General features: G+C 52.0%; 1 protein-coding gene across 1 annotated transcript; it reads right to left on the reverse strand.

Moving 5' to 3' along the window:
- Positions 1-31158: 31158 nt before the first annotated feature.
- Positions 31159-60193, reverse strand: ADAM33 (ADAM metallopeptidase domain 33). The gene is made up of 24 exons (XM_057401257.1): positions 59994-60193; positions 57252-57334; positions 50701-50771; positions 48029-48104; positions 47301-47377; positions 46790-46976; positions 46347-46412; positions 46171-46242; positions 45243-45409; positions 45049-45133; positions 44247-44389; positions 41641-41818; positions 41284-41373; positions 40691-40886; positions 39731-39839; positions 39043-39247; positions 37706-37783; positions 36379-36487; positions 35907-36057; positions 35090-35180; positions 33865-34095; positions 33418-33581; positions 32663-32680; positions 31159-31234 (listed from the first exon to the last, which is right to left on the reverse strand). The coding sequence occupies exons 1-24, from the start codon at positions 60112-60114 to the stop codon at positions 31183-31185; spliced, it is 2820 nt and encodes a 939-aa protein (XP_057257240.1). The 5' UTR covers positions 60115-60193; the 3' UTR covers positions 31159-31182.
- Between the last annotated feature and the right edge of the window lie 755 nt (positions 60194-60948).

The following is a 60948-nucleotide window of genomic DNA, read 5'->3' on the forward strand; positions in this document are numbered from 1 at the left end:
TCACTGAGGTTGCCTAAGAAATAGGCCAGGACTTGTCTAAGAACAGGTAAATCACTTACCAGAGGTGCCAGTCACTCTCTATTGTCCAATTCTGGAACCTAGAGGGAAATCCTACTTCAAATCCGCGTGTAGACTATTAAGGTTAGGCAAGATAAATTGAACCCCAAGGCTTTGGAAAAGGTTTTACAACATCCTACAGATGATGAGAGCCGCTGCTCAGCTCACAGCCTGTCCCCAGTTACACATGCAGGCGCTGGTGGTCCTCACAGCGGACATGGTAATGATGAATTTTGGCAGAGCTGTGATTAGTCACGTCCTATCTGCTTGCCATGACCCCAGGAGCAATCCCAAGCAGGGATTCCTCCAATCCTGCTTGGGTTTTGGGCCAATAAATAGCAAAATCCAGGGGCTCATTTTTAAATGCCCAGCCCCCAAGATCACAGTGATTTACCTTCTTATAAGGACACCTCTAAAAGGCTTTCTAAATGCAACTGATTTTCCCTTCAAATGAACATTGGTCTGAATACTGGAACAAAAGGAGAAGGTTGGGAGGGAGCAAGGGGTGTATTCTGCAAGCAAACCCCCATTGGCTCTGGTTGTTATGCTGAATTGGGCTGCATCTGTCACATCTGATTAGATTGTCTTGTCCTTTTTTATCTCCCTGATCTAAACTATGATTCTTCTGGTTTTATGTGACATTTCCTTGGCAATATAACTGCTTGGATTATATATCCAGAACATTTCCCAAACCATAAAGCATCCAGATTGCAAAGGGTATTTATTTGCATAGTTATATCTTGGTCTGTTTTCTTGAGGGTTCTTTTCGATGTTGCTCTTTATTTATTTCATATTTTTCTGCTGATGTTGCTTGTAAAGAGGATCCATGAGGCTTTCAGGGTTAAAAGTTATCAGTGATGATACCGTTCTGTGATTCTATGAATGAGTTAAATTTAGAGCAAGGCTATCTGTACGCTTGGGCAAGGATGGGACTCTGAGCTGGTGTCAGGGCAGAGTAAACCCATGAAGTCTTTTAGGTAAGCAAAAGGTTAGGGGAGGCAAGAATCCCATCCAAAATGATCATATCTGCACCTGACTTGGATGGGAAGTCCTTTAACTGTATCATCACTTGTACAAACTGTGATTGATGGGAATAGTGACAATAATAGGGACCAGGGGCTGACATTTTTCAAGCTGTGATATCAAGTCCCATCAGTTCCACAGTGGGCTGAAGTAGCAGCAGAACGGCCAGTATCCCAGCTAAATCCCTCTCCAGTTATGGGTATGCCTACAAGTCTGGGTACACACAGAGATAAACCTAAGCCTTCCATGCTCTGAGCTGGAAACAAGCCTGATGAGCCCAGGCCCACCATACAGAAGGTCTCAGCCACCATACAGGTCCATCTAGCATCACCTGGTGCATTGACAAGAGTCAACCCAACGCTGAGGAAGAAAGCATAAAAAAGAGGGCAAAATAGGGAGATCTTTCTCTTCTCTCCCCCTAGCACGGAGCACCCATCACTATTTACATATGGCTGAATGTGCTTTGGGTTATAATGGGATCATAAAACCACTCTGGACTATGAGAATGAGCTGCCCCAGAGAGCTAAATATTGTGCCAGTTATCAAAGGGTTTTTTTCCACACACATCTACTTCCCTGATGGCACTGTCTCATCCCCTACTTCCACTTCCTCAGAATGGGACTCAACTAAGCTCATCCCTGAGCTTTTCCCAGCCACCCTGGCCCCAGCAAGCCCACATGCAAGCTTGTCCCAGCCCTTGCAGTTCTGTTAGAGCACTTCATGTGTTTAGAAGTTAACTTTTATGACTGACATCTCCTATCAGAACAGGCATCACATTCTCCTGTTCTCCCAGTGGTCCACACCAGCCACCTCAAAAGGACCTTGAATGTCAGAGGCAATTAAAAGCAAGCAATAATGACACCAATACTGACAAGCAGAGACCGTGGGCCAGCTTCTCAGCTCTGTCAATAGATGTTACTCTTGGAACGTGCACAGTTAGACTTCTTATTATACCACCCGAGACTTTCAATGTATTCTTTTCCTCTGAGGTAGTCCTCATTTATAGCTTTTATTTTATTAGATGGTTTCTTCCAGGCCCCTTCTCATCTTGCACACATTTTGTGGCCACAGATACCCTGCCCTGCAAGGCCAAAGCTGGACCACTTGGTTAACTGAGCAGCACAGTTGGGATTTGATGTCTGAATCACAAGATGATTAGGAAAAGCGTTTTAGTCCCATTAAATGGCTCAGCTGAAGCAAACCTAGCATCCAAGATCCCTAAGGATCGATGCTCCGTAATCATGCAGAGAGGATGCTCAGCTGCAGCAATCCACCAGGAAAAGGCTCTTTTGGTAACATCCATGCTTCATCCTGGTGGTCCATAATAAACCAACACAAAAGGTTAGTGGAGGATCAGGTTGTTATCAGGAGAATGAAGGACGCAAGTAGACCAATGCAAGAACATCTCCCCATCGACCTGACCCCATCCCATTAAACCTGGTCACATCTTTGTGCCAACAGAATCTTTCCTCTTTTTCATCCATTAGCAGCAGGGGCTGAAAGAGTCCTATTAAAAAGCAACTCTGTGCATGTGCTCCAAAGATAAATATAATCACTGGGCCTGATTGACTAATAAACTCCTTTCCAGAGTGTGCTGATTATTCCTATGGAGGAGAAACCATGCTGATGAATTAGCAATGGGTTATTAGAGCAGTCCTGTGTCCTGTCTGCAGGGCTGATTTTCCTGCTGAGGTACCATGTGTTTACCAAGCCAAATACACAACTGCCTTATCTTTGTCTCCTTGTTTGCAAGAAAATAACTCAAAGCTTCCTCACCAAGGTCTGGTTGTGGATAGAGGAATATTAAAAGGCTGAGCTGGTCTGACAAACTGGGAAAAGAGGTTGTGGAAAGAATGGCATCTCTGCTCAAACACAAGACACCCCTTAAATAAATCAACAGCAAAGACAGACAAAGCAGCTCCCCCAACGCTCAGTTGTCATCTTTGGCTCTTCTGTTTACCAAAGAGACCTTGAACATGTCGGTCAGAGATGTCACACTGGCGAGGAAGCGTAACACCAGAAGGGTGATGAACTCCGGTGCCAAGGCTCTTGGTAGTCCCATAACACCGCTAAAGGAATCAAGGACCCACAGAGCAAGATTCATGTAGGTGAGCCTTTGGGACCAAAGCAAGTACCATTTTATCCTGAGAACAACAGGCTTATACAACTACATTCTTCTGCTCCGGTTCTTTAAGGACAATGAAATTGCTGGACCACAGACAAGCAGCCATGAGTGGATAGAACCAGAGCAACCAGGAGGACAAGGCTGGGTAGGGAAGGAGCTGAGGATTAATTTGGCAGTGTATGATATCCATGCAGAGTCATGGAAAACAACAGGATAAAGCCCACGGAGGCTGAGTTTCTGCTCCCACACAGGCCTGAAATGCCCAGGACTGGGCATCTCCTGCTCCACCACCATGGATGAGCAAGTCAAGGGGAATTCAAACAGCTTCCATTGGAAAGACCCTTTCTGCTGAGCAATGCCTTGCTCTGAGCTCACCATACTGGAATTGTTTAATGGATGCTGTGGGTGAGTAACTGAGATGATATTTTACAGAGGGTTTTTTTCATAAGGCCCTACATCAATGCTAAAGCTATTCAGTTTCTTTTCTTGTCTTTCCAAAGGACGTTGAAAGCTTTTCAGGCTGTATTTTGCTCAATCTCAATTCTGTCACTGGTGTTGCTATGCTTGAACAGGCTGTGTTGTGTGTGTCATAGAATGGTTCAGGTTGGAAAGGACCCTAAGATCATCTGCTTCCAACCCCCTGCCACTGGCAGGGACACCTTCCACTAGAGCAGGTTGCTCCAAGCCCCATCCAAGCTGGCCTATCCAAGCAGTAACACGGGATGGTGATGAGGCCAGACTCGAAGCTCAAATCACCTATGGTTTGTTGTGTGTCTAAGTAAATGCCAAATTCCCCCTTGGCATTTTCCAGTCTCTTGGCACTGAAGTTAGGGAAGTCTCCCCCAAGCACAAGGTCAAATGAGAATACAAAGGATAGAGAATATGATGTTGTGAATAGCTGTGTAACAACTGTGTTAATAGCCCATGGTCCACTTCCTCATCCTAGATGTACCTGTGTGGAAGGACCAGTGATCCAGGACGCCCCGAGCACTGAGCCAGGGGATGCACCCTCCCGTCGCCAGCCCACGAACATGACAGCATTTGCATTTAGATGGGAACAGTTATGAACTCGAATGGCCTTTTGTCACCACACAGCTGCTGCACACAGCTGCTCCGTGATGCAAAAAGGTCCCTTATGGTTGTTACACATCAGAGCCCTGCAGTCCTTCGGTGTCTTCCCCCATTCATCTGAATAAAAGCACTGGGTGGAAATGCCAGAGAGCAGCGAGAATTCCCTGCGGAGCTCTCTCGTCATTCCACGGTCTCAGCACCTCTGTGCCTGCAAATACACCACAACGTGTTGGAGGGGGAGACTGCATATGCAGATTCAGACACCTAAATATGAGCATCTCTGCATGATCTGGGTGCTTGTTTCGGTTGCCTGAATGTAACATATAGAATCATAGAATAGAACATGACATGAAAGATGCTGTAGATTATCCAGAGGGTCACCATGCTACAGAGATGCAATACGTTTTACAAGGGCCTGTAGGGCCAGGCCAAGGGGAATGGCTTGAACCTGCCCGAGGGGAGACTGAGATGAGCTCTTAGGCAGAAGCTCTTCCCTGGGAGGGTGCTGAGGCGCTGGCACAGGGTGCCCAGAGAAGCTGTGGCTGCCCCATCCCTGGCAGTGTTCAAGGGCAGGTTGGACACAGGGGCTTGGAGCAAGCTGCTCTATGGAAGGGGTCCCTGCCTGTGGCAGGGGTTGGAACTGGAGAAGCTTTAAGGCCCTTTAAACCCAAACCATTCTGTGAAGTCTTCCATGGTCTACAATCCTCACGCAACCATCCCTGGACACACTCTCTGCAGACCCCTACATCTCAGACAACACTGAACATCCCAAGCAGCATTAGAATCTGTCTTTAAGAAACTGAGTCAAAGCCCCTAATAAATATACATTTGAGCATGAAGAGCAATTCAGCTGAGCCTCTGTGTGCTCCAGAGGGAGCAGAACTGCTCTCCAAGCTCCTTGGACTGTACTTACTGTTGCCACCAAATCACAGCATGAGCTCCCATGCCTTGTTCCTAGGAGACATCTGCAAGTACAGAGCTAAAGCCAGGGTGGGAATCTGGAGCTGAATCTCTCCTGGAGTGCTTTTGGCATAAGAAAAAGGAAAAGATAATGTTTAGAAACATACTTCTTTTGTGACAGCAGCAGAAACAGCCTTTTCTGTGGTGCCCTGGGGTACACTGTGCAGAGAGAAAGCCCCCCAGAAGGGTAGATCTGGAATACAATGCCTTGGCAGACATCAGTGATTCACAGGTTTGTGGGATCTCACACTGTCCACTGTGGGGCTGGGGCTGGGGATGGGATAAATTCACTGTCCACTCCTGGAGGAAGGGGTGGGATAAAATCTAGGCATCTAACACAGGATTTTATTGCAGCCTGTGAAGCCCAGTGGCTGCAAACCAAACCCTTCACCTTGTGAATTCAGGTTTGTATTTCCAATTCAGAAGCAGTAAGGAGGTGGGCTCAGCTCAGCAGAGCAAATATTCAAGATAGCTGGATTTTGGATGCTGAAAAGCAGGGGTTAGTTACAAAACAGCAATAAAGATCTCATCTGAATGCTGGGATTCTTATGTATGCACATCCAGCTGAAACCCTTCTGCATCTGGACGCCTTTCCTTTTGGAAACTGAACCATTTGTAATGGAAGATTTCTCCTCTCTAGGAAGTGCCCCCTGCCCCTTGCAGATGCGCTGTCTGTTTGTTTACCAGCCTTATTTTAGCACTCATATTAACCAGTATTACTCTCTTGACAGGGATGGGTTTTCCCCCTCAATGCTGAAATTGCATGTGAATGCTGAATTTTCCGGTTAATTGAGCAAGCTAAACACTGGCGATGCACCAGGCCCCGGTAACGTACATATGTTTTATTCCATTTTTCCTCAAGGGGTCCGTATCAGAATAGTCATAAGGAAAAGAAAAGACTCCAAGAAGCAGGAAGATACTTGTTGTGATTTGCAGGGTTATTTCTTGGAGACATCTGAAATCTTTCCCATCTTGTTTTTCTCTGAATCCTCACGATCCCCAGGGGCAGTGATACCGCTATAGAGTCATAGAACCATAGAATAGTTAGGGTTGGAAAGGACCTTAAGATCATCCAGTTCCAACCCCCCTGCCATGGGCAGGGACACCTCACACTAAACCATGGCACCCAAGGCTCTGTCCAACCTGGCCTTGAACACCGCCAGGGATGGAGCATTCACAACCTCCCTGGGCAACCCATTCCAGTGCCTCACCACCCTCACAGGAAAGAATTTCCTCCTTAGATCCAATCTAAACTTCCCCTGTTTCAGTTTGAACCCGTTACCCCTTGTCCTGTCACTACAGTCCCTAATGAAGAGTCCCTCCCCAGCATCCCTATAGCCCCCTTCAGATACTGGAAGGCTGCTCTGAGGTCTCCACGCAGCCTTCTCTTCTCCAGCCTGAACAGTGATATGAGTGATAGGTCGGGGGTAAGAAGGGTTCAAACAGAGCTGGGAGGAGGAGAGGTGGAAATGGGATCTTTTCTCAGCAGCAAACAGCAGGAAATGGACTTTCTGGGGTGGAAATTCCAGGTTTTTCCATGAAACCGTAAGTCCTGGGTGAGGTTTAGAAGTTAAAGCGCAATGCAGGCAGCCTTGGCTATAGAAAGGGTGCAACACACACTCAGGGCTCAAACCTGAAATGGGGGGGACCCAAAAAGCCCTCTCCAGCACAATCAACCTGCTTTGCCATGGAGCCAACCCTATCCCAAGGATCACTTCAGTGTTGGCTGGGGGTTCCTGATAGGAAATGCAGTCCATCCACTCTGCAATGCAAAGCCCATTAGCTCCAAAACAAAGAGTAATTAAGGGTGAGATCCTTCTCTGGTGTAAAGCAGCAGCAAACCATTGGGACAACGCCAATTCACGGCCAGCAGGGAGCTGGCCCCGTATCCAAACATGCATTAAATCTCCATTTGGGCGATAGGGTTTTATTTAACATATGTTCCTTCTTGACACAGTTTGTTTTCTGTGAAAAAGGAGCTGCATTAAAAGCGTCATTGAGAGCAGCAGATGGATGTGAGCAGCACGCTCAGCAATGGGTCTGGCCCTGTGCTAGAGGGGACAAGAATGGTTAAGCCCCTGGGCTGAATATAGCTCCATATTTTGCAGACAGGGCTTGCTTTCTCCTCCAGGTTTGGGACTGTGTTGCCAGCCAAAATACGAGCCAGTGACTTCCACTGTAGTGTTGGTGCAGTAAATTCCTTCCCTGTTCACAAAAACACTATTATTCTTGCCCCATTTGCACAGGGGCTTTGCAGGAGCTCCCCTTCCCATGGGCACGGATGGAAACCCCATGTGCTCCAACTTCACAGGTTCAGGATGTCCTTACAGCAAGAGAGGGGCTGAATTCCAACCCCCTATTTTTAAGCTGAATATTAAGGCCCAAAGAAGGGTTCTTACTTAAATGCTCCACTTAGGCTTCCCAAGGCATTTCGTTCTGTCTATGGCCGTTAGAAACCAAGATTTTAGCCATTTCCAGGTCTTCTCGCATTGAAGATTTGGGAATTCACTCTTAGCTCAGACATCCCTAAATGATTCTTTTCCTCTTCCCTTGCATGGGTTAGGAATAAATCCTCTCCGAGTATCCCAGCCACTTACTCCCAGAAACCCATCCAAGTGGGACCTGCTGCCAACGCCGGAGCTATTTGCATCCCACTGTTCCCAGCCATGTGCAGTGATTCTTAGTCACAAGGAATTTGCCCTGCTCCTGCAGGACTGTCACCTAGTGTTTACTCTGGGACTGCAGGAACAGCACTGGTTCGAGACAGGGCTTGAACATGAGAACTCCTAATTTATTGTCTTGCAAATGGTGTCATCGCTTCATTAAAAGCCAGACAAGGCTGACACCTTGGTGACAGAATGTAATTTCCCTACCCAAGTGCCTTGACACCAAGAATCAGGGTAAATTGCATTATTTTAAAGGAGCAGATGGGAATGCTAAACATAAACCCAGGGAAGTGCTTAAATTGCTACAGTTCATTACTGCCACAGCACGGCAGGGTACATAATGGTCCCCATCAGTGAGTGCAGAGCAATGCCACAGGTCAAAGACCGGTTTGGTGGTCAGGTTCCTCTGTAATAAACAGCTTTGCTTCTCCCCAAAGAAGATCAGGTTTGTAGTGAGGCTGTGAAGGTGAGAGAATAAACTGGAAGAGGGGAGATTTAGAAGCTGTGGCTGCCCCATCCCTGGCAGTGTCCAAGGTCAGGTTGGACACAGGGGCTTGGAGCAAGCTGCTCTAGTGGAAGGGGTCCCTGCCCGTGGCAGGGGTTGGAACTGGAGAAGCTTTAAGGCCCTTTAAACCCAAACCATTCTGTGAAGTCTTCCATGGTCTACAATCCTCACGCAACCATCCCTGGACACACTCTCTGCAGACCCCTACATCTCAGACAACACTGAACATCCCAAGCAGCATTAGAATCTGTCTTTAAGAAACTGAGTCAAAGCCCCTAATAAATATACATTTGAGCATGAAGAGCAATTCAGCTGAGCCTCTGTGTGCTCCAGAGGGAGCAGAACTGTGCTCCAAGCTCCTTGGACTATACTTACTGTTGCCACCAAGTCACAGCATGAGCCTAATGCCTTGCTCCTAGGAGACACCTGGAAGTACGAGGTGTGGATCTGGAGCTGAATCTCTCCTGGAGTAGTCTGGACATAAGAAAAAGGGAAAAATAATGTCCAAAAACATACTTCAGTGATGGTATAGCAGCAGAAACAGCCTTTTCTGTAGTGCCCTGGGAATCTGGGGTGACATTGTGCAGAGAGAAAGCCCCCAGAAAGCATAGCTCTCCTTAACCATCACATCACTGCCTCGATGTCAGCAGCTGTGATTTGACACTTCATGCCCATGCTTTAAGGTCCCTTCCAACCCAAACCATTCTATGGTTCTATGGTTCTATGATTCTATGATTCTGTGGTTCTATGTTTCTATGATTCTATGATTCTATGGTTCTATGATTCTATGGTCCTATGATTCTATGATTTTATGATTTTATGATTCTATCTGACGGGTTTCTCCCTCAAGGCATAGCTGAGCCACTGTGTCCATATTCAGCACAGCTGCCCAAGCAAGGTCTGACCCAAATCACAGCTTAGTTTGAGCACTGCTGAGCTTTACTAACCTGAGAAAGCCATTGTGCTCGCCAAACCCACTTGATTTCTGCCTCGGAGCTGTCTTGCAGTTGTCCAACAAGAAGCAGAGTGAAATCCACACTGACACTGTGTGACACACAGGCACTGGTTTTGCCTGGACAGCAAATTTGCCACAACTTGGATCTTTCTCATGGCACTTTTCTGAATGCTTTCCAAATGGTCAATGTGCTCTTTGAATCAAGGGCTCCATATTCAAGTTGTCATGTCAACAGCTTTGGAGAGGGATGGCACATTCAGCCCTCTGGATACTCCTATTACATGTCCAAGGTCTCTTAGGACTTGCCAACCTCATCCGTGACCTGAAACACAGCTGGAAGCCTCTATAAGAATAAAACAACCCAGAAAACTGAGGGCAATTTCTAGAAATGCAAAGCCAAGCCCAAAGTGGAGCGGATTGGACAATTTCTGTGCACTCTGGAAGCAGAAACGCAAGGAATGCTAAAGAAACCGTTGGGGAGAAAACAATCAAGAGGACAACAACAACAACAAAAGTGAAGTAGATGTGAAAAGAGAAACTTGGTGTGCTGGAAACAGCAGCAGTTTAACTGGAAAGAGGCCCCCAAGAGAGCAGACAGATGATGTTGGGGAAGATGAAGGGGGAGGAAGAAGCACCAGAGAAATAACCCATCAAAGAGACTGAGCTGGGGAAAGAGAGTGAGAGGCACAAAACAAGCAGAGAGAACACAAAGCGATTGTTAATTAGAGGAGGGAGAAGAAATAATGTGCAACAAATTGCAGAGAGCATTGGCAATTAGCGGCAAGGAACCCGCTCCCTTCTGCACACCACCGGCGCCAGATAAGAACATCCATTCCGAGATGATTTGCTCAAGTATTGCTGGAGGGCAAATAGCCATTGTCAGCGTGGGCACTGCTGCTGGGGCTGTGTGAGGGGAGGGGAGGTTTGTCATGAGATGGAACAATGGACAGGAGGAGGCACAAAGGGAATTGTGGGTGGTAAGGGATTTAGGAATCATGGAATGGTTTGGGTTGGAAGGGACCTTAAAGCTCCCCCAGCTCCAACCCCTGCCACGGGCAGGGACCCCTTCCACTAGAGCAGCTTGCTCCAAGCCCCTGTGTCCAACCTGGCCTTGAACACTGCCAGGGATGGGGCAGCCACAGCTTCTCTGGGCACCCTGTGCCAGCGCCTCAGCACCCTCCCAGGGAAGAGCTTCTGCCTAAGAGCTCATCTCAGTCTCCCCTCTGGCAGCTTCAAGCCATTCCCCTTGGCCTGGCCCTACAGGCCCTGATGAAGAGTCCCTCACTCTGAATAAGCTGAAGTATGCATTTAAGACCCAGTAACATCAGGCACCTGCTTCCTCACTTGGAGCTGATGCTAGGTATCCCTAAAACTGCCTTGATATCTACAGGAGTGACCCCAATTGCCTGGAATGCTGTGAGACGATGTAGGCTTAGCTATCTATATTCCCTCCAGACTCAAGTGACTTCCTAAATAACCAAAGTGCTTTGTGCTGGGAAGCTCTACAGAGATTGAAGGAACCAGTTCTCCACCCCAGTGGCTCTTTAGACAGTCCAGGGTGCTTTTCATAGAGGTCTGTCCATCATGACTCAGTGCGAGCAAACCACAACTGCTCCCAGCAGCTGAAACCAGCACATTAACATGTGCAAGATCAGTTCCTACTGGGTGGTACCTCATTACAGCACAATTGCTCAATTGTTTTCAAGTATGTTGCAAGAGCTTGTTGTGTCCAAGCTTTCTGGAAGGCTCCCAGCTCCGTTAGTCATCATGGCCTGCAATGGAAGGTGGAGATGATGGTGAGGGTGTTTCTCCACTTCCTGCCTAGCAAAAGCATTGCCAAGTTACAGCTCAGGATGGGAGTGTGGATGGTCAAGTACAGATCACATCCCACTCACTGCAGGTGGGATTTCATTCACCAGTCTCAAAGCCCATCTTTAGATGCTTCCATGTAGTTATACAAGGGTCTGAGCACCCACTGCAGCCTTTGGAATCATTGATCAACTTAGATTGGAAAAGACCTTTGAGATCATTGAGTCCAACCTTAACTCAGCACCGCCAAGTCCACCACTAAACCATGTGCCTAAGTGCTACATCTGTATGCGTTTTAAATACCTCCAGGGATGGTGGACTGTTCCTCCTTCAGGACAGTGAAAGAAGTGTCAGGCATTGATGGCTGAAGAGGTGTGGGGCTCAGGGGGTGACAGGGAGGTAAGGACTGGGGAAGGGAGTAGACTTGTTCCTGATCCTTGGAGAGTTTTGTAACCCTGGAGCCAGTGGGAAACTGTCAAACCGCCTCTGTGCTCCTTGCAGAGATGGACATCAGGCTTAGAATGTTATCAATAACTCACCTCCTTCGCTTCTCAGTTCACACTTCTCCATAGCATTCAGTGAGTTAAACAGCATTGAAAGCCATGAGGACAATGGAAAAGCCAGCTCAAAAACTGCCCTGAATAAAGACAGCAGTGCGAGCTCAGGAATGAGAGGTCTCACTTAGGCGATTTGTCAAGCATCTTTGAAGACATCTCTACTGCGGCATTGGAAGAGAATGACTCTCTCAGACTGTGATTTCTCTCAAAGAGCATCCCAAAGGTTTCATCTGAGAGATAAACGGTTGAAGTAAAGGGCTGGGGAGTGAGGGGAAGGAAGGAAAAACAAAGTCTGGAGCATGAACTGGTAAGACAATAGGCAAGAAAGCAATGCCAGAGGTAGAAACCCTCTGAGACAGGCTGCACCAATGGGGCTGTCATGATTTATAACAGGTAGGCAGCAAAAGGCTGCAGGTTCAAGGCACAGAAATGACCTAAGAAGCCAAAATCTCTTTTCAAAGGAGATGTAGGCAATTTCATTGTTTTTTTCTTCAGATTTTAAAGACCTTTTTCACTAGCTTTCAGTGCAGACACAAACCACAGCACAACCTTTAGCTCCTGCAGTGCAGAAGGGGAGCAACCCAAACAACCCAAACAGTCCCTTTGGAACTCATTGGTTTGCGATATAACCGAGTAAAACATTTAGCATGCAATTCCTGCCCCAAAAGGGAAAGAGAGAAACATGAACTGAAGCAAGGGGGGGGGGGGGGAAGGAGCAGACACAGGATCTGTCTGTTGGAGCCAAACAGTGTTTCAGATCCAAATATATTAGTGCTTGGAAATGAACGTCTCGCTGTAACTTTGTTTTCTGGGGAGAGATCTTCTATCTTATCTTTTCTTATTCTTGTGCTGGGAATTAATGAAATACCCAGGGAAACTCTTTTGCATTTCAAATAAGAGTCTTCTGCCTTTCACTTTCGCCTCAAAAACCCTTTGCAACAATTAAGATCAGAAGAATCCGACTCAAACCCAACCGAAGAGCGCGTCTTTTTTTGTTTCTACATTTTTTTGGCAAAACATCAAGGTTTTCCACTGAAAGTTTAATTTTACTTTCGTATCAGTGTTATTCTGAGGAAAAAGTGTTTGGAAACCCCATTTTATCAAGGAGCCCATGCTACTGGGAAATGATTCCTTGTGCACAGCTGGAGGAGCACGCTAACACTGAGGAAACCTCCCACACTGGTATCAGAATATGAACCTCACGCATGTACCAGATAGCTGGTTATCATGCATCATTTTACCTCTGTTCTTGATATTTTTCAGCTCCCCTATCAGAGATGCCAGTCACTTCTCAGCTAAATATTTCATTCGGGAGCAATGGATTCTTTTTGGGGATAAATATCTGTCCCTGTCTCCTATCAGAAGTAATTAAAGTCATATGAGGCAGCTCTGTGCATCACAGGGGATGAGCAGTTCATGGCTGTTGTTGATGGGTAGCAAATGCTTTTGGGGAGGGAGCTGACAGTCACTGTGCTGATATAAACACCACCAGCTCCTGGGGCCTCCCAGGACAAAGAGGCCATTGGGAGCCACCAACACACTGTTCCCTGAGATGCAACAACTCATTTGCTTCAGTAGGAGACATTGATGCTGGAGCTGGCAATGCAAGCTGGTTTACTAACACCACCCTCACGGTGGTGTTTTCCCTGACCCAAACTCCTTCACTTAGCACTGAGTCTATAAAAGCTCTGGGTTTTCTTGTTTAAAGGTCCTTTGACCTTCCAGCTCCATCCTGCTGACCTCCCACCCCAGACACCTCATGCATCCCCATCCAACACAACTCATCTTCCCCTGCCCAGGTTGTTGACCCCGTCACTCTGGTTCTGTATTGGACAGGTATAAATATACATCTCTTCATTGATATATATATATATAGGACAGATATAGAGAATCATAGAATAGCTAGGGCTGGAAAGGACCTTAAGATCATCTAGTTCCAATCCCCCCTGCCATGGGCAGGGACACCTCACACTAAACCTCACTAGGGAAGCTTAACTGCCTTACACACAGAAGAGTGACCACTGTTTTCCAACCAGTCCCCAAAGCACCATGTCTCAAGGATTGCCAAATGGAAAATTAGATCCCAGAAATTCCCACCCCACCAGTGAAAGGAAAATCTGGATGCAGCTCTGGAATGCTGATAACTTGCTCCATTACTTGTTTCTCAGGCTAAGATCCCATCCTCTCTCCCTCCTGCTGCAGCTAAGCTCATCCAGCATGCAGGAATGGACAAACCTTATCCTTACCCATGTCACAGACCTACCTTAGGCATGTCCCCAGGTCATGGTAAGGAGGTGAAGAAGATCCATCTACTTTTAATCTCAAAGACTCCCCATCCCTAGGAAACTGAGGGGAAGGAGATGAAGTGGTGAACTTGGCAGTCCTGGGGTGACAGTTGAACTCCATGATCTTGAAGGTCTTTTCCAACCTAGTTGGTTCTATGATTGCATGAAGTGACAATCCCAGGTCGCCCTATGAACAGTACATGTTAAACTTCATCACAGGGCAGACAAGGAGACTGAATATTAACTGCTTTCCCTCCAGCCTGCATCATACATCCATTCACCATCACATGCGTCACCCTTCTACACGTGTAAAGATACACGCGTAAAAACCACACAACACAAACCACACATTGCACTCCTTCTCTTTACCTCCAGCACTGCTAAAGACCCAGCTCTGCCTCCAGAGCTAAAACACAGGTCAGAGCATGGAGGCCAAGCAGCAGAGCTTCTGGCTCTCATTTTCATTCTGGTTCAGTTCAGCATCCTTGAGAAGCAAAGCCGCACACAAGCACTGATAGTGGATTTCATACACAGTAATCACAACACAATAATATTCTCCCCGGTAACTGTCCTGGCAAAAGCCTGGGAGATGTGGACTTTATTTGCATCTTTATTGTTCTTGAGCAGCAGAGCAATGATGTTGCTGTGTTTGGACTAAATAGACCAAGAGAGATGTTTTGTTGCTTCCTTGAGAGTGGAAAGATTAAGCCCAATTACACATTTGCTCCATCTTCCCCTGTTCACACACAGAGATTCCACTGTCACTGGAATTGTAGAGCCACCCTGGGAGTTATTGAGGGTGGACATTAACAGAGAGTGGGTATCATGCACAGGAAACGGAGAGGAAGGCAGCCCACGAAGGAGGGTTGTGATGATTTTGTCTAGATGGGCTGAGAGTGATGGGGCACAGGAGGTTCACACCATCCCAGGAGCCACCACAGCCCTGGTTCCAGCCCCAAACAAGTGACTGCCTGGTGAAGGGAGAGTGCGTGAATCACTGCATCCCCTTTTGCACTGCTGAAGACAAGGGAACAACCTGTCATCCACACACTGTAAAAGCACCCATGCAGGGCCCTCAGGACCCCACAAACCACCTCCCCATGCAGATCACACATGGGGCTGTAGCACAGCTGCACCTGCAGCATCTCCATGGGGGCATGGCAAATCCAGGGGCAATACTGATCCCCTAGAGATGAGCATCCATCACCAAACCTGCTGCCTTCCAGTCCAGAGAGAACCACAAACCAGCACATTCCCAGGCGGACAAAACTCAGCTTTACAAAGCAGATCCCATCCTTCCTTCCCCTTTCTTGCTGTGCACATCCTCACACAACCCCGACCCCTGCAGTTCCCTCGCCAAGGAGAAAATAAGGATGTCACTTTGGCTGCCAGGCTTCTGGCTTGGCACTGGCAAATGGCCAGAGGAGGAGGAGAAGGAGAAGGAGGAAGGGCAGGGGGAGCGGAGAGGGGGTCTTGTGAATGAGAAGAGGAAAGCAAGCAAAGGTTTGTGCAGTAAAGCTGGACAACAGCTGCTGCTGCAAAATACGAATGGCAATGGGTCAGCACAAAGGATGGGATTTGCTTTCTGGCCTTTCCACCTGGAGGGAAGAAGGAACTGGTGGTTGAGGGTCTGGAAAAGAAGGTTAAAGTCCAGGTGATGAGGTGACTGAACCGGTCAGAGGTGGCACCTGACCTTCCCCAACTTCCTAAGGTAGATAACCATCCCTGCCACATTTAAATCTAGCTTTAGGAATGCTGGGCAGTGAAGGTAGGACCTACATGCAGCCTAAAGCTGGGGTTGTGACAGAGTGAGAGGAATGGCTTAGTAGGACCATCCTGCCAGCCAACTGGGAAAGGGGCTTTGCTATGGCTTAATGCATGGCAAGAGGAAACCCTGCATGGTGCCTCTTCACCTTTCTCTAACCCTCCAGGTTGGGCACTTGTACATAAGCAGGTCATGATTCCATCTATAAGAGGTCCTGACTCAAGAGCACAACCCTCACATGCACACAGAAAACACCAAGGGATGGTTCAAGCTGGAATGGTGACTCCTTATCCCATGCTTGCAGGGGCTGAGGATCACCCTCACTAACCTGCTCCTCCACCTCCTTGCTGACACTGACACTGAGGGACCTTCACCATAATTCCCCTTTCACTTCCCCTTTGCCAGCTGCATCTCCTCAGCCTCAGTGGATGGAGAGCACTTAACCCACCATGTAAACAGCATTCACCTGCCCGTGCATCATGACTCTCTCCTGCTCTGAGCAAGGCAGAACTCAATCCCTCTTCTTTCCAGGATTCCAGGTGATTTATTTAAGCTCCTGGCAGCCACTAAGGGAAAAGGCTTTGCTAAAGCTTAACACCTGCTGCAGCTGCTCCCGTTTTTACACCTAGTCTTCTCCTTCCACCCCACAAGATCCCCTTCATCCCTCTTTCTCTGTCCTCCAGAGGTTTCCAACCTACAGATTCCCAGGGACCTGTGGTTTTCTATGGATCTTGGTCAAGATGCCCAAGAAAGGGTAGGGTCAATAGGGAGGGCTTTATGGGTTTGCCTTTTTATTGTAGCGTATTGGGGATTCACAAAGAAAAGGGTTGAAAACTGCAGGTGTTTGATCCCCTCTCGTCTTCTTTCATATACCTCAAAAAGGCCAGAGGGTTTAGAGGCTGCATCCACTTGTCCCCTGACAGGTTCACTCTGTCCTCATGGCACAGGTGTCCCACAGGCATCTCTCCCTTCTTCCACCACCAGGAGGTACAAAACAGAAGGAAATCCATGTGTATTCCCCATACCGCCTCCAGAACTTGGTCCTGTTTGGTTTTCATCCCATTTTCCAAACATCCTGCAGAACAAGAAACGCCATTTTCCCCCGGTAAGAACTGGCTTTATCTGCTGTGTCCACTCTTTGCTCCACCCTGGCATGAGAAGCCAAATACAATGAAGGGTATTTAATGGCTCTGTGGGCAGGGTGGCCATGTGGTGACAGAGTTACTTCATCTTTCCCTCTCCACCCTGCAGGAACTGAGCTGTCACCATTTAACACCCCTTTTCTCATACTTCCCCCCAAACTCAGAGCAGGAACAGATGCTGTTGGGTTTGGTTTTCCTGTTCAAAGAGTGCTGAACTCTCCCAGTTGCAGCCACAGCTTGGCAAAATGCTCTAATTCTCTACAAATGAACAGGAAGATGGTTGAAACGCAACCAGGAGCTGACCATCACTTAGCAAGGAGGCACAGAGCAAGGACCAGCTTTAGCACCTCATCGTACCAGCTTCTTCATAATGGAAACTAACAATAGGGTGATGTTGATGGGATGCTTTGGCTTTGAGTCCTCCAAGGGTCTCTATTCATGAAGCAACAAAGGGGAGGAACCCAGTACCAGACATGAAGCTGGAAGTGTGGTGGCAGCTACTTACAATCATGGAAGCATGGAATGGTCTGGATTGGAAGGGAGCTTAAAACTCATCCAGTTCCAACCCCTGCCACGGGCAGGGACACCTTCCACTAGAGCAGCTTGCTCCAAGCCCCATCCAACCTAGCCTTGAACACTGCCAGGGTGTTCAATATCAATAGGTTCATGACCTGCTGGAGGCAACGAAAGCAACATCTCACCCATGGGCTTGGGTGAACACACCCTGAGAGAAAGCCCTCTCCTTGCATAGCTCATCTCCTCCTGGTCTCCAAAGACAGATGGCAATAGGAGAACTCGCATGGCTTTAACCCTACCAGCTTGGGCACAACCACGTCTGTGCCCACCAGACACATCTGTCTCTCAGTAGGAACCAATGGGGTTCGGATGCATTAGAAAAATCACATCCCTCTTCTTTCTGACCAGAGCTGGGGGGTGACTACAAAAGGTTTTCTTCAATGTGATGTCCTCCAGAATGCATGGGCAAAAGGGTCCTGAAACACGGAGCTCTTGCTGTTCAGTACCAAGCCCCTTTCCCAGGGCACTGACCCTGCTCAGGCCTCTAAAAAGCTGCCTTAGTTAACACCGAAGGGTTATAAACCCCTTCCCTGCTGAAACAGGGCTGAAACGGCAGCATTTCTGCTCCTCTGGGCGATGTCGGGGATGGCGATTGTGGGGTGGTGAGTACAGCTCCATCATTAAGTGATTGAACAGAAGGAAAGCATTCGTTTGGGCCTATGTGGAAGGTATACTTTGCAATTTTCCACTGGCAAATCATCTGAAGAAAATAAGCCCATTTTGTTTACTTGGGAACGTCTTCCCATTTAAAATAAATACTTGGTGTGTTTTAAGCGGAATGAAGCGAGTGAGATATTGTTTCAAACGGAGACATCCAACTGGTCGAGGGGGGGAAGCAGTAAATTGAAGCTTTTCCTTTCCAGAATGGTCTGGTTTGGTTATTTCAACCCAAACAACGAACCTAGATTGATATAAAACCACAGCGTGTTGCAGGTGACCTGAAAGCGGATCTTTCACTGTAAAAGGTTCCAAGTGAAAATGTTTTTCCTGGCTCCAGCAACAATTGATTCATGAGCAGAATTAGGATTTCAGGCTTGGGCCACACTGTTTAATCCACTCCCCCCTCAAACGCAGTCAAATCCTCTTTGAGCACAACAGGGGTGGAAGGGGAAAAGGAGGGAGGCAGAGAAATCCGCAGGGAATTAAAAGAGCAGCTATAGAAAGCGCTGGTATCCACTTAACTTGAAAATGAGAAAGAAAGCAGTGTAAGAGCAAGACAATTAGATCCTGAGCATCACAGACCTTCCCAAACATGAAAGACAGCAGGGGGAATTAATGGGCAGAAATGCAACCCAGTAATTAATTGATAAATGGCATTAGAGAGTTCTCTAAAGAGGAAGACTCCAACGTGACTTATCTTCCCAAAGGCAGAAGACAGTTTCTCCCTCCTTTCACCTTGCAGATAAGGACGGAGAACAGGGAACTTTCAGTGCTGAGGCTTAAGGGGAATCTGGAAGTTAAAGACAAAAGGGGAAGGAAAAAGCCCCACACCACAGGAGGGAACAACACGGGGCTGTTGTTGTTGGACTGAGCTGCCCAAGCTGGAGAAGAGCAGCCTGCAACTGCTCACCACTGAGTAATTCCTCTTGCAAGGCTGGGAGCAAAGGGAGGATAAAATGGGAGCGGGAGCAAAGTGAGTCCTGTTGCAAAGGCAACAGGAATATACAGCATAAAGACAGGCTGAGAACATAGGGACTGTTCAGTCTGGAGAAGAGAAACTGTGTGGAGACCTCAGAGCAGCTTCCAGTGTCTGAAGGGGGCTACAAGGATGCTGGGGAGGGACTCTTCATCAGGGACTGAAGTGATAGGACAAGGGGTGATGGGTTCAAACTGAAACAGGGGAAGCTCAGGTTGGAGATAAGGCAGAAGCTCTTCCCTGGGAGGGTGCTGAGGCGCTGGCACAGGGTGCCCAGAGAAGCTATGGCTGCCCCATCCCTGGCAGTGTTCAAGGCCAGGTTGGACACAGGGGCTTGGAGCAAGCTGCTCTAGTGGAAAGGGTCCCTGCGCGTGGCAGGGGTTGGAACTGGAGGAGCTTTAAGGTCCCTTCCAACACAAACCAGGCTGGGCTTCTGTGCTTCTTGTATGGAAAAGGGAGACCAGGGGCTGGGGCTGGTCCACTGCAATGGGGCAGGTCTGCGGTGGGGGACCACTTCTCTTTGCTGCAGTTACAGCTTTCCAGCCAGCCCCTCAAGCATGAGCGTTGCCCACCTTTGAACAGGACAAAGCCCAGCCGTGGGATCTCCATCTCTTCCCCTTGCTGCTTCCATGCCAGCTGTAAGGTCTCATCTGTGCTCCATCCCACCCAAGATGCTCAAGGCAATATGCCCCATAGCTAACCTGCAGGGTCCAGCATCTCCTGAGACATCCTGCAAGCAGCTCCATCACTGCAAGTGCCCAGGAGTGCAGCAGTGATGTATTTCAAGGCTGAATAAGCCTAATAATTGAGACACTTCCTTCCTGCCCTGCTAGACACTTATTATTAACAGCTACATTGAATCCCTAGGCAAGATTAGCTGATATATGGGAACACATAAATTTCAGTGTCTAAGTGTAGATGTCTTTCCTGTCACAGCTAGTGAAGACCAAAGGCTCAGTTTAGGAACCTGAAGTGCAGCATCCAAGATGCCCAAAGTCATGCAAGACACCTGCATCCTCCTGGAGCAGCACATAGGGGACACATAAGTTACCCCAGGGCATCAACATAAGACCTAGATGATTGGACTCAGGAGACACCAGCTTCTCAATGGATAATGACTGTCTAAAGGTTGGACTTGATGATCTTAAAGGTCTTTTCCAACCTAATTGATTCTATGATTAGTCTTTTTAATGTGTGCAGAACAGCAATTCCTACCCATGCCAACAAGATGTGTGATACCCAGCTTCCTTCCAAAGAGATAGGCCAAACTTGGTTTCAGAAGGAGAGGTAAAATTTGGGCAGAGCAGCAGGAGAAAAGGAGCCACCGCTCTTCTTGGTCAACCCAAATGGATTCCTCCCAGCCTTTGGGGCAGGAGGGTGAGAGTATGGTGAGGCCAGGCCAGATGGGCCAGCAGGGATGTGACAAGAGCCAGATTGCCTTCAATAGCTGTCTGTACCATGGTCCAGCTCCATGGTTTACCCAAAAACCCTGGATTTTCACATGGAGATGGTGCTGCACCAGTTCATAAACCCACCCATTCAGACTGGTCCCAGAGCAAAACTCTTTGCTGCCATAGTGCCATCCCAGCAGAGAACTTGGTCCTGCAGCTTCATAATGGGCTCCAGAACCACCTCCAAGGTACCACAGACCCTGCCTCTGTTTCCCATGCCCCTAAAAGCCTCCTTTGCAGGAGATGACCTGGAGGCAGCACAAGCACATAGGATGCTGTGTGGCTCGAGGGTCCATTCTGCTTGCACCTACACAGCCAAGGTGTCCAGCTGCCCTTGCCCCTAACTGAGGTCTTCCTCTGCCATTCCTCAGACTGTACCCACAGGATTCTCCTCTGAACCATTCAAGAGGCTATTCTGTGCTTGGAAAGCAAGGTAGGGCTGTGAGGTGGCCCCATGCATGCCTAGGTCTTGTTCCTACATGGACAAGAGGATTCAGCTAGGACATATTTGTGACTCTGGGAACTAGGAAGACCTTGGCTTCCCCAATCCAGGCACCATCTCTGGTCCCACAAACTGCTGCTGGTGAGGTAAGGTCTATGACTTTTGGGCTTTATGTATTAAGGCCATAGACCATAAAGTCTAATACTTAAGGTCAAGTATTTATTTGACACCCTGAATCCCCAGAGCAACTCCTTCATTCCTGGTCCCACTTGGTACCATCGAGCATAACAGCTCAGCAGTGATTCATTCTCATCATGATACAGGTATAACCTCCTGCCAACGTGCCAAGCCAGTTCAGGACAAGCTGAGCCAATAGCCCCTCATCTTCATCACTGCAACAAGTCACCAGCTTATCGAGAGAGAGCTGAAAGCATTCCTAAGATGCTTGCGGTTTTGCCGTCCTTGCAATGGCTTTCCTGAACCCTGTCCAAAGCAGAGATGTGTCATTTAGATCCTATTAAAACAGAAGTGCACGTCCACACACGCAGGGAGAGAAGGAGGGAAGAGGAAAGAAGGAGGGAGCAGGATGTCCTTGAGGTCATGTAATCTAACAAATCACGGAGAAGCCATTAGCACCATGAAATGACAGGAGGCAAAACAAGGCAGAACGTTAAAGCGCCCGGTGCTACCAAATCCATCAGCTGCCCCTGTTATTGTGATGGGTGTCGGTGCAGCGTGTAATCATCAGAATTGGTATTCTGCTGCAGAGCAGCCATCTCTTGCTTTCGCTCCAGGCTGAGCTCTGCTGGTCATTAGGGATCAAGGAGAAATAGAGTCCACCTCGCATCAGTCCTCCATCGACAGAGCGAGCAAGCAGGCTCCTAACTGCAATAACCCCTGTTGTGTGCTTGTAAGGAGGGGAAATAACTGGGACAAAGGGATAGTCAGCCCTGGAGTCATGAAGAATTGATGTTGTTTGGGAGGTGGATGGTGGCAAAGCTGGTGATGTGCTACATATTGAAGGCCTTGGGGCTGGGTGAGTGTTTGGCAGAGTCCTTGTGTGGTTTGCGGATCAGTGGTAGTGAAAAAGCAACCACTAGACCATAGGAGGTGGTGTGACCCACATACATGTACATACGGCTGTCACACAGGGGACAGATTGAAAGGGGCCCCAAGGAGTCTCTCTAGGAGGGACTGGCTCTTACTCGGCACAGGACTTGTCTCTCCAGCACTGACCAGGTTCTATAAGACTCCCTTGTTGAAGCTGGGATGTTAGAGCTGACCTGACATAAGTGCCATCACCACCAGCCTTTTCCTGGAAAGAAGATGAGGAAAGGCTCTGAGCCGATGCTTCAGGTCCTTTCCAACTGGGACCTCTGTGATTAGAATCATAGAATAGTTAGGGTTGGAAAGGACCTTAAGATCATCCAGTTCCAACCCCCCTGCCATGGGCAGGGACACCTCACACTAAACCATGGCACCCAAGGCCTCGTCCAACCTGGCCTTGAACACTGCCAGGGATGGAGCATTCACAACCTCCCTGGGCAACCCATTCCAGTGCCTCACCACCCTCACTGTAAAGAACTTCTGCCTTATATCCAATCTAAACTTCCCCTGCCTAAGTTTGAACCCGTTACCCCTTGTCCTGTCACTACAGTCCCTAATGAAGAGTCCCTCCCCACCATCCCTATAGCCCCCTTCAGATACTGGAAGCTGCTCTGAGGTCTCCATGCAGCCTTCTCTTCTCCAGCCTGAACAGCCCCAACTTCCTCAGCCTGTCTTCATACAGGAGGTGCTCCAGCCCCTGATCATCCTCGTGGCCTCCTCTGGACTTGTTCCAACAGTTCCATGTCCTTTTTATGTTGAGGACACCAGAACTGCACACAATGCTCCAGGTGAGGTCTCACAAGAGCAGAGCAGAGGGGCAGGATCACCTCCTTCGCCCTGCTGGTCACGCTCCTTTGGATGCAGCCCAGGACACGGTTGCTTTCTGGGCTGCAAGCGCACACTGCAGCCGGCTCATGTTCATTTTCTCATCAACCAACACCCCCAAGTCCTTCTCCTTGGGCTGCTCTGAATCTCTTCTCTGCCCAACCCGCAGCTGTGTCTGGGATTGCTCCGACCCAGGTGCAGGACCTTGCATTCTTGAGAATGGATGAAATTCACATTCTGGAAGCCAAGAGAGTGCCTTGTTTCATCACAGAGAGAACTCTGCAGCACCAGGGGATGCCCATCAGAAGCAGGGATTGCCCTGGGGTGGTTGCCAGCAACCCCATGGTCATTCCCTACTTCTCAAGGAGGCACCAGTATTACAAGCTCTACTTGAGAGACCTCCAAGGACCTCTGCTCTCTGCAGGCTGAAAGGGGCCAGGTAGCACAGTTCAAATGAGGTGTGAAGCTACCAACACAATTTAACGGGGAAAAAAGGGCCAGGAAGTCTCAAAGCTCTTTTTACACCAAGCTTTTGTCCAAAGTGTTGGAGATTCCACATGGACATCCAAAAGGGCAGTCATGCCAATTGTACCTGCGCTCTTCAACCTCAATCCCTGCCACAGGAAAGGGGCAGCATCATCTGGTTGTTTGGAATGGCAGTCACAGCTCTGCAAGTCCTGGGGAAGATCCTGACCTCCTGCTGAAGATAGAACAAAGCTCAGTTCAGTTATACCGAGGGTCTGCTCTCTAAGAGGACAGAGCAGAAAAGAGCATTTCCCATCCCCAAAAACCAACATGGGGTTTGAAGTTCGATGAAGAAAGTTCTCCAGCCAAGTGTCTGTTGGGGTTTTTGGAGTATGTGCATGTCATTCATGGATTGAATTGTCCTTCATGCCAAGGATTTCAGAGTGTGTCATCACTGATTTTCCTTTGTCATTAACAGCCAGGTTTGGGGGGTGGCTCAGAGCTGAGCTGGAGGAACACCGAAGGCAAAGCTGACTTGATGAAGACTGTGCTTTGAGAGCTTTCTGCGCCTTGTTTAAAGGGAGTTTCTTCTGCTTCTGCTGTAAGAGAGGAAGAAAAATAAAAGAGAGCTCCATGCAAGGGAACATCAAAAGGAAATGAGCTGTTTTCACTGCTGTTCTAAACTAAAGAACATGCAAAGACCAAAGTGATGATGATAAAGTGCCTGGGAACAGAGTCCTGTAGAGACAAGGCACAAAAATGGATGATAATACCTCGATGCTTGTAATACAAAGCTTCACACACGCAAAACCCTCCTGGGAAAGACTCTGCTGGGGAGAATGCAGTGAACAATTCATGCCAGGAATGATTTGAAACTCAAAGAATGGCTAAACTTTGCCTTGCAGTTGTGGCTTTTCTTCCTGGAAGGAGCAAGAAGGTGCAGAAAAGCCATTGAAATGAAGTAGAATAAAAAACACTTGGAAAAAGTACCTTCATTTTTATACCCAGGAGGAAATTAGGCTGTTCATCCCAATTGGGGCTCAGTTTGGATTCACTAAGCAAAGCCATGAACGGCTTGGCAGATTGTACCAAGTACCTTCTATCACACTTTGCCTGGATGACATCTGTACCTCCTGTCCTGTCTGCTTGACCTGATGTATATTCTCACCTCAGATCCTGCTTCAACACATATACCTATGGCTGGAGACCTTTGCACAGGAGGAGGAGTCTTCATGGAGCCACCCATCAAGAGGTTCTAGAGACCCTCTGTTTCTAGAGACCCTGTATTTCCTACTATGGTAAGTCCTGTCCTGCAGCTATAGGCTTTTGCCTTTCCCTTCCCCTTGTGCTTTCTGCCTTTCTTCATGTTAGCAAAAGCTTGCTGTAAATCCAAAAGGGTAAATTCACACCTTGCTTGAAAATGAGACCAAAAGCTCTATCAAGTGGATCCAGCTGGGAATGAGAAGGGACTTAACACAGGTCTAACATTTCCTTGCTCCTCATATACACCACTGACCACAGGAATAAGTGGCTTCTCACAGTGGAGGTGGATGTTGGCACCATCATCTGGTCATTTCAAAGTACATCTTAGATCAGTCCTTTTGCACTGATGTTGTCTAAGATGACTTAAGGACTCTCTTCTTTTGTCTTCACCCATTCTTTACCAACCGCAGGCAGAAGCAGGAGAGACAAATGGACCATCCTTGGCTGAGGAGAGCCCCAGAGATGAAATCCATTCTTTCTCAGCCTAGTCCCAGGGGTTGTGTCTGAACTCATGAACTGAAGAGTGGCCTGAACTCAAGCTCAGTCCATCCTGACACACACTTGGCCTCAGCACAAAGCTCTGATTCTTGCATGGGTCAGCCACTTATGTGGCCCACGAATCAACCCTGCAGACAGTTTGCTGATGGCCACTGTGTTTTGAAGATGGGAGGGTTTAATAACACAGATGAAGACTGCTCTGTGCCATTGGCCTCAGGAGCCCATAACATTCCCAAGCACGTTTTAATCTCTGAGCAAAGCCATGACCGAAGCTCCTTGCTCGGCAAGCCTGGGGATCACAAAGTGCATGAAGTCCCTCTGTCACAGGTTACTTTGGACTGAAACAGCTTCTTTATCTATTTCTATGCAAACCCAGTAAAGATAAAATTACCTTTTTATGACAAAAATATCATCTTAGACCTATTTAAAGCACCTTTGAGTACCAAAGAAGTGGCAGCAATAGCAATAAACTTCCTCCCGTCCCTGGGCAAGAAGCCCACCAGCTTTCCCTGTCTAAGGAGGAAGGTTGGTGAGCAACATCCTGACCTTCAGTGTGGGCTAAGATGGTGACAGCAAGCTCAGCCATTCTCCTGGACACCTCCAGCCCCATTCACTCCCTAGTCCAGGGTCAGGCTAGTCATGGCTGTCCTCTGCAAACATCTCATAGCACATCATCAGTGACCACTGTGTGAAGGAAGCCAGGAAGAGCTTTGAGATGTGCTTCTCAAGGCAGTGATTCGGTTTGTCTTTGCCAATCAGGCCAGAGCAGCTCCTTCTTCATTTCTAGATCTCATCCACTGAAAAGAGGGGAGTCACACAGTGCGTCTGAAGCCACGCAGCCATGTCTCCACCTCCATTTCTACACTGGCCAATCATAGAATCATAGAATCCCAGAGTGGTTTGTATTGGAAGGGACCTTAAAGGTCACCCAGCTCCATCCCCTGCCACAGGCAGGGACCCCTTCCACTAGAGCAGCTTGCTCCAAGCCCCTGTGTCCAACCTGGTCTTGAGCACTGCCAGGAATGGGGCAGCCACAGCTTCTCTGGGCACCCTGTGCCAGCGCCTCAGCACCCTCCCAGGGAAGAGCTTCTGCCTAAGAGCTCATCTCAGTCTCATCTGAGCATCTGGGACCAAAACAGGCACATTGCACATGACCTCTGATCCCCGGGTACAACCTGCCTCCTCTCGCCGATGTTCTTCAAACCATGGTGGATGGCAGAAGCAGCGTCTTTGCACCAAGATGCCACATCATCACAGAGCAGGGCTCCTCTTCAGCTCCAAATGTTGTCCAGATTTGCTCTGATTTCTTCGTTTGCTTCTCCGTGCAAGGATTTAAAGCGGAAAGTCGGAGAGGGAGAGCTGCCTCCTGCTTTGACACCGCTGGCACAAGTGTGCTCCATCTCCAACCCCGCTTTGTACTGCTATCAATGGGACTTGAAAGACACTTTTCTTTAAGCAATACTTGGAAATGAGAGAGATAAGGCATCAGCTTCAGGCAACACTTCCGTGGCAGCACTCAACAGGACCCCAGCTTTCAGCGTGCGTGTGTATGATATTACAGATGTATTTCCACCTCTCTGTGTATGTAAAGATGTTGACGCAGTGAATTAAAATCAAGCTGTGCTTTATACTTCCATTAGTCATGGGACCATTCCTGGCTCCAAGGAGAGAGCTATCAGCCCCCGAACGGCAGGAGCAGGTGGAGAGAGGAATTGTCTTCTGCCAAAGACAAACACAGCAACAGGAAAGAAAAGGCCCTGGAAGATGATGAATGGTTCACCTTCCTTGGCTGCAGGAGCCTCTTCTTCATTAACCACCCCACTGCCTTCTTTCCCCTCTTTCCTTTTCCCTTCGGCTCCATGCATGTGTCTGTCAGCCTGAAGCTGTGTGATCCCGGTTCAGGTGTCCGTCCCCCTCCTCTCTGCCACCTCAGGATGCAGCTTTAGGTGACAGAAACAAAAGGAGGATGGTTTTACACGTTGTTTGTGTCACCTCCTGCTGCATCCCAGGGGCAGAACCACGACACCCACAGCAAACTAACTTGGTGCACCTCCAAATGCAGGTCCAGGGAGCCGAGGAGGATGCTTCGTATCCCAGAGTGACTTCCAGAGGGTGCTCCAGAAAAGCCACCCACTATCCTAAGCTCACTGGAAGCCACTCAATCACTGGGGACAATTCCCTGTCCCCTCCATTGCTCAGCTCTTCCTCATGTCCCCCTTCATCCCTTGGGAACCCTGCAGACACCAAGCAGGCCAGAATCCCATGGAGCTGCTCTGGGGCAAGGTCTGGCCTCTTGCTGTGGCTCTTGCTCCGCAGGGTGACTGGGCAGGATGGGGAACAATAGGGACAGATGAAGGACGATGGCTCCATTTCACAAACTGAATCACAGGACCACGACCATGGGAGCTTTCCCCTTTCCCCTTCACCAAGCACATGCTGTCTGAGCAAGGCTCCATTAGCCAGGAAGGTGCCTTTGATGCTGAAGACACGGTAAGGTGAAAGGCTATGGTTTTTCAGCTCTCCTGCTGTATCTATTCAAAGGTACCCAAAGGCAGCAGACCCCTTTATAATGGGGAAAGGTCCACTTGGATGTGCTGCAAGCTCAACCAGCCCTGAGAGGCACCTGGGAGCTCTCATGCGCAGCTCATCCTTTTAATGGGTTTGCAGATGATGGGGCAAGGGAGAAGGGTCAAGGACTCGAGGATCTGGTCCCTAGAAACCCAGCAACAGCCCAGCAGCAAGGCTGAGCAGATGATTTCATGGTCATCTGCTGCCATCTAGTGCCATCTGGACACCCAAAAGCTTTCCCTGCGTTCATTGATTTCACAGAACGATAGAATCCCAGCCTGGTTTGGGTTGGAAGAGAGCTTAAAGCTGATCCAGCTCCAACCCCTGCCACGGGCAGGGACCCCTTCCACTAGAGCAGCTTGCTCCAAGCCCCTGTGTCCAACCTGGCCTTGAACACTGCCAGGGATGGGGCAGCCACAGCTCCTCTGGGCACCCTGTGCCAGCGCCTCAGCACCCTCACAGGGAAGAGCTTCTGCCTAAGAGCTCATCTCAGTCTCCCCTCGGGCAGGTTCAATCCATTCCCCTTGGCCTGGCCCTACATCCCTTGTCCCAAGCCCCTCTCCAGCTTTCCTGCAGCCCCTTCAGGCACTGGAGCTGCTCTCAGGTCTCCCCTTCAGGAGCCTTCTCTTGTCCAGGCTGCCCCAGCCCAGCTCTCTCAGCCTGGCTCCAGAGCAGAGCTGCTCCAGCCCTCGCAGCATCACAAGTACTGCGCATCCCATGGACCCCACACACATATCTGTGGATGCATCAAGGTGGACATCATCCCCCTGCACTCCCTGTGACCACCTCAGGTTAGACAACGCCAGCAAACAGACCATCGCGCTTCACCCCTAAATTCCAACCTCTGCTCCAAGCAGGGAGCCAGCTTGCAGCTCAAGGGCAGAGGAGGGAGGGCTCCTCTCAGCACTGCTGCTCTGCCTGGGGAAAAGGGATGTGATGGCTCCTTCTGCACCACAGCAAAGCCAATCTGCCTCAAGAAAAACCCACTGGTACACATAAGGTCATCTCCCAGGCAGGGAAATGGGCTTTGAGAAGGGCAAAACTGCCTCTGAGTGCTCATTGTGCTGCTGAGCAGAGCCCTAGAATAGAAGCAAAGAATCAACTCAGTTGGAGAAGACCTTTAAGATCAAGCCCAACCTTTACCCCAGCACTGCCAAGGCCACCACTAAGCCATGGCACTGAGGGCCTCATCTACGTGGCTTTTGAACACTTCCAGGGGCAGTGATTAAGCCAGTACATCTTTGCAGGACCCCTGAGATCAGAAATTGGGGTTCTATCAATTCCTTTCTAGCCTGGATAGCTCAAATTTAGCCCCAAATGTGCATGTCCTTGCTCTGCTCTCTTGGACAGCTGTAAAGAGCGGACCCCCCCATAGGCAACAGGAGGAGATGAAAGGGAGTGTGATGGCCAGGTAGGTGACATCAATGGGCACAAATCCAAGCCCAGAGACATTGCATCAGCTTCATGTGGTCGTTCAATTGCTGGTGTCACATTAAGGTGGGGTTTTGACTGCTGTGCTGTCATCCCTCACTCTGTCATTGGGTTAAATGGCCCAAATCATGGGGAAAAGTTTCTTCCAACCACTTCATCATCAGTGACTTCTCCAAACCCTCTCCAAGTCTTTAACCCTCTGCTAACACCTATACTGGACTGTAAAAGGGAGGGCATTCACAGGCAAGGAGCAAGGCTTCCCTTCTCCAGGAGCTCCGTAGGCTCTTCCTCAAGCCTGACCTCGTCAGAATTCCTTGGGAGATCACTAAAAGGTTTGGGACCTTGGGAAGGTTTAGGAACCAGCTCATTTATACCCTCCCCTGGAGGTCATTTGAGGAGGTCCCTTTCAACCTAAATGACTGAGTCTGTAACTTGTTATGGGAGCAGATGCTGGACCCTAGATCCAGCCTGGCTATCCACCAGCCTCCAAGATATGGAGGTACCAGAGATGCTTCAAGGAAGACTCATGTGCACAACTGAACACTTTGAAACAAAGCCTGACCATAAGAGGAAGGACAGATTGGGTTTAGGTGGCCATAACCACATCCTGCAATCAGCAGCCCATTGTTTAACACTGGGCATCATGAAACACCAGACCAGTTTCCTGAGGGTCGTCCCTGAGCCTGCACCATGAACAGCCTTTACACTGGTTGGACGCATCCCAGGTCAGAAGGGATGCACCCCAGAGTAGCTGACACATCACACACAGCTGGACCAAAGATCAAATGTTTAAGGGCTAATGGAAGCTGTTCCAGGGATCTGTGTGCACCAGTGGGGTTGGATACCCAAAGACCTTGGTGTCTAAAGGCTGGGGGAAGTTCTGAGCAAGAAAAGAGACAGAGGAGCCAGGGGACTGTACAAAGCCTTTGTTCTCATTTCAGCCCCTGACAGAGCCGCATGTCAAGTCATAGGAAAGTGGCACGGTACAATACTGTGCAGGTCAACAGCACCTTTCGTCTGAGGATTGTAAAAGCCCTTTCAAGACATGAGTTTGTTAAACCTCACAACACCCCTGTGAGGTAGGTATCACCTCCCCCATTACAGACGAGGGGGGAAACTGAGGCACAGAGAAATGCAACGGCTTGGCCAAGGCCTTTTGGCAAGCCAATGGCACGGGCACGAGGTCTCCCTGCTCTTGTTCCTGGCTTGTGGCTCCTTCCCCCTTTGGAGAGCAGAGTGTGAGCAGCTCACAGAGCCACTGCTTGGCTTGCCCCATGGGCAGGGAGTATGCAATGTTTATGGGGGGCTCCTGAGCCCCTTGAAAGCACCCTGGTAACCAGCCACCCCCAGTGCTTTGGACCTTGAACCCCTTCTCATACAGCTTCTCCATGTAGGTATGACCCCAGCATTGTCACTGTTGTTTCTTGTGCAAGCAGGTAGGAGGCCAGGAGGAGCCCGAGAACGTGGATCCTTCATGGGAATGTCCCAGCACATTGTATGGCACAGTCCAAACTGGAAATCACTTTGCTCTGATGGCTAATGTCTCCCTGGAGACAATGCCCAGCACTGAACTCTGGTGGCATGGGTGATGGTGGGGTCTCAGCAGGCCTGGAGGAGAAGGAGGAGGTAGCTAGAAGGATATGACAAGGCTTTTGCTGCCACAGTTGTCAGTGTTGGATGTTCACCGCATCCCAGCCCATGTGCAATGTCAAGAAGTAACTAAAGCTGGGGGGTAAATTGGCCAGAGCTGTGGTGGGGTTTCCATCATGGTATAACCCCACCCCAAGCCTTGAGTTACATCATGGTACCAATTTCCCCTCTCCTCCCCCCACCAAAACTACAGTTTTTTGTGCTGAATACATATTCTGTCTTATAAAAATAGTCCTCTGGTATCAAAAGACAAATAAAACAAGAGAGGAATAGAAGACCCCTGTCGCCAGCAGCAGTGCAAATCAGGAGAGCCAGCTCAGGAAGGATGCGCTTAAGGTGTCCTTGGTTTGTCACTTCTTCAAGGGGAAGGAGGTTGATTGGACTTTGATGGCTGGGACTGGCCTGGAGTGAGGAGAAGAGAAAGGAGATGACTCATTCGAGTGCAGAGAACAAGCACCCATCACCTCCACCACAAGCATCCTTCCACAGCTCAGGGGAGACAGAACATCTGCTGTCCCTGAGACCAGAGGGGACCTGGGACTGTCATGGTCACCCACATCCTCTCTCAAAGATACAACCCCAAATTATGTCGTTTTTAAGTGTTTTCCTTTGGCCTACCCTCAAAATCCCGATAGGACACAGAGTCCACCAAAGCACATGGTGACACCAGGCAGTAGCCTGCAGTGAGAACTGGGAGCTCATCAGCTGTAGGATTGGTATCCCCAAAGGGCTTACTGCTCTTGGCTTCCCAAGTTCAGGCAAGGTGGTCTCGAATCAGAACCATAGACTGGTTTGGGTTGGAAGAGACCTTAAAGCTCATCCAGTTCCAAGCCCTGCCATGGGCAGGGACACCTTCCACTAGAGCAGCTTGCTCCAAGCCCTGTCTAATCTGAACTTCTCCTTAAGTTTAAACCCATTCCCCCTTGTCCTATTGCTACAGCACTACCAAGAGACATCACCAAACCAACAACCTGATATGGACCTTACAGTCCATGGGAATTCATGAAGTCTCTCCCCTCATCCATCCAGGGAAGACAACAGTTCCCTGGCCCTCTCCTAGCATGTTGGCAATGTCAGGTAGTGAATACGGACCAGGACACGGGTATGCCCTGCTCTATGGCCCAAGTCTGGCTCTGCCAGTCAACACTTCCTGGCACGGGCACTATTTCTAGGGAGAACGGATAGGGACAGTCCAGTGGGCAGCAAGGACAAAACTACAGCCTTTGGGAAGGGGAGCTAAGTTTGGCTGCCAGGATGTGCCAAGCCTTTCCCTTCTGGGACCGCAGAACAGGCCTGTTTTATCTATGGGAAGAGCTGAGCTACAGGGATTGAGTTACACTGAGAAATGCCGGGGCATGTTCAGCCTCTGTGGTGGCAACTACAAAGACAACTGAACCTAAAATAGTGTAGGAGGGTCAAAGCAGTCATTAAGGCTGTCTGGAGATGAGGGTCAGCTTCAGTTCAGCACGGTGCCTGCTCTCCACGGCTGGATATAGCCCACAAGCCTGGCTGACAGGAGGGGATGCAAGCACAACCCCTTGAGGCACCACGGACCATATCCAGAGGATTTAGCAGTACACAAGAGGCGAGCTGAAGGTTGTAGTGATGTTGTAAAGGATTTGGACTTAATCTCCCAGCTTCAAACTGGAAAATCCTTCGTTCCTTGGACCTCTTGTTGGGGTACCAAGCGGGGCTATGTCCTGCTCGTCTAGGAGCCTCTGGGAAGGTGGGTGCTTATTCCCCAGCATCCTGGCTCCCATTCCACTGCTTAACCAAAGGCCATCCCCCAACCAGCAGTCCCCATGGCCCTGCAGGGTGTGTGTGACTCACCTTTGAGGTGGCATCGGCCTGCAGGGAGGAAAGATGAAAGAAAGCATCAGTGCCCACCCCTTCACCCCAGTGCCCCCCAGCAGAACACCAACAGCTCCCTGCATGCTCTGGGATGAGATGCCACGTGCACCCCAAAGAACAGCGTCTCCCTTAACCCATCAGGGCATTACAAGACCCAAAGTCCCAACCTTGGTCATCGTTGGTCAACCATGGCCAAATACTGTGGGGTCCTGCCCAGTGGAAGCATGGATGCAGATACTGGGCACCTGCAGGTACCTTGCTTGGGTGGGCAGGCTCTTCTCCTGCACCACGCGGGAAGGAGAATGGGCACAGGACTGTTTATGCATATGGCATCCCCATCTAGACAAATGCTTTGGTGGTAGCTACTCCCCAAGTAGAATTTGGGACATCTCCTGATTTCTTTCCCACCTTTGCCCACAGATGCCCCACAGCAAAGATCTACTATGGCCTACAGGCCAGTTCCCCTGAATTTGGTGGGCTTTTTGCTCCTTTGTAGGCCCAGAGAGCAAACCCACACACCCCAGAGCACAGAACATCTCTCCTGCTCCTCAGCACCCTGTCCTGCACACACCAGCCTGGGGGGAAAGAGGAGAAACCCCATTCATAATGAAGACACCATAAGGGCCAGAGCAGAGCACACCACAGTGGTATTTGGGATGTCCCATTCAGACATGACCCACAATACACCCCATTGTGTCCACCTTCAGGGCAGCTCAACTGCTCCCTCAACTTACTTTAATGGCCTCGTGGGGCGGCTCACGGCGCTTGTACCCGACACCTTGAAGTTGGTAGGAGGGACCATGACCAGCAGGGTCTGTCCATGTGCAGGAGGCAGCTCTTTGGCCAGAAGAGGACTTCCAGGCAACGGCCGACGGGGTGGCTGATGCTTTGGGGTGACCTGGGATCACAAAGTGCATGCGGAGAGACAACATCCTTAGAGGAGCATCCATACAGACCTCTGTGCCCCGCTGCAGAGCTGAGATGCTTCAAAGCACCTGATAACACCCAAACCACCTTAAAACGTTCTCCTTATCCAATGAGCTTCCTTCATTATCACAAGAGGTTTGTCTTCTAGGGTTGACATGACAGCTCCTTAATAATACCCAACTCAAAAGAGCCACAGGCAGCCAAACCCCATGGAATTCCTATGAGTCCAGAAGGAAAGCACAGCCAAAGCTCACCAGTGGGGTCCTCACGGGGCTGCAGGGAAGAGGTCTCTTTGGAGGTGGCAGCTTAGCCTGGGACACAGCTGCTTTGGTGGGCACCATGGGTGATCTGCAGGCTGGAGGTGGTGGCCTGGCAGGTTTGGGGTCTCTTGGACGTGGAGGGATGGAGTGAGGAGCTGGGCGAAGAGGGTGGACGATGTTGACAGGCTGAGAGCTGGGTCTGGGGGGGAACGTGGCCCGTGTGACCTGCAGGGATGAGAAAAGCAGAAGCATGGAGAAAAACCTTAGGTGAGTTTTCGTGGGTGATGGAAAGCAGATGGACCCCAGAATCAGTGTATAGGGAGCAGCAGGAGGAGCATTGGGTATTTATTGCACTTCCTGGGATCACCACTTTTACCATGCCGCCCAAAAGCTGAACGTGCTTGCTCCTGATAGCCATATGAGAGCACACAGGGATGGGAAAGGTGTTGGTCTCAGAAGACCTGGAACAGGGTCAGCTCTACTGAATCCACTTCCACATACAGAATCATGGAATGGTTTGGGTTGGAAAGGACCTTATGGTCATCCAGATCCCATCCCCTGCCATGGACAGGGATGCCTCACACTAAACCATGTCTCCAAAGGCTCTGTCCAACCTGGCCTTGAACACTGCCAGGGATGGAGCATTCACAGCTTCCCTGGGCAACCCATTCCAGTGCCTCACCACACTCACAGTAAAGAACTTCTTCCTTCTATCCAATCTATACTTTCCTTGTTTCAGTTTGAACCCATCACCCCTTGTCCTGTCCCTACAGTCCCTAAGGAAAAGACATCTGCCCTGCTCTCAACCACTGTGGCCATGCTCAACAAACCTCAATTCTTCCCCAAATTCAGCCCCGGAATTACCCATCCGAGGCTCACCAGAGCTGACACAACCACAGCAGAAACATCTGCCTCCCGGAGACCCAACACGAGGTCATCACAGGGACAGTACAGCCCCTGTTAGGCTTTGCTGTGGTGATGGGCAACTTCCCAGTTGAGGCTTTTGGCAATCACCAGGGTCTTTCTGAACAGGCAGAGCCCAACAAACTCACCTTAAGGAGGGATGCATACAACTGACCAAGGGCTCACAGTGTAGACCCAATGCACAGCCATCAAGGAGCATCAGTTCCTTGCCCAGTTGCTAGAGGTAGAGATGATCCCTGACAAGCATAAAGCGCCAGGGAGGGAAAGCAAACCTGGCAGGTGAGTTATTACTTACTTTACTAGTGTGGCTGGAGGTGGAAATGTTCCTCAAGGTGAAGGCAGCTTTGGGGTGGCCACTGGTTGACTTCCGCCCCATGGTTTTATTCCTGCTCGGGACCACAAACGTAAATCAGGATCACAGAATCAACTGAGTTGGAAAAGACCTGTAGGATCATCCAGTCCAACCGCTGCCCAGCACTGCCAAGGCCACCACTACCCCATGGCACTGAGGGATAAGCACTGGGTGAGCAGGGATGACAAATCTGTCTTGAGATGATGAGGGTGATGAAGGCTTTCTCAGACTATTGCAGGGGTTTTGAGGTATGTGTGTGTCTGTACCTGTACTGCGAGGGGAAACAAGCATAGAATGGTTTGGGTCGAAGGGAGCTTAACGCCCTTCCAGTTCCAGCACCCTGTCACAGGCAGGGACACCTTCCACTAGAGCAGGTTGTTTAAAAGACCAGGTTGCTCAAACAAGAGTATCTGAATTCAGTGCTTCTTTAGAGCCCTCCCTGTTCTTGCAGTCTCCTAGGAGTCAATGGAGAGAAAGCTTCTTGGTACCAGGCCACCTTCATCGTCACTCTCTGGGGTCGTCCTGTCCAGGGGACCATCCCTGTCCTCTGCTCTGGGAAGAGCTGAGAGCCTCAGGTTTTCCCAGGAGAGAGCTCTTCATATCTCAAACCAGGTCCCACATCACCTTGAAACAGACCCTGGGCACCACCAGCTCTTCACACCCATTCCCACCAGGCTGGATGCCAACAGTGGCAAGAAAACCAGGTTTCTGTGTCTTACAAGGCCCTTGAGAGAGAAGGGATTTAGGAGGCATCACCCACCTGTATGTCTCCTGGCTCCTCCTCCTTATCTCCTTTATCCATTTATTCAGGAGCGAGTTCTCCCGCCGGTACCAGAAGTAGGTGATGATCATCAGGGCCGGGAGGAAGAGCAGGAAGATGAGCAGGAGGGTTGTTAGGATGGCTTCATGGTCTGGCAGGGAAAGCACAAAGATCAGTGTGGGGCTGGGAGAGCAAACAGCCTCTGGCTTCACTCCATGGAAACATTGGTCCCACCTGCCCGTCCTCAGCCACCCAAACTAGAGCCACCATTGCTGATCAACCACCAAAGAGGGAGCAGAACCATGCGGTGGCCTCTGATGGGTGGGCACAGGCTGTGAGTCTGAACGGACCCATTCCAGCACATTCGGAAGCAGAGCTGTCAGCAGCTGTATCTATCACGCTGTCTCCCCCTCTCATGGCATTGCTCCAGCCCCACCAGTGTCACAGGGCACGGGATGTGGATGTAACTCACTGTCGCGCTGCACAGGGCCACTGTCCACGCTGCCACCCAAGCCTGGTTTCTCACAGTAGGGGGGAGCCCAGCCAGCATCACAGTGACAGTTCTTGTTGCTGTTGCAGACCTGCAGAGAGAGAAGGAGGGTTGGAGACTACAGGGGAGGTGGGAATCATAGAATCCCAGACTGGTTTGTGTTGGAAGGGAGCTTAAAGCTCATCCAGCTCCAACCTTCCCAAGATTTCATCTCAATCTCCCCCTTGGCCTGGCCCTACATCCCTTGTCCCAAGCCCCTCTCCAGCTTTCCTGCAGCCCCTTTAGGCACTGGAGCTGCTCTCAGGTCTCCCCTTCAGGAGCCTTCTCTTGTCCAGGCTGCCCCAGCCCAGCTCTCTCAGCCTGGCTCCAGAGCAGAGCTGCTCCAGCCCTCGCAGCATCTCCATGGCCTCCTCTGGCCTCGCTCCAACAGCTCCACGTCCCTCTTGTGCTGGGAATGATGATCTGCGTGATGGGGACGACAACAGACGGCCAACGGCAGCAGTCTAGGCTGAAGGAGCTTAACCCCTGCCAATATTCACTCCTTGAACAGCACCTGGATCGCGCCTGTGCTGCCCTCACATCTGTGACTGTGATGTACAGAGATTATTTCCTTGCTGGTACTTTCATCTCCCTGCTCTTTGCAGAAACCCTGAAGTCAGGTATCTCGTACATTCAGCTTTCACACTGCTGGACTACACAAGCTCTATGTCCTTAATACTTCACGTTAGCCTGGGGTTTGTTGAACATCTTCCCCTCAGAGTCTTTCCCGATAAACCACAGCCTTTCTGAAGCAGAGAATCCAACCCAAGAGCAGAATGGAAGGGTAAATTTGGGTGTTTTACATCTCACATTTCTCCACATAATCCAGCAGTGATCCTCCTACAGCAGTTTGTTGCCGTCTGAGTTGGCAAAGCCTTCCGCAGAGGTCAAACCTCTGCAGGCTTTCAGCTTTGGACAACAGCGGTTCTTCCTCTTCACTAAACCACTTCCCTCCTTCTTGCAGTCCCCGTTGTGTTTCTAACCCTTGCTTTGCTCTCAGAGGCAGCAGGCACCTGCTCTAAACACCCTGCAGTTCAAACCGGACCTCGATCCAAGTTTTGCAGATGGTCCTTACATCACAAACGATCTTCTTCCTCTAACGGGGACACGGGTGAGCAAAGATCTGAGCTCAGCCTCACCCGTAGCTGATGCATGAGACAACTATGACAAGCAGATGCCCACCGCATTGCAAGGCTCATCCCCGTGGGAGACACTTGGTTTTGCTTCAGAGTGTGTCTGATCCCAGGAGCCTGCTCAGGGACTCACTCACCCCATGGCCGTTGCACCGGGAAACACACTTTTCCAGCTCAAAAAGGGAGGCATTTTGGCACCGGCGATCCTTGCAAACCTGAGGGACAGCCAAGAAACCGTGGTTAGAGGAAGGCCCAGGAGAGGGACAGGGATCTACAGCTGGGAATGCTCTGGAAGGATGCTGTCCATTGGAAAATGTGGGATCCCAGACTGGCTTGAGTTAGAAGGGACATTAAAGCTCACCCAGCTCCAACCCCTGCCATGGGCAGGGACCCCTTCCACTAGAGCAGCTTGCTCCAAGCCCCTGTGTCCAACCTGGCCTTGAACACTGCCAGGGATGGGGCAGCCACAGCTTCTCTGGGCACCCTGTGCCAGCGCCTCAGCACCCTCCCAGGGAAGAGCTTCTGCCTTACACCTAACCTGAACTTCCCCTGTTCCAGTTTGAACCCATCACCCCTTGTCCTATCGCTACAGTCTCTGATGAAGAGTCCCTCTCCAGCACCTAAAATGCAGGTTGGTTAAACCACACTGTGCCAAGTCAATGCATTTCACTCCAGGTTTCAGCACATCCCAGGAAACCTCTGCCATTCCCTCATTCAGGATGGCTCAGATGAGACCAGCCACCACCATTCCCTTGACAACCCCTCTGGCAGCTCCTGGAGATGGCATTTCCCGTCTGTCCCTAAAACACAGGCACCATCCAAGACAAAACGACACTGGATTTCAAACCCAGCCATCCTTTCTCATGAAAATGTTGACATTTTGGCTTTCCACCCCAAACTGGGGTGAAGATTTCACAATTAAAATGCCAAACAGCAAAGGGCACATCTCCATGGCCGATGCTGTCTGGCACGCATCCCTGCTACCATGCAGTCTACCAGCCCTTTCTCAGCTGAACAGAGCCTTTGTAAAGTACTTGGAGATGTAGGAGCTGGAAAAGAGACTAATGCTCAGTTAGCAGCATCTGTTTGGATCTCCCATCTTGATCCTTAACACTTCCCTAATGCACATTCCCTAAGACTTCTCCTGGGAAACAATTTATCCCCAGAAGGAACCCTCATCCATCAAGCCCTGGGGCATGCAATTCTTGTTGGGGTCACTCCACCATGCATGAAATCAGCAAAGAAGCATGGGGGCCAGAGGGGAGAATTTGATGGCCTACACACAAGCATCTAGTGATGTGTAGAGATGTCCTGGTTGAGATGTCACCAGGGAGATGTCTGCAAGCGTGGAGGAAACCACATCCCATGGACCAGCTGCAATGCAGAGAAGAGCCAACGTCCACATTGGAGCTGGGATAACAGCCAAGGGGATGTTATTCTGTAGGAGAGTCGAGCCTTAGGAAGAGGTACTCACCATCCCATCTCCACATTTAGTCCCCGTCATCACCAGCCCGGGGTCAGAGAGGTCTTCCTCGTCATCCTTTGCGGTGTACATGTAGGTACCACGGCACTTCACCTCCCGCCCATTGAAGCGGATGGTGGTGTCGATGGACACAGTGTTGGTCCCCTGAGGCTTCTTAGCTGAGCTCTGGCACTGGATCTTGCCACACATGGCATCCCTAGGAGCAGGACACAGCGAGGTGATGTGGGTACCACCCCCCTCACCCTCCCTGCCCCGTCTGCACCACTGCCTGCTGGCTCCTCTCCCTCTGACTTTATGTCCATGCTAGGTTGTGATGAGAGATGCCCAGTGGGTTCAGAAAGGACTTAGATAAACCATGGACAGCACAGGGAAATGCTGGAGGGAACAGTCAGGGGGATCCCCCTAACATCCCTGGTCAAACTGGGAATGCAGGAGAGCACGTGGTCCCTAAACAGCATCCTGCTGATGCTGGCTTTGATTTCCCTTCAGGCAGGGCTGGGAGGTGATGTGTGGTGGGACAACCTCCCTGCAGGGATGGAGCCCAGGAAGCACCTGGTGGCTTCCTCAGGTCCAAAACGGAGCTGATGCCAGGAGGCTGAGGTAGGAGCCTGCCAGTCCCTTCACAGAGTGCAGGAGGAGGAGACGATGGGGCACCCATGGGTGCCAGCGCTGCACCCACCTCTTGTCACATTTCACATAGCGCCCTTGGCTGTCTTTGCCACAGTTGCCGTAGGTGTTGCCAGCCATGTTCACATCCTGGAAGCAGGCATCTGGGGCTGGCCAGGCACCTGCAGGGGGAGGAAAGGTCCACGTGGAATGAGGAAGGAAAGCAGCCAGTGGGGAGAAATACCAGAACTGGGAGCAGCAGCTGGGTCCTTATGGAGAAAACATCATGGAAAAGCCTCCTGGAGAGCTGCTGCTGCGGGTGCCAGGTCAGGAACAGCACAGAAGGGATGAAATCATACACTCACAGAGTGGTTTGCATTGGGAGGGACCTCAAAGCTCATCCTACCACAGGCAGGGACCCCTTCCACTGGAGCAGGGTGCTCCAAGCCCCTGTGTCCAACCTGGCCTTGAGCACTGCCAGGTCATATGGAGCATATGAGCTATGGACTGTATGTGGAGTGGGGGCCGTATGCAGCTGTATGCAGTCTGCAGCCACATGATGTGTGTGTATATACATACCTATGAAGTGTGTAACAACCATACGAAGCATCCGGCCATGTGGGAGGTGTCTCTGCCCGCGGCAGGGGGTTGGAACTGGATGATCTTAAGGTCCTTTCCAACCCAAACCTATGATTCTGTGATTCTATGAACAGGTTATGAGCCCCATCCCCTCTGGGCCATATGCAGTATAAGGTCTGTAGGCAATGTGGGGGCCATATGCAGAATATGGGCTAACTAAAGCAAGGAGTCACAGTCTTTGTAGGGTACAAGCTGCCTGCAGTGCTGAAGCCATAGGTAGTCTCTGGGTTGCACCCAGGCTGGTTTGGGTTGGAAGGGACCTTAAATCCCACCCAGTTCCAGCCCCTGCCATGGGCTGGGACACCTTCCCCTAGAGCAGGTTGTTTAAAAGACCAGGTTGCTCTTGCTCCAGAGAGGGATGCCAGGATGCAGAGCTGGGGCTGGTGGGACTCACCTGGTCCCCAGAGCTGGACACACTGCTGGTGGTGGGTCATGCACATGCCGTTGTTGCAGTAAGCCTCTCCATAGGCACAGGATGAGCCATCCAGCAGGTACACGTTGGCTGGGCAGTAGGGTGAGGCGCCAGTGCAGTATTCAGGGAGGTCACAGGATCCTGCTGCATCCCTGCAGATGGTCCCAGCCACCTTCAGCTGCCATGGGAGGAGAGAGAAACATCAGCACTGAATCATAGAACCATAGAACAGTTAGGGTTGGAAAGGACCTTAAGATCATCCAGTTCCAACCCCCCTGCCACGGGCAGGGACACCTCACACTAAACCATGGCACCCAAGGCACGTCCTGGAACCATAAACCATCTATAATGTCCTCTGTGGGACTATATGGGGTTGTCAAGATATAAGGCCAATTTCCTGGGCTGGACCCCAGCCACAAAGCAGCCAGCAGAGACTCTCCTGCAGAGCCCTCATTTGGCACCAGGGGGTTTGACCTTATGGACATGAAGCACATGAGTCCCAAGGGAATGATGGGGGCTGCATCTCCCTGCTCATCCCATGGGTGGGCCTGGTGGGGACACGGCGCAGGTCTTACCTTGCAGCTCTGGCAGCAGTCACCATGGGCACACTGGGCCCCCTCCTTCAGTGTGCAGTTGTGAGCGTTGCAGCATGGGTTAGTGCACTCCTGTGTGGGGAGGAGGAGAAGACATCACCACGGTCGGTGATTCCACCCCATTGCTGCCCTCAATCCATCCTCCACCCACCACAGCATTGCCCCTCATTTGGGGAAAGCCAGGAGCAGTTAAATGGGTTTAGGAAGGGGACACTGGGAAGAGCCCTTGGGATGGACCAGCAAACCCCTTTCCCTTGGAAACACACGGTCCATGTCCTGCTACCTTGAGCTGAGCTGCAGAAGCCTGTGCAGGAGAGCCATGCGAACCCAGCACCGTACCTCCACCTCCCCGCAGTCACAGTCTTCTCCTTCCTCCAGAAAGCCATTGCCACATTTCCGTCCCACCACCAGGTCCTTGGTGTCGGGCAGGTTGAAGAGACACATCCCACCTCCCTTCTGGAAGTAGCTCTCCAGCTGCCTCTTGCTGCAGGAGCTGAAGACGCGAGGGAAGGGGTGTCTGCAAGGGGATGGATGGGGGGACCGGGGCCGGGAGAAGGTGGAAAACCACAGTCAGAGCTGGGAAATAAGGACGTGGGCAAACTGGCACAAACCCTGCCAAGAGCAGAACCCACCAAGGTACATCGAGACCATGAACATCTCCCACCCAACTCACCCAGCTGAGCACCAGAACAACAACCAGAGGACACCGCTGAACCCTTTAGAAAGGGATGGACAATCAGAGCTGCTCTACAGCAACCCCAGAGCATCAGCCCTTCACAGCAAGAAATCTCTTGGAGATCGGAGCCCCCACGGCCTGCACCTCAAAGCCCAGGGGCACCCATGCTTACAGGCTCTTGCTGGTGGAGGTAACACCCTTGTGCATTGGTCCCCTGCATGGGGGACACCACAGAACCCCCCCATCCTAACCACAGGGCGCATCTGCAGCGATGAACTGCTCAGGATGTCTGCTAAACATGTGCCTGTCATCACTGATGGGAAATACCCATTTGGGGCTATTTAAATAGCTCTGAGGACGAGATGGACCAAAGCAGTTAAAAAAAAATCAAAGAAATATGGAAAAGGAACATAAATAAAAGCCTCAAATTAAATCAGTCCCAAGGCTTGAACTAAAATCAGAGCCTACAACATGTGAGGCCTTTCCCATATGGAGCTGAAGAGGAACAGTGATTTTCTGGAGCTCGGAGCATGCTCCTTCTGTGACTTTACACAAGTTTGTGGCTTTCTTTGTGTGCTGTACCAAGAGGAAGCAGAGAGCAAGGGCTGGGCACCTGCTTCAGAGCTGGTTTCATTTCCTCCTGTCACTGAAAACAAGAGGTTCATTTCATATGGGACATCTCACTTCTGAGATGACACAAAGGGCTTTTTCTAAAGCCGTATTTGAAGTCTAGGGGAACTCTCTTAAGCTCTAAAGTCCAAGCACGTTATGGGTGGGTGAGCAAAACACACCCGAGGAGCTGGTACTTGAACGTGCAAACAGGGACAGGTTGGAGACAAAAATGTGTTTCCTGCCCTTGTGGGGAAAAACCGACTTATTTCAGCAGAAATAAGGAGGAAGAAATGACTCAGGGAGGATGTCAGCTCAGAAAGCTTTGGCTGGGGGGTGAGGAGGGGCACGGCTCAGCTGCTGCATCTGCTGCTGCTTTGCACCGCTGCATCTGCATCCAGCGCCGGTGGGTGGGGGGAGTCATTAATAAGGATATATAATAGACAATATATCTTGTATCATATATCATATATATAGTGTCTAATATATAATGTATGATATATAATGTATAATATGTAGCGCATAATGTATGATATATATGATATATAATATATATAATACTGTGACTATATTTTTATATTTATAAGTATATATAACTATATAATAGTTATATATATGTATTATATATTATATATAATATATATAATATATAACTATATAATACATATAGTTATCTATTATATATAACTTATATAACTTATCTATAAACTTAAATATAAAATATAAATATATATAACTATATAATATATAGTATCTATATTATATATTATATAATATAGAAATATAAATGTCTATAACATATATAAATTATATAATGTCTACTATATAATATATAGTGTATAATGTATATATATATGATACACAATATATATAATACTGTGACTATATTTTTATATCTATAACTACATATAACTATATAATATATATAGCTACTATAATACATTTAGGATCATTAGACAAGTGCACAACTTCATCGTGCTGAAAAGGCAGTGCTTTTCCCCAGCACAACCCACCCATGCAGAGACTAACCCCCATGCGACAGTGCCGTGGTGTGACAGCCCTGAGGGCCAGGAGGAAACAACCAGAGGACACCCTGAAACCATAATGGGGGGGTTTGACTGTTATTTGTTAATGGGAAGAGCTGGTGGGTTCAAATAAAGGGGAATAAATCACTGCTTTTTCTGTGGGAAAAATCTGGGATGAGTGCTGTCAGGAGCTGGAAAATCCAGCAGGAGAAGGACTTTGGAAGGGAAAGTGGCACCAACCACTTGAATTTCATACAATTTGGGATGAATCAGAGATGAACCTGATGGCTCCCTACAAGTGCCTGACAGGAGGATGGAGCCAGGAGGGGCTGGGCTCTGCTCCCAAGGAACAAGGGATGGGACAAGAGGAACCGGCCTCAAGCTGCCCCAGGGCAGGTTTAGATGGAGCTGAGGAACAATTCCTGCCCCAGAGGGTGCTCAGGCATTGGAACAGGCTGCCCAGGGCAGGGCTGCAGTCACCGTCCCTGCAAGTGTTCACACAGCGTGGAGATGAGGCCTCAGTGCCATGGGGCAGTGGTGGCCTTGGCAGGGCTGGGAATGGTTGGACTGGGTGAGCTTAAAGGGCTTTTCCATCGTGGTTGATTCCATGATTCCGTGATCCCATCCCCACTTACCCGGTGGCCGCTGCCATGACGCAGCCGCCTTGCTCCGGGGTGGCCTCCACGCAGCAGCCGGAGCTGTCGTGGCTCATGCCGAAGTTGTGGCCGATTTCGTGGGCCATGGTGGCGGCCGCCCCGATGGGCTGCTCCGAGTGGTCCTGCACAGCGATGGAGAGGGGTCATCCCGCAGCAGGGAATGCGCTTGGGGTGATGGAGGGACCGCAGCATCGCTGGCATGGCAGCTGGATCCCATGGGAGGGACAGACAGGGGGACGGAGGAGGATTCATGGCAGAAGTGGGGCTTGGTCTCCTGAAAGTCCTGCAGGGGACTGTTGGGAAGTTCTTTGGCTGCAGCCAGCTACAGAGAACCTGGGGCCTTGGAAGGTGCATCCCAAAAACCAGATACCTCATTGCTCTACATCACCACTCTGCCCCGGGACCACAGGTCACCAGGGCCACCATCACCCCATCGGGAGGAGCATAAGAGGTATCTGGGGCAGAGATGACCCTACAAAACCATGGAGTACAAGCAGGGCTATTCAATATGTGGGGCAAAAGCAATATAGAAGATCCCAATGCTGCTGCTAGCTGCAAGCTGAGGGTGTACATGGGGCAAGAGACCTTTAAACCATCCCTTTCTCGCTTGGCCAACGTCTGAGAGGGGTAAGGAGCTACCAACATCATTGCTTGCTCTCAGGCTATATCCGAGGACCAACCTCCAATCCCGGTCCTCCAAGTGAAGAACTCCAGTAAGATGGAATGACAATGTGATCCCCCAGCCTGGGAGAAGCAGAGAAGACCCCCCTGCCCCTCTTACCATGCTGACACCTCCAGAGTTATCCATGCTGCACATCCCCTCCAGCGGGGCCATGCCGATGGTTGTCCCCCTGAACGTCTTCCCTCTGCATAGAAAGAACCAAGGGGCCATTAGCACCCCAGGGGTGGTCAGGAGACCCTGGTCCAAGCTAGAAGCCCTCATCCCGACGTCCCCAGGTCCATAGGGATGCTCACGTCAGCAGCTGGGCATTGTCGTGCTTCTTGCGTGCCCTCAGCGACTTCTTCCACTGCAGGAAGGACCAGAGCGTGGCGTTGGCATCGCTGGTCACAGTGCACTGGTCCCGCTCTGTCCACACCTCCAGCCCGATCAGGGCCACCTTGATGTTCAGTGACCTGTAAAACTGCAGGGAGGGGACAGGGATGGAGGGGATGGGGAATGGCTGCGGGGTCTCCATGATTAAAACAGGCTGACAATATTGGGGCTGTTCAGCCTGGAGAAGAGGAGCTGCATGGAGACCTCAGAGCAGCTTCCAGTATCTGAAGGGGGCTACAAGGGTGCTGGGGAGGGACTCTTCATTAGGGACTGGAGTGATAGGACAAGGGGTGATGGGTTTGAACTGAAACAGGGGACGATTTAGGTTAGATATAAGGACTAAGTTCTTCCCTGTGAGGGTGCTGAGGCACTGGAATGGGTTGCCCAGAGAAGTGGTGAATGCTCCATCCCTGGCCCATTCCAGGCCAGGCTGGACAGACCTTTGGGGGACATGGTCTAGTGTGAGGTGTCCCTGCCCGTGGCAGGGGGTTGGAACTGGATGATCTTAAGGTCCTTTCCAACCCAAACCAATCTGTGATTCTATGACTATTTCCCTCCAGTTGGGTGACTTGGGGAGATGCTTGTCCCAATTCCACCTCCAAATCACGGTGGCACGATGCCATCCATCAGCTGACAACACCTATGTGTGTCCCTCCTTGTGTCAAGGATGCCAGCATCGATCCCCATCACCACAGCAAGGCGCCCTGCCCACATCTGCCATCTAAGCTCCTAGCCCCAGTGACATGGGGACAGTCCCTGAGGCCCACCACCAGGCTGGTGCGTTCACATGCACTGGGAATGATGGAGCTGGAACCAAGGGAGCAGCAGGTCCTGCTCACTAACCGTTACCTTGTCCACGTAGTTTGCGATCTCCACGATGCGCTGCTTGGTGTGGCCCAGGTTGAGGTGCTGGTTCCTGTACTGCAGAGAGATGGGGATGGGGAAGGGTCACCAGAGGAAGAGCAGGGAGGGAGGCGGAGGGGTAACTGCCATGGAATCATGTTTTTGCTCCCTACGCCACTCACCAGTGTGTGATCAGCAACAATGAAGAGCTCCATGTACTTCATGGTCCTCCAGGCATCTCTCTTGGCCTGCAAGACAGACAGTGATGCTCAGAGGAATGAAGGAGCAGGAAGTTCATGGCTCTGGGCATCTCAGGCTTCCCAGTCCCTGCAAAGCTGCTCAGGAAGGAGAGCTGAGAGGGGAAACTGAGGCACAAGGACACAAGGAAAAGCTGAGTGGCTACAGTACAACTCCCAGTATCACCTCACATCACGTCCCACACCATAGGACACAGCACTGGTACCCAACCCATAAACCCTCCCTCTGAGGTCTCCTGCCCAAACTCACACAGGTCCCATCTGCCCAGATGCCAGGGTGATGGGCACCCCGCCACAGGCATTTATAAGAGTGCAGACAGCCCCATTCCCATCCCTCCCATGAGCAAAGGACTCCAGAATGGATTTACCCGGCGAGGCACAGGCTGGAAGAGCTGAGCAATGTCAGCAATGGTTTTCCCGAGGTCATCACCGTGGCCACAGGTCCCACCTTGGATGGGCAAGTGCTCTGCTCGGTGGATGACGTGGTGGCCTGGCCTGGGGGTCCCCAGGGGTTTCAGGTAGTAGCTGGTGTTGCTGCTCAGCACTATGAGGCCCCTGCAATGGAGAACAGCCCTTGAGGACTCCTGTGGTGCTTTCAGTCTGGTTCACCAGCCCCTGCTGAGGACCCGGGAACTCATTGCAGCTTGGCCCATATATGGAGCAGGGGCAGAGAGAAGAGATGGGTGTCTCTTGGACACCTCAAGGATGGGAGAAAAGGAGCAATGGAAAAACCAGCCCCATGAAGCATCCAGAGCTGTGTTTGTAGGACTATTGGTGCTCCTCGGGGGTACTCAAGGGGGTCCCTGCAGAATGGAAGGGACAGCAGGATCCATCCCCCCCCAATAGCTCCACAAGCCCCCCACATCCATGTTTCCATACCGTATTCCTGAGCAGGTACTGAGGACAACCCAGGAGCCGCTGTAGCCCCGGACGTGCCCGTGGTAGTAGCAGTGGTCCTGGAGAGATCATGGAGTGGTTGGGTTGGAAGGGACCTTAAAGCTCATGAGTTCCAAAGCCCCTCTCCAGCTTTCCTGCAGCCCCTTTAGGCACTGGAGCTGCTCTCAGGTCTCCCCTTCAGGAGCCTTCTCTTCTCCAGGCTGCCCCAGCCCAGCTCTCTCAGCCTGGCTCCAGAGCAGAGCTGCTCCAGCCCTCGCAGCATCTCCATGGCCTCCTCTGCCCTCGCCCCAACAGCTCCACGTCCCTCTTATGATGGAGACCTCCTTTAGAAACCACCACACGGGGCTGGCCAATAACTAACCCATGTGCCCATCCCATTTCTCCTTTCCATGCAAGCCGTGTCCCTCTGCACCGCGGAACAGGAGGGATGGAGCCGGGAAGCCGCCGGCTCCATGGGTTCAGCCCAGGACACAGACACCCGTGCCTGGGTGACAGATGAGCAGTGGGGAACGTCGGGAAGAGCCGGCGCTGCCTGTGTTTATTTGCCCTGTACCACAGCCAAGAGCTACAGGAGCCACGTGCTGCTGTGCTCCTCCTGCACCAGCGATGCTGCCAGTCACAACACCCCTCCCCGGCCCAGTGGGGCTCCGGCTCCATCACAAGGGACCCCAAAACAGGAGGTGAGCTTTGCTCATGCCCCCAGCACCCACCGTGTGATTTGGGGACACTGTCACGGGCTGCCCATCCATGGTGTAGTGAGTCTCGGTGTAGCCTGGAGCCAACAGCCTATGGAGAGAAGAGAAGGGTTAGGACCCTCGAGGTGTTCTGGGTGTCCCAGCATAGGAGCACATCGAGTCCCTATGCCTGAACCCAAGCAACCATCAGTGGTGCTGAGCCATCCAAATGGCTTCCCTTCACAGACCCCATTGCAGAGCTAACAGCACATCAGCCATCACCGTTGAGTCAGGGCTGGTTCCCAACCAGTGGTTGCCCATGGCCAGTGGGGACATGAATCACAGTCCAATGCCCCCCTTTGTATCTCAAAGGGGCTGCCCACTGGTTTGGGGTCCTGCAGCTCTGGGATGGGGACCTGCATTGGGATCCAGCTGCCCACCCATCCCCTACCAGAGGGCTTAGGAGTGTTCAAAGCCCATGCAGATGAGGCCCTCGGTGCCATGGGTTAGCGATGGACTTGGCAGTGCTGGGGTAAAAGTTGGACTTGATGAGCTTAAAGGTCGTTTCTAACGTGGTTAATTCTATGGTTCTATGGTGGGGTGACCACCAAGGATTAGCTCAGGCAGGGGGACAGCTTCCCCACAGGGACCAAACCCCCCTTGGGAATACCAAAGTCCCCATGGGAAGCATCCTTCTGGGAGAAGAAGGGATCAACCCCATGCTCAGGGTCCAGCTGGGGATGCGGGAGGTTTGGGGTCCCCAACACCCCCTCCAGCCCCGGTCACTTCACCTCCCTGACAGCACGGGGGGGATGCTCCTGACACAGCACCCAGCAACAGGCACGGGGTCCCCCTGTGTCCCAGCTGCAGCATCCCTCCCAGGCTGGGCCCCAGCACCTGGGACACAGCCGCATCCCACGCTGACAAAGTGCTTCCTGCCACAGGGAAGAGCAGGAGCTGAGCTCACAGCCAGGGAGTGCCTGGGGCTGGGGAGCAGACAGGGGATTCGGAGTGAAATGATCCTAAGGGAGGTGGGAGAGGAAGGAGAGAGGAGAGAGAAAAGACAGAAGAGAGAGGGGAGAAAAAAAGGAAAAAAAAAGGACAAAAAGAAAGGAGAAAAAAAGAAAAAGAGAAAAAGAGAAAAGAAAGAAAAAAGAAAAAGAGAAAAAGAAAAAAAGAAAGGAAAAAAGAGGGGAAAAAAGAGAAAAAGGGAAAGAAAAAAAGAAAAAAGAAAGGATAAAAGAGGAAAAAAAAGAAGAAAAAAAAGAGAGAAAAAAGGAAAAAAAGAAAAAGAGAAAAACAGAAAAGGAAAAAGGAAAAAGAAAAAAGAAAAAAGAGAAAAGAGAAAGAAGAGAAAAGAGAAAAAGAGACTAAAAAGAGATTGAAAAAAAAAAAGAGAAAAAGGAAAAAAGAAAAAGGAAAAAGGAAAAAAAGGGGAAAAAAGAAAAAAGAAAAATGATAAAAAGAGGGAAAAGAGGGAAAGGAGGGAAAAGAGGGAAAAGAGGGAAAAGAGGGAAAAGAGGGAAAAGAGGGAAAAGAGGGAAAAGAGGGAAAAGAGGGAAAAGAGGGAAAAGAGGGAAAAGAGGAAAAAGAGGAAAAAAAGAGGGAAAAGAGGGAAAAGAGGGAAAACAGGAAAAGAGGGAAAAGAGGGAAAAGAGGGAAAAGAGGAAAAGAAAAGAGGATGCTGGCAGCTTCCACACCCCCAAATCCGCACACCCTCGCCCAGATGCCAGGGCGATGGGCTCCCACCATGAGCTTGCAGCCACCGTGGGGCACAACCCCCTTGTGCCTCTGGGTGCCTGCTCTGCAGCCAGCCCGGCCCCAGGAATGCCGATGTGGGAACGGGTCCGGCTCCCCAGCCCGCTTGGGAGCGGGTGCTTGGCACCAGGAACTCCATTTACAGCTCAGGAAGGAGACGGGAGCTCAGGTGGGTTCCCTAAAGGGATCCATGGGCAAGCGTCCGGTCAGTGCGGGGCGCACGGGCAGGATGGGGACAGGGATGGGGATGGGTTGGTTGAGGGCAGTGGAGAGGACAAAGCCTCCGTTCTATGCCTGAGGAATGGGGGACACGGGAAGGTTGAGCTGATCCCGTAAATGGGGACACAGCGAGGCACATCCATGGGCACAGCGAGCCTCAGCATGGCTCAGGTCATTGGGATATCCTCTCCAGGGCAGACCAAAAACCAGGAGACCCAAGGAAACAAAGGGCAAGATGTGTCTTCTTCTTCAGTACAAGGAAGGAGGAAAAACACCACCAGGGTGGTTTTGGAGGCCAACAACGTCTCTTAGTACCAGAAGAAAGAAGACTTGAGGTCTTGGTCCCACTAGCCCAGGCGATAAGGTAGACCTGGCAGCTGGCACAAGACAGCAGTTGAGATGGCCAAGGCTCTCTAACAGACACAGCTAGTCTTGGTGTCTTGGGTGCTGGGGGCTACCCTGGGTGCCGTTATGGATTGCCTTGGGTGCCACGGATAACATGGAAGCTCTTAGGTGCAGTGTCTTGGGTGCCATAGACTTGTTTCTTGCACCACATGGGTGTGGGCAGTGGGAAAAGGAGCATTTCAGCCCCAACAGCCCTATCAGCTGCAGCAGGCAGGAAGCCACATGGGGCTGTGCCTTCCGCTATGGAAAAGAGGCCAGGATACAAGCACTCCATGCAGGATCATGGCAGGGACACCCAGCACCCCTTCCTCAGCCCCAGTACTTACTGGTTCCTCTCCAGCATCAAGATGAGCTCTTTGCCCTCAGCCTTCACGGCCACCTTTGCCCGGGCAGGCACCTATGGAGGAGACAAAGGAGGGATGAGATTAGGAAAGGCAGAACCTGGGATGCAGCCACCTCAGGGCTTACCCATCCCACTGCCGGCCTTGTTACTGTAGGACCTACTGCTCCATTAGCACCACCGAGGGCAGTGGGAGCAATGGGTTTCGAGCATCATCATAGAATCCCAGCCTGGTTTGGGTTGGAAGGAACCTTAAAGCTCACCCAGCTCCAACCTCCTGCCAGGGGCAGGGACACCCAGGTTGCTCCTGGGAAAAGCAGGAGCTGGTTTTCCAGTTGGGAAAACGCAGTGGGAGCCACGTGCCACAGAGCATCAGTGGGGACACAGGGATCAGGAGCTCCCCAAGCATCCTCAGCCACTCTGCAAGGGACAATCCACACTGATCCACATCAACTCTCACCCCCCCCCAGAGCTCAGCCCCCTCGATTTGAGGTGATAATGGATCACAGTGCACACTGGGCTGCTCCCACCGGGCGCTGTCTCCTCTGCACATCCCTGTCCCCAGCATCCTCCTCTGCTCCCCAGCTCAGGGCACATTCCTGCCTCCTCCCTGTGGATCTGCTCCACGTACTCCATACCCCGCCTCAAGCCTCTGGAAGGTGAGAAATAAACCTTCCTGCTTGATTTCCCCATGAATTCCCAGCCTAACAGGGGATAAAGGAGGATTCACACCGAGATTCACCCTGCAAGGATGGGGGTGAGACAGCAAATCCCAACTCTGCTGGCAGCTTCCCCTGGGAAAGGCAGCAAGAGAGAACTGATGTGGGGTATGGACAAGGGCCTGTAGGGCCAGGCCAAGGGGAATGGCTTGAACCTGCCAGAGGGGAGACTGAGATGAGCTCTTAGGCAGAAGCTCTTCCCTGGGAGGGTGCTGAGGTGCTGGCACAGGGTGCTCCGTGGCAGGGGTTGGAACTGGATGAGCTTTAAGGTCCCTTCCAGCCCAAACCATCCATGATCCTATGTGGGATACGTGCTGGGAGCATCACACAAGCATCCTAAGCAGGGTCTCTGCGCGCTCCATCCCACCAGGGATCCTGAGCCAGTGCAAAGAGCCTCATCCCTGCAGAAGCAGGTCCCTGGGGGGCTCACCCCCTCCCGTGCACCCCTGTGGGGGTATGGATAGAACCAGCAACCACCCAGGCACCGGATAACCGCACCGCTACGAGCACCAGGGGCACTGGGAGGAAACGGCTGACTCAGCTTCCCCAGGATGCTGGTGGTTTTACTCACTCCCTCCCTTTGGAGGGTGTTAAATAGGAGCCCAACGCAGGGATCCACACCAGGGCGGCCGCCTGCACGTGACAGGATGGGCTGGAGCCCAAGAGCCCTCCTACGATGTCCCCATGTCCCTTCCCCACCTCCAGGACACCACAGCATCACCCTGCCTCCTGTTCATGGCCCGGCCGGCGCAGCTGGCTCCATCTCCCACCCTTGATCCCTCCCCATCCATGACGGATGCAGGATGCTGCCAGCCCTCAGCCCTGTGCTCCGTATCCATTGCAGGGCCCTGGCTGTGAGCTGGTGAGGTTTTCCCTGCTCCAGAGGGAAAGGGCAGAGGAAGGAGCTCACTCCACAAGGCTCTGGCTTCGCCTGCTGGGAACATCACAGGGCTCTGCAGGGATGCAGCAGGGTGGGGGTGAAGTTGGGTGATCCCCAGCTTGGGCTAAACCAGAGGTCAGATCCTGCTGCCCCTGCTCGTCCCTATGGAGACGGAAGGCAAGGCTTTGCAGCCCAGTCCTCATCCCCATGGGTACCGGGGAGACTGGGGGCCTCCAGCCTGGCAGCCCCAAGGCCACCGTCCTGGGGACCATCATGCTTATAAAGGGCAGCATCACTGGATGGAGCATCTTGGGGTGTAGAGCAGCCGGGTACCACCACAGCTGCACCCTAGGACGTGGGGTTTATGCTCCCCCCAAAACCGAGCTCTAGACACGGATGCACCCCATTAAGCAGCTCAAATTGACCACGGGGATGGGAGCCCCGGTCCTGGACCCCAGCCAGGGGCCCTGTGTGCTGAGGGAGGCGCTGGGCTCCCTCCTGCAGCCACGGTGGGAACGGGCTGTATTTTTAGAACATGATCTTATCCAAACATCCCTCCGTGGCCAAACATGGTCTGGGCCATGGGACGCTTTTCCTGCCGATTCCCCTCTTTCCCCTCCTCTTGCCCCCCCTTCCTCCAGGCCTCTCGCTCCCCTCTCTGATCTCCCTAACACCAGCTCCCCGCAGCCCATCTCCTCCTCCTCCGCCTCCTTCCCAATCCCTGCCGGCTCCTTCCCTTCCCGGGTTTGAATTCCCCAGCAATTACTCCCTGCCTCGACTTAAGGGCCTTTACTGGCAAAATGCTCTTTCCCAGCTGCTGTCTTAAAGGGATATGTGTGTGTGTGTGTACGGGGTTATCCCGGCATTCCCAGCTCCCTGTGTAAGCATTGTCCCACATCCCAAACTGCCAAAGGCTGGAAAACAAACCGCTTCCAACGGGGTCTGTGTTCAACCCCATTGATATTCGATGAGGTGTTCTCTCTTCCCCGTGCCTCAGTTTCCCCTGAGAGCACATGGAGAGGTGGGGGGGGACATGAACAGCAGGAAAAAGAGGGAGGAGGATACAGGAATCACTCGTGCCAGGAAGGAGTCAAACAGCCCCACTTTAAGGCCAGGAAAGGCCATTGCATGAGTTAAACATAGGTCATTTTGCCTTAAGCATCACTAGTGGGTGCTTGGGTCCCCAAGAGCTGCTGGCCAAGAGGCTGTGCATCGGGAATAAGCAGGGATCAGCACCTTCCTGGGCTCCAGCATCATTCTGGGCTCCAGAATCACCCCAAGCTCCATCACCATCCCAGGCTCCATCACCACCATCCCAGGCTCCATCACCATCCCAGGCTCCATCACCACCCTGGTCTCCATCACCACCCCAGGCTCCATCACCATCCCAGGCTCCATCACCACCCCAGGCTCCATCACCATCCCGGGCTCCATCACCACCCCGGGCTCCATCACCATCCCAGGCTCCATCACCACCCCAGGCTCCATCACCCTCCGCAGCTCCAGCATCATCCCAGGTTCCCCCACCATCCTGGGCTCCAGCACCTTCCTCTCCCACCCAAACACCACCTCCTTTCTCCAGCAGCCCCAAAGGGATGCACTGGTCCCCACCATCGGCTGCACAGAACCAGAGCTCAGCCCTGGCTGGATGTGGATGTGGTGGCCTCTCTCCAGAGCATCCCAGCACAGCCCAGTCCCACCGAGGGCTGGGATACAGCTGGGATGGATGCACCCTGGCCTTGACCCAGCCTGGAGCAGCACAGAGACCCATTGGGCTGAGCCTGAGTCTGTTTTCCTGTTTCAATGCACTGATCACACAAACCACAGCGGAGGCCAAGGGGTTGTGCTGCTCTTCAAGGGGGAAATGATCTCTGCTTCCCTCCTCCATCCTTGCTGGAAAGCTCCCATTGCCCTGCAGCCCCCAGGAGCGGGCTCAAGGAGCACTGAGCTCCTTGGGACATCACGAGTTAAGCCAAAAGCCACAACCAAATCACAGCCCGGCCATCTGCTTGGTCCCATAAGCCCTCATTTCCTAAGTAAACCCATGCAGGCCTGGGTGTAAAGAGGAAGACGGGGTCTGGAGTTACCAGGAGATGCTCCCCAGAGGATTTGGAGATGGGTTTTGCAGCTGGAGCATCAATGGATGAGCCAGGTCCTCCCCAGGCAGCTGGATCCGAGCGGCAGAGTTTGGGTTGGAAGAGCAAGGTTGGATGGGGCTTGGAGCAAGCTGCTCCAGTGGAAGGTGTCCCTGCAGGGGTTGGAGCTGGAGGAGCTTTAAGGTCCCTTCCAACACAAACCAGGCTGGGATTCTGTGATGCTATAACACAGCTTGTACTGAATGCACACCGGGATCGGGATCCAAGAGCTCAAGGACAGGAAAAGCATCCCAGGAGCAGCCAGCTCCACGGGAGCCAGGGGTACGGAGGGCAGAGGCAGGAATTGGGTTGTTCCAAAGCCAACTTGGCTCAGGGAGCACACCAGGCTTTGCTCAGCGCTGCCACACCTTGCGAGGGGAAAAGGGCTTCCCTGCAGGAAACAGATGGCAGGAGAACGTGTCCTCGGCACCTGCAGCCCACCCAAACCATGGGCGTCCTCTCCTCCCTTCCTCCTCCGGAGCTGGGCTGGGATCCCACACGTGTGTGATGCTCCCCGGGGTTATTTATCATGGAACCACAGGACCACGGAGCTGTTTGGGTTGGAAGGGACCTTAAAGCTCACCCAGCTCCAACCCCTGCCACGGGCAGGGACAGGCAGGCTGGTGGGTCCCAAAGGACCTCTGTGCTTTAAGGTTGGATACCGGCAGGACACCCAAGCACAACCTCCATGCCCTCCTCTGAAGGGCTGGAAAAGCCCATGGTCAGCGCCCCACATCCTTCACTTCGCATCCCAAGCGAGGGGAAGGAGCAGGAGGAGGATGCAGGGGGGCAGGATCCCACCCCAAGGCAGCAGCAAGGAGGGAGCTGTTTGCAATCAGGGTCCCCACGACCTCCTCCATGGCCTCTCCTAAATCACTTCCATGTGTGCTGGGAGCCGAGGAGCCCGCGGGGAGCTCAGCCCCGAACAATAGGAGAGAGGAGGGCGTCGAGGGGGGAGGCAGCGCCGTGCCAGCCCTCACACGATGGGACCGCAGGGCCACCACCACCATCCTCCTCCTCGTCCCACTGGGAGGAAGGAAAGGAGGCGCAGCGGTGTCCCCAGGGACCATGGGCCAGCGCGCAGCATCCCACCTGCAGGGAAGGGATGAAGGAGCGTCAGGGCTGTCACAAGCCATCATTCCACGCACTGGGATGCTGCCTCCTGGCAAAGTCCCACCCGGGAAGCCCAGCCTGGATTGCTGACAGCAACCACACAGCCCTGTTTATTCCCAGGATCTTTGCTGGAGAGCAGGAGGAGACAGGGTGGGGATGGGGTGGATTAAATAGAGCCTAAAGATACACCCAGCAGCAGCACAAGGACAGAATGCATTGTGCTGGGGCTCTGTCCACAAGCAGGGAGCACGCTCATCCCTTACCCCATCCTTTGGTTGCCACCATCCTGCCTGCTTGAAGCCCCCCCACCCTTCCCCTCCCCTCCTTTCCCCTGCTCTGAGGAACAGGAGCCTCCTTGTTCCAGGCTGCTGGGAGCCGGGGGATGCAGAGCAGACGCCAGGAAGTGCTCCGGGTCCTGCCCAGCCATCCCGGCCCAGGGTTCCCGGGGTGATTCCCGAAATGCCCATGGTCTGCATCCACCCAGCACCATTTGGACACTGGGAGTGTAAATACACCTCCTGCTGCCATGTGCTCCCCATCCCAAGTGCCTTCCAACCCATATATACACCAACGTGGGGCTGCTAGAAGGGAGGGGACATTGCTAAAGGCTGAGCACAGCATCCCCAATGTGAGGGGCTATTTCAGGTGCCAGAGAAGGGCCATTCCCAGCACTGACTATTCCCAGCAGCGCATCTGCTCAGCCCCAACACAAAGCTGGATCCTGCGACCATCCCATTGGTGATCATTGTGCTGGGAAGGGATTGGATCCATTCCAAAGGAGACCGCAGCTTCCAGCACCTCCTTGCTGTGGGGTATGGGGATCAGCTGCAATGGGCAGCTGTGGAGCTGGTGGCCCCAGGGCCAAGCACTAAACCCAGGCCAGGGGCACCAGAGCATCTCTGAAGGGAGATATGGAGATGGTGAGGTGACAGCAGAGACATCCTGGGAAGAGATGGCACCTCATTCCCACAGCCTGCACCCAGCCTCTCTGCAGAATCCCCAAGGACATCACACTTCGATCCTTTAGCTCATGCTGTTGGTCCATCCAACCTGGCCAAGCCATCGGTCTGACAGATTACCTCCATCTCCTCCCTCCAAAGCTCCCAGCTCCTTTCGGCCCCCCTTGCAGATCTCACCCATCCTCCCTCCTGCCCAATGGTTATAACCACATCTAATGGGATCCTGCCAACACAGCATGGAATCCCAGCCTGGTTTGGGTTAGAAAGGGACCTTAAATCCCATCCAGCTCCAACCCCTGCCATGGGCAGGGACCCCTTCCACTAGAGCAGCTTGCTCCAAGCCCCTGGGTCCAACCTGGCCTTGAACACTGCCAGGGATGGGGCAGCCACAGCTTCTCTGGGCACCCTGTGCCAGCGCCTCAGCACCCTCATGGGGAAGAGCTTCTGCCTAAGAGCTCATCTCAGTCTCCCCTCGGGCAGGTTCAAGCCATTCCCCTTGGCCTGTCCCTACATCCCTTGTCCCAAGCCCCTCTCCAGCTTTCCTGCAGCCCCTTCAGGCACTGGAGCTGCTCTCAGGTCTCCCCTTCAGGAGCCTTCCCTTGTCCAGGCTGCCCCAGCCCAACACCCTGCTCATGCAAACTCAACACCTCCATTTGAATCCCACCATGCAGAGCTCCAGGCCCAGGACCCATCTGCACAGGGCAGTGCAGAGGAACCATTTCTGCTCTTACCTTCTCACCCAGGCTGACGGCTCGTCTGGTCCGGTCCCTGAGGAGCCAGTGAGGGGTGACCCGCTCCCCATGGGGTGCTGGCCCTGGGAAGGAGAAGACCTGGTGAGCACATGAACACACCATGCCAGACCCTGAGAGCAGGAGCTGCTCCATAGACACCTCCAGGGGGTTAAGGAGCAGAGCTGAGGACTCCAGCCAACAACCAGTGCCACCTCTTAGGTGTCCCTGGGGCATGGACACCAGGTTGAAGCCAAAGCATCACCCTTTCTGCATGCCAGCATCCTCATTGCTGGCCCAGCCTTGCGCCTGGAAGCCCTCAGGAGCATTTCTACCTACCCAGATCCCAAAAGTGACCTAAATGCCCCTAAACCCTGAGAAGCAGCCAGCACGTGGATGGCATCCCCTTTGCCACCACCAACCAATGCAGGCAAACTGCACCAAGCATCGCAGAGCAAGCAAGCGCAGGGTGGCAGCGCATCCTTCCCCTGCTCCATCACTCCCAAATCACACAAAAGCTTCCCTATTTCAGCTCTTTTCCTTTGTCTTTATGCTTTCACACCATTGATCATCATCATTTACGGGGTGAGGAAGCACAGTTTGACCCCCTCCAGAAGTCAAACCATCATCTTCCCAACCAGTGCTGGGCTCAGGCAGGGAGCTGAGGAGCTAAAATAGCAGCAGCACATCATGGGTTCGTCTTGAGCCATCCCAGCTCCCCCAGGCAGAGCAGAACAAGCAATTCCTTGGCTCCATCAGACACAGGCTTTCTAAGAGGTTTTTTTTCCTCTCCTAAACAATGTGGCTGTATTGGATTGCAGCAGAGAGAGCAGCTACCGAGGGCTTAAGGCTGGACAACAGCAGAAACAGAAGCGATGCTGCAGGGAGATGAGGTCGAGCAAAACCATCCCGGGCTGGAGCCTTGCGCCAAGCCAAATGTTGTCAGTGGACACTTGGATCGAATCCTCTTCCCCAGCAAAGGGTGAAGTTATTTACTAAGGGAGTGGAATAACAGGGCTTAGGGCTTCAGTGTTTTATGCGCTTGTTTTGGTTCCCTGTGCAATGACTGGGGGGGGATTTGGCTTCATCACAGAACCCCAGCCTGGTTTGTGCTGAAGGGAGCTCAAAGCTCTTCCAGCTCCAACCCCTGCCACGGGCAGGGACCCCTTCCACTAGAGCAGCTTGCTCCAAGCCCCTGGGTCCAACCTGGCCTTGAACACTGCCAGGGATGGGGCAGCCACAGCTTCTCTGGGCACCCTGTGCCAGCACCTCAGCACCCTCCCAGGGAAGAGCTTCTGCCTAAGAGCTCATCTCAGTCTCCCCTCTGGCAGGTTCAAGCCATTCCCCTTGGCCTGTCCCTACATCCCTTGTCCCAAGCCCCTCTCCAGCTTTCCTGCAGCCCCTTCAGGCACTGGAATATGGTTGGATTTGTAGGGCAGGAATTGCAGATGGAGTGTTTAACGTGACCGAGGTACCCCGCCACGCGCCCGCCGCTATCGCACAGTGGCATTTAATCAGCTTTCCTTATATATAGCATGCAATCAGATTCCAGGAATAACTGCAGATAAGGTGGTGGCACCATCCCAGCTCCCTTCTCCCGACAGCAGGAATGAGGGGCCTCCAACCCCCCAACCGCAACCACCTGATGGGGAAACTGAGGCACGGCTGTGATTTGTGCTCAGCTCCGGTGGGATTTGCTGCCTTCCCATTACACAAAAAGGTTGGGGAAAGAAATCCCAAATCCTATGTTTCCTGCTGCAGATCCCATCGTTCTCCCACGCTGTCCAGGGAGAGGACGGGACACGAGTTCTGCAGGAATTACTGGGCTGGGCTTTGAGCCACGTCCTAAAATCCTCTCGGTTCTTCTATTTCCTTGCTGGTTTGGATGGAGCTTTTTGCTGGGAATCAAAGACACTCGGAGCATGGGATAGGGCCTTAACAATCTAAGTCAAACAAACCCAAACACGAAGCAGAGGGGTTCTCCCACCACCCCCCTCTCTTGTATTTCCTGGAAAACTCTCATTCCCAGCCCTTTCTGTGTCGGGAACAGCCCTGCTTTGGCGCTTGGGATGTTTGCACTGCTGCGTTCGGAGGATGCCGGAGCTCCGAGAAGCGGGCACCGTTCCCACCCGTTCCTCCTCTCTGCTTTATCCAAACAGATCCCGGCTCCCACCACCCTCCCTGCTGCTCTCCCCGCTCGCACGGGTCTATCCTGGAGTCGCTGGAAAACTGAGCAGGGAAGCTCGGGAGTGCAAAACAGCCGGCATGAAAAGGGTGCTTTGCGGGGAGAAGCATCGGCCCCAGCTTCGTGGTGGGGCTGTGGATGGAATTAGGGATGGGGAAGATTGGATACAAGGGGATCACCCCAACCTGGTACCCCCCAGGTGATAGGAACATCGCGGGGGGGAATAGTGTTATTTCCTCAACAGCAGAAAAAGCCACGTTTCACCCTAAAACACACACCAGCAACACAACCACCCCCAGCGCCTTCCGAAGGGCCACTGCCCACAGCCAGATCTATAGCGGGGGACTCTCGGGAGGGGGACATGGGGGGGTCCCCACTTTTCGGGGGCGAGGAGCCGCTCCCAGCCCTCCCATCCCGACCGGACCATATAGAGTCAAAAGCGCAGCGCTGGAACGGGATGGGGCAGCGAAAGGAGGATTTAGGGGGCACAGTGAAGCCAAGGAACCCCTCAGGCATCATCTCCACATCCATGCACACACCCCCCCCCCCCATGCCTTTACCTGCGGGTCCCGCGGCCCCCGCCGGGGCGAGCAGCAGCACCGGTAGCACCAATAACGCCAGGACGGAGCCGGGGCTCCCCAAAACCTTGTCCCCGCGGCGGGGGGCACCGGGCCCGGCCATGCCGCTGCCCGCGGCCGTCACCGTGGCGCCCGCCGCCCGCCCCGGGCCGGAGCCCCCGTGCCCGAGCGGCGGCTGGAGGCGGCTGGGGCGGGCGGCGGAGGGAGGGAGGGAGGGAGGGAAGGGGCCGGCATTGTTCGCCCTTATTTATTGCTGCGGTTCTTGGCCCAGCCCGGCCGCGTAATGAGAACCAGAGCGGAGGCGAGCGCGGCCCCCGGGCTCCCCCCCGGTCGCATCCCTGCGGGCCACGAGGGATGGGGAAGCGGGGAAAAGGGGTTTGGGAACCCGCATCCGCCAGCCCGGCAGGGGAAGAGGGGCAGGGAGGCGGCTGGGAGCGTCGGGACACGGCAGGGCCGGGGTTAATGCTCGTGGGATTCGGGCTTCAGGGCGGTCAAAGAGGAGGGAGGCTCGGCTCAACGGTGATGCCATGTAGAGACACATGGAGGCACGGGGGTAGAGGGACACACGGACACGTGGACATACAGACATGTAGACATACACAGGGACATGGGGACAGACAGAGCCACAGGGACACAGGAGCACAGCACAGGGACATGGGGACATGGGGGTATGGGGACACACGGACACGTGGACATACAGACATGTAGATATACACAGGGACATGGGGACACGCAGAGATGTGGACACAGATGCACAGGCACAGTCACACAGACCCATGGACACACAGGGGTATGGGGACACGTGGACATACAGGCACGTAGACACACACAGGGACATGGACAGAGACACAGTCACACAGACGCATGGACACACAGGGGTATGGGGACACATGGACACGTGGACATACAGACACGTAGACATACACAGGGACGTGGA

Source organism: Pezoporus wallicus, unplaced genomic scaffold (genome assembly GCF_028554395.1).
Source record: "Pezoporus wallicus isolate ANWC-B61680 ecotype Strahan unplaced genomic scaffold, APGP_CSIRO_Pwel_v1 contig_8837, whole genome shotgun sequence".
Classification (NCBI taxonomy): Eukaryota; Metazoa; Chordata; class Aves; order Psittaciformes; family Psittacidae; genus Pezoporus; species Pezoporus wallicus.

Coding starts and splice junctions, on each gene's coding strand:
- ADAM33 (XM_057401257.1), bottom strand. CDS start 60,114: ATGGCCGGGCCCGGTGCCCCCCGCCGCGGGGACAAGGTTTTGGGGAGC. Junction 45,134..45,242: donor GACAATGCCCAGCTGCTGAC/GTGAGCATCCCT, acceptor CTTTCTATGCAG/AGGGAAGACGTTCAGGGGGA. Junction 36,058..36,378: donor TGGCCCTGTGCAGCGCGACA/GTGAGTTACATC, acceptor TTTCCCTGCCAG/ACCATGAAGCCATCCTAACA.